This window comes from Saccostrea cucullata, unplaced genomic scaffold (genome assembly GCF_032062105.1).
Source record: "Saccostrea cucullata isolate Sc308-1 unplaced genomic scaffold, CSIRO_AGI_Scuc_v1 ctg1451, whole genome shotgun sequence".
NCBI classification, from domain to species: domain Eukaryota; kingdom Metazoa; phylum Mollusca; class Bivalvia; order Ostreida; family Ostreidae; genus Saccostrea; species Saccostrea cuccullata.
This window is the reverse complement of record NW_026920896.1, coordinates 1-72,089: the sequence shown is the minus strand read 5'-3', so window position 1 is coordinate 72,089 and position 72,089 is coordinate 1. Positions and strand designations below refer to the sequence as shown.

The following is a 72,089-nucleotide window of genomic DNA, read 5'->3' as shown; positions in this document are numbered from 1 at the left end:
GTACATTTATATACCCGGTATTTTAGTACGAGTTTTTGGACAGATTAAATTGTGTATGAATCATAAATCACATCTTCGCGGTTTTACCTCCAATATTCTATTATTCAAATAAATCCTGGAACAGAATTTACTACCGGATATTATTCTATTTATAAGAAATACAAAATTGTTACAAGAATTTTTTATTTTTTTATTTTTTTTTTTTGATTTGTATAATAGTAATCATTTATTCGAATTTTCTGCACTGACACAAATTTTGTTTTTCATTAAAATTGATTCAGTATTTCCCTAGTCTAGTTAAAAAAGGTATTTTTGTCACATTATGATGATAAATTTCATTAAATAGATATTTCTGAACCAGCATTAAAATTTCATTTAACAAAATAGCTCTGAGTGCAACCAGCATAGAAAAATAGTAATTTAAACTCAACATTATTTTAAAAAAATCAAAAGGAAATATTGATCATAATTTTTTACTAAAAGAACACATTCCTCCACAAAATGTAGTTCCTGGCGTAACCCTATCTTTATAGAATTTTTCAACAGTTTTTTCCCACTATATATTAGTTTAATTTGCATTGTAGAATCCAAATTTAATGAAAGTGCCTAAATATGATGCAAAATTTAAAAATGAAGGTCGAGATAAAAATATGTTTCAACAGTCATGATCTGCCTTAAACCAGCTTGCTAAATAAAGATGAATATTTGGTTGCGTCAACCTTAGAGCAGATCTTTATTAGACCTAGTCGCCAATGACTACAAAGTAACTCTAGCATTTTAATATCAATTTCAGATCACCTATGTTTGACTTTATAACAAAGTTATAATTTTCTATTCTTGAAGTAAAAGCAGTCAACTATGATAAAAGATTTGTATTTGAGTGTCGTGAAGAATGGAAGAGTGCTTAAAGGTCATATCTTTTGATGATTTCAAGAACATTTCATAGTAAGGGAGCAAATGCACTGATAGCTAACACGCACAAGCAAGCATTTGGGTCACTAGCGTAGGACTGAAGAAAATCAGCATTAGTTCTGTAACAGGAAATACATGTAGTCCCTGTATCGTACTCTTCCAACAAGTTCTAGACCACACAAACTTAAATTACTGTTGTTGGAGGGGTTCCATGTTTTACAATATGGGTACAGATACCATGCCTGATTTTCAACAGAACAAACAATAAGAAGGAAATCCTGTCGAAAATGATCCAAACTTTAATAAATATCAACCTGTTTTAAAATTATGGACGAGCTGATCTTTTAAAAACAATATATCAAAAAAAATAATTTAAAATCATAATAAAATATGAAGACCTTTAATGTTCTTCAATCACAAACATAATGTAAGGCTAAGAGCCTTTATAATAACTTTGGCTACACACAGTGCATTTTCACGGAACCATTGCTCACTCTGTGTTTGTCCTCAATAATCACGTGTTTCCGGAAGTTGTGACCCCTCAATGTGTGCAGAGATATTTCATCCAATGGATTTGCTCGAACATGGATGTCATCTTTTTCCGTTGCTTTTACCGTTGTTAGTGAATGTGAATAATTTCTTCGAATTCTTTCATGAACTCTCTCATCTTGATGAGTTAAACTTGTAGTCTTCCTCGTAAAACTAAGGGACAGTTTTCTGAAAAGAATTCTGCAGACTTTTCGGCAGTTTCTAGCGAGAATGCAATAAATGATGAAGTTTAAGGCAGACTGAGAGATGAAAAAGAATCGAATAAAAACTGTGGCTTTTATGAACGAATTCACATTTTGAATGATGGTACTTGATTGAATAAAAGCGATGGTTGCTGCCATTACATGAAATGGCAGTTGGAAAAAGATCAGAACAACTATCGCTACAGTAATGTTTATTTCCGTGCGCTCCGCGTTTATCAGATGTTTGCAGTATTTCAACCTCCTGTGAAGAATAACCAACTTAACTAATACTGTAATATTCAAACTGAATGTCGCAATGCAAATTAACAGACTAACCAGGGCATAAAATCTTTCATATTCTTGTCGAATAGGATCAACAAACATTTCACTGTTGTCTCCATTTATTTCAGAGGGGTTCGAGTTTGCTATTGATATTTCCTTGATCATTTGAGGAAGATGTGCACACATGCAACCGATAAGTATTACCACTAAAGAAACTCTGGTCTTTCGGATTGTTAGCCATCTAACAGCCTGGAAAGGAAAGTAAATCGCAATGCATCTCTCTATTGCGAGACTGAAGGTGATCAATAACCCCACATTGACGAGAGAATATCCGATAAATCGCTCCACAGCCTTTTCGATGAAATAGCCAATATCCTTATCCGTGGTGAAATTGTCAGAATTGGAAAAGGAAGAAGATGGAAAATCCACCCGTGGATCATAATTTGATATTGATTTATTTAGCACTTGACCAGAAGATGTTTGAGAGATGCAATTTTCGATAACGCATGTCCGTTGTCTGTTGATAAAGCTCCCATTCCCTAATTGGTCATACATTGGTTTCATTTGGGCCAGGAGTGAGTTAGTAGTATTAACAAAGACATCGATATGCCCCATGTATGGAGGGGACAAGGAAAAATTGCTTCTACATTTGTTTTTCCACAAAGTATTCATTATGTCGTTATCTAAATTTTCTGTTTCTAGGTACATTTTTATTGATGGTATTATATCCAAATAGATAGAATAGCACATATTAATGATGCCATGGATAGTCAAAGCTTTTACAATACTCACAGGTGAACTTTGCAATGTTCGATGCATTAATATAACTAAAGCACAACAATTTCCGGGTATTCCAATGCAGATCACAATCGACAACGCAATCCCATAGGTGTAGTAAAGAAAATTATTATGAGCTATGATTTTCTCTGAAATAATTCTTGTCATATTGAATTCCGACAAAAACTCATCCAAATCCGTACTGCATCCATTCATTGTCTTTAGGTTCTTTCCTTTTTTCCCACAATTTATCTGTCCTCTTTGAAACACACTGGCAGTTTTTGTCAGACAATCCTTCCTATCCTGAGAATTTGACATCCATAATGTAATTCTAGGAAATAGAAAAATATTCCACTCAAGGATACCTGCAAAATGAAAAGACTTCTTATTTGCCATGATCTTGCAATTCATTGTATTAACTTACTCATTAATACACATATAAGTTACATGTAGTTCGTTTTCCAGTAAAATTAATCATGCAAATTTATTGTTTCCTCAGCAAAGATACTTTGATTTAAACCATAAATTAAAACTCTTGAGTATGCGCATTTAATGACGCCTGACACATATTGATAGATGCTTATGCTTCCATAAGTATAAATTTTGTATAATATCCTTATTTGCATCACTACCAAAATAAAGAAGGGATTGTTTAAACTTAAGATATTTCATATTAAAAGATCTTTACAAATAGACATGTATGGAGGTAACTCAAAAAGGTAAGTTTTTTTTTTTTTTAAAAATTCAAAGTCCCAAACATAAAAAAATAAATATGAATAATCAGAATGCATTCTAGATTCTTCACAGCTGAATGTTAGCGCAATCCTTTTTTCGAATTTCTTTTTACTTTTAAAAAATCGTAATTATATTTCGAAAAAACAACTGCGTCAAAAGATGGATTTTCAGTATCATATATACTTACACTTCGAAGACCGTGCACACTCTGTTTCATATCATAGAATAAATTGTAGCTTATACTCTATTACCCACTCCGTAGAATTAATTTCTCTGCATCAATTTGTTATCATTTAATCAACTAAGATTAGGAAGGAATATGATTAACATATAACCTAGTCGGCATTCTGACTACAAAACGCCATGCTTCATTTAAAATAACTGTTTGATGTATAATATATGATTTATCATAGAATTTGTCATTCGTTTATTTGATTTTTGTTCCTGACAGAATATATTTTATAGTAAACCCCATAAAGGAATCCTTGAAATTGTCCGTATCTCAAATCGGGAAAAATCCCTATAATTTTCTTCCTATTAGGGAAAAAATTACTTGATCTCCAATATTTTTTTCCACGATGTCTTTTTCTGAGTGCTCTTGGGGTTTCTCCTTTATCTTCCGAGACTTTATTAAAAACATAATTAATTGAACCAGCTGGAAGATATTTTAAGCAAGAAAAAGTAGAATAGTTGATAGCATGACATTTTGCTTAACCTATACTCCGTGAAACATTGTGTAAACACACCAGCTGATTTTTTTTCTTGATCTTGCGTGTTAACTTTGCCCTACACTTAAAAAGGGACACATTACTTTTATTCATTATCTCCATATCCTTCATTCATTTAATTTTTTTTGTGGTTGTATTTTTGTCGGGCAATACAAAATAATATTCAACAGAAATTTGAGTTTTGAATTTGATTTAATATGTATGTAAGAACGAGGGGTAGAGGAGAAGGGTGTCCCCCAAGAAATAGTTATCCAATTTTTTAAGACAAAAAAGAACAAGAAATCGTAACCAGCTGAAGTTGCTTTGATATACCTTCCTAGGGAAAAGAATTATTATTTCTCAAAATCCGTTCAATGAATAAATTGTTTATCGATAATTCTTCAATGGACAATTTGGTCTTATGGAGCGTGACAAATCTTGATGGTTGCTGTACCCATCAGAAGTTAATTTTTGTTCAATACTTTTTCCTCCTCCGAGGATCCATGACCTTAAGACAAAAGACAAGAAACATTAGCTTCATTATCAGAACCGCCGATGATGAATTTTTTGAATTCTTTTATGGGATTCTTTGTTTTTGACTGCGAAAGGCTTTCTTAATTTTTTAACCATCGGAATATCCAGAAATGTCATGTTGAAATGAAATACAGTTCTCAAGAATATTGTAAACAACAAAGGAAATGATGGATCTGTCAGTTTCAATTCCCATCAGACTGTAACACAAGACTGAAAATTACGACATAATAACAACACACATATTGATCTCTGTACGGAAATTAACAGAACTGTGTCAAAGATGTTGCAGGAAAAGTTTTCACGAGCCAAAGTTGAAAGTGTATCTCTTTAATCAAGCATGCGTAATCATACTATTAGATTTGTGGGTCAATATAACTTCATACTTCATGACGTTAAGTACTGCAAAAAAAGTGTATATGTAGAGCAGACACTATTAATTACTCCAAAAGACTTTATCATGAGAACTCGAATATTGATAGACTGGTGTGGTTTTGCATCCCTGGGACATACCACATACCACATAGTGAGTTTCTTTAGCAGAGTAGAATTTTGCGGTTTGCTTACTCAAAGGTATGCCAGTAATTTTGGCGAAACTTTTTTTGGGGGGGTGGGGGGGATAGAGTTCTGTGACAATGTAAAAGAAAGGAAATTCATTTTTAATGTAAGTTTCAGTACGTTGAATGTGCGTTTGAATACGGATTTACACAGAAGTTTGAGTAAATACAAAACCGAATGAAAGTTATATTACTTATACAACAGACTAACCCAAGTTATTGGAATGATTTTTCTTTTGTATTAAGAAGTGATAACAAAGAGTGCTAATTTGGCGATTATATCCCTTTTAACCTTAACTAAGCATTCAGAACATTGAAAAGTTAGATTTTTATATCATGAAAAAATTTTCCGTGAGGAAAAAGCCTCGATTTGGTTATTTGCAAAATTATATTTTAAAAAAAAACATTCTGATTGTACATACATACGAAAGCCCAGAAGGCTCATTCGAGATTCGAGTTTCAAAATACGAGATTCAAAATTCGAAATTCGAGTTTCGAAATTCAAGATCCAAACTAACCAATCAAAAGTGGATTCAACATTCGAGATTCGAGTTTCGAAATACGAGATTCGAAATTCGAGATTCAAAATTCGAGTTTCGAGATTCAAGATCCAGACTAACCAATCAAAAGCGGGTTCAACATTTGATTACTTCCCTTAATTATGTTTTTTCTATCAAGAAATCGTTTCATATAATTATAAAAAATGGGTCATTTGATTAAATTACAATGCAAGAAAGAGTGTGTTGTATATATTAGAAGTATATTTAAATAAAGATTGGATTTTTTGCTTAGCAAGATATACTTCAATTTATATTATAAGTTCTTAAACATTAAACAGATTATATATATCAGGAGTATATATATATATATTTTTGTATTGTCTACTAAACTTAAATTTTATGTATTACCTCTATTAGGTAAACCATAGGTACTTGTGGACAGGACCCCTCCCCCCGATATTCAACGCCAGGGCTTAAAGGACATTTTTTTCACAAATTATAATTATTACACTAATTCATCATGTGTACAATACGAAAAAATCTCGGGCGAAAAAAACCCCAGAATAATCGCTCAACGAAAAAATACTCCATTATTGCCTGACGTCACGACGTCAGGCTGTATAAGGATTGATATAAATTCCGAGGTGCGAAGAGAAGAGGTCACAGATAGCCAGCAAAATTTTGTGCATGCTGATTATCACTGGAATTTGTTACCACCGTTTCAACAAAACATTTAGCAGAAAAAAATAACCGTCTTATACAATATATTGATGTGTTTATTTCCTTTAGTTTTTTTGCATGCAGCTGTTTATTTCATGCGATTTCATATACGGACATGTCCGTTTGACCTTTTTTCTGCGTTTCTGTACTATTGGATGAGTCCATATGTCTTCTAGGTAAGGGGTGTCACAATCATTTTGCGCCAAATGTCACGTGTATATCATCGCGCCCTTTTCCTGGATGATTCTACTGCACTGAATGGAAATGAAAACTTCAAGTCTGTTCTTTTTATCGGAATTTCGAACTTTGGAAAAAAACATATCGGTGATATTGTGAAAGAAGTTAGAAGTTACATCATTTAAAGTAAATAAAACGAAACGGAAAAAGAGTTCTTAAGAGGAAAACTTGCCAAATATACATAATATTTCTGATCATATTTTGCCCGGACTCGCAGCCCCCCCCCCCCCTCCAGTTTTCAGAGATAAAATTCCTTCTCCTATGAAACACAGAAAATAGACACACACACACCCCCCCCCCCCCCCCCCAGTTTTCAGAGATAAAATTCTTTCTCCTATGAAACACAGAAAATAGACTCAGGAAAAGTGTCCCTCCTATTCCAGGATTGAGGAATATAAGGAATCACCGTCAAGTTTGTTGGGTCATTTATGCATGACGGGCTGTTTCCAACAATCGTTGATGTCTGGCATACCCAACAATCTAGTTCTTAACCATATTCTGCATGTTAATCATAACGATTTATTTATTTGTTGTAGTTATCATAATTTATTCTCAGCCGTCTTCCTGGTAGTCTATGAAGTTGAATCTAGTTCTAAATTTTAATTTTAAAATTAATATATAACCTTTTCATAGGCACGGCTTTCCAGCATACATTAATTCATTAGTTCATTTCCCTTATTTAATTACTACATCTTCTAAAACCATTTATAGAGTTGCGAAATGATTAACTTAGCTTTACGTCGCGTGTTCGAATCCACTGGAGGACGTGGAGATCGGTCCTTAGGATGAGACCGTTTAAAACCAAGTCCCGAGTCGCAGTAGGTGTTAGCACGAAAAGGATTACATGAAACTGCTCATTGGTCCTGAGTTCCAAGTATTTGTAACACTCCACAGGCGTCATTATACAACAAACGAAAAACAGATCAAAACCAATTTTTAACAAAATCTCACTGTTCCTTTTCCATCAGACACGTAGCAACGGGGGGGGGGGGGGTCCCCCCTTTTTTCCCAACCTTACTTTTACTATATATAGGAAAGGTGGGATCCCCCTGTATATAACAGGAAATTTATTAAAGGGAAATGCAGTATTTAATGCTAAAAAAAGAGTACAGAAAGAACTTGACACTGAAAAAAAGTTGTTCACTCCCCCCCCCCCCCCCACCCCCCGAAATAGGATTTTCAACTTTGGGCATATTCCTTATTTTTGCAGATGAACGAAAAAAAATTCTCTAGCTCCCCCCCCCCCCCCACACACACACACTTTCAAAAACGAGGATCTCCATTGCTTTCATAAGTAGCAAGCAACTTAAAATAATTGCATGATGTTTTGTTCGACGTCTTCATAATTTTCTCTAATGAAATAATTACCCCTCACCCCAATGTAACCGTTTATATATATAACTTATCATGATTATAGGTTCTATAGATATTGATTGCATTAGTCAGGTAAGCTTTTTTGAAAAGCTATTACTTGTACATTATAAGAGAGAATGCTGTTTAAGGAGAAAATATGGGATTATACGAGATGCAGAGTCAGTTCAATAGCATGGACTAACATAGAAATATATCTAGAGACAGTGTGAATCGACATTTTAGGTTAAAATAAAATAAATGCATGTTTCTAAACATAGAAATACCAGTGGGGGTACAACGTAAACAAACTGGAGTGGCATACCTTTCTCTCTTACGATGTATGGGGTATTTCTTTGTTGATCGATTATTCTGGGGGTTTTACGATTTTTTTGTATTGTAGTCATGCTGATTAAGTATTATAAATATATTTTGTAAAAAAAAAAAAGCCCAATAATTCCCGGCGTTGAACATCGAGGTGGAGGGGGGGGGGGGGTCCTGTCCATTCCTTAATAGAGGAAATATAGTTAAGTTTAGTAGACAATACAAACATATATATACTCCTGATATATGTAAACTATTTAATGTTTAAGAAGTTATCATACAAATTGAAATATATCTTGCTGATTAAAAATCCAATACCTATTTCAATTTCCTTCTAAAATATATAAAAAAAATTTTTGCATTGTAATTTAATCAAATGACCCATTTGTTATAATTATATTAAACGGTTTCTTGATAGTAAAAACATAATAAAGGGGAGTAATCAAATATTGAACCCGCTTTTGATTGGTTAGTCTGGATCTTGAATCTCGAAACTCGAATTTTGAATCTCGAATTTTGAATCTCGTATTTTGAAACTCGAATCTCGAATGAGCCTTCTGGGCTTTCGTACATACAAGTACTCTAAAGTGACATTAAAAAGATGCTTGACATCTGATTGACAATATCTATGTTGTTTTTGGACACCAGGTCATCCAACAGTCTATTGGAATTCCCATGGGTACCAATTGCACCCCGTTATTAGCAGACCTATTCATATGAAGCAGAATTTGTGCAAAATCTTATGCTTGAAAAGAAGAAAACACTTGCTGTGGCCTTCAACTCAACATTTGGATATATCGACGACGTATTGTCAATTAACAATGGTAATTTCAATTCTTATGTCGATCCGATATATCCTGATGAGCTTGAGATACATGTAAAAGATACCACAGAGTCTGACACATCTGTTTCATACTTAGATATTTTACTTGAGAAAGACGTTAATGGTAATCTAACAAACAAGATCTTTGATAAACGTGATGACTTTAACTTTTCTATCGCCAACTTTCCCTACTTATGCAGCAATATACCTTCATCATCTGCATACGGAGTTCATATATCTCGGTTGATTCGATACGCAAGAGCATGCTCTACGTATGAAGATTTTTTACAATGAATTACATTATTGACGAACACGTTAATGAAACAAAAATATCAGAGTCTCGTTTTAAGTCATCATTTCGAAAGTTCTATGGTAGATACAATGACCTTGACAGCAAATACAATTTATCATTGAGTAATATGCTGACTGACCTTTTCATACTAATTATTGTTAGTCCATTATTTATACACTGAATTGACGACGGGTTTTTCTGTTAATTCCGGATGATGACAAGGGGCACACGGCGGGCGTCACCGGTCGGCAGGGGATGCTCATTCCTCCATGGCACCTGATCTCACCTCTGATGCTTTGGAGGCCCGTGTTTGCTCTGCTCCTATTTTGATTGTTTTATCGATTTTGATATTGAATACTGTTCGTTATCTCTATATCCTTCATCTGCATGTCGAGTTGAAGGTCCCGGCAAGTGTTTTCTTCTTCTCATGTAAAATTTTAAATTGACATAATTACAAAATATCACCAAGATATTACAAAAAAAATATTTTTTTTCTTAGGTGATTGCGACGTCTTACAAAATGCTTCCATCTTTATCTGGCAAACATTATTCAGGTTACCTATTTGAATATCAATATCTTGCTGTTTTTTTTAAAAATGCTTGCGTTCTTTATCCTTAAGTCATTAAAGATACCTACCATATATTCCATCTATGCTTTGATATCTAGATGAATTTTTGATTTTTATTTTTCACACAAATAAACATATTACAAAATTTACGAGATTTTCACTATCAAATTCACACCATATGTATCTATTGTTCACACTTTTCACTCAGTCAAAAAATGAATTATACTGTTTATCACCTATTTCTTTAAACGAAGGAATTGCCTAGATGTAACACTTCATAGACTATAAAAAGTTTCTTGTGTTAAATATTATATTTCAAGTCGAAGACTACGCCCTGCAATTTCTTCTCCAAAATTATTGCTTCTAAACTTTTTAATTACAAACAAGCCTTTCGGTGAGTAGATATTGAACATCTTAAATTCTCTTAACTGTTTCCTTTTCTTCTTATAACTACAGTCCTGCTGGTCACGTCATTACTAGTGATGTTAATCCATTTGAAACGAAGACCTGAAATCAATCATTCCAAAATACAAGAAGTCACGTTCTCTTTCAATTGGCCGCGGCAGAATTTCATATCTATCATGAATTTTGTTGAAGGTTATGTCAAATGTTGGGTTTAATATGAAAAGAAAGGCCTGAACAAATTATTTATCAAAAAGAGTTAAAAGATCTAGAAATATATTAAAGAACAGTTTAAGAAATTAGAAGCGAAATTTGAACCATCTATCTTTCTGTTCTATCGGAGTTACATGTAATAAAGGAGTAAAGAGATACGTAAACAATTCATTGTTTGAGCAGACTAGGTCGGTATCAAACCGTCTTTGTTCAAAAGGCTCAGAATTATAACTTTTTTTAAGAACTTGGTTTTGATTCTAGAAATCCCTTAGATACATGTACTTACAGTTTCATTCTCAAGGACAAGATTTATAAAAATCACATTTACAATGTTTAATACTTTTAACATTCTCCAGTCAGCCAAGGTGAGTTAGATCTACCCTACTTATACTGGATTTACAAACTCCATAAAAATCATCACAAAGACATTGCCGGGTCCAACAAATGCTCTCTCAAAGTCATATCCTTACCCGTTCGTGCAATTTTATTCGATCAAAAGCGACAGACAACTAGTAGCCTCCATTGCCTATGTGTACTTTTTGAGTATTATTATCAGATAATGTATTTCAAAGTGTCTTTTATTTGAAATAAACATGCCTTTACATGTGATATAGTATTTTTATTAAGCACTTAAATTCAAAAAAATTAAATTCTTACTTTTCAGCTCACCTGAGCCAAAGGCTCAAGTGAGCTTTTCTGATCAAAATTTGTCCGTTGTCTGTCGTTGTCGTCGTCGTTGTAAACTTTTCACATTTTCATCTCCTTCTCAAGAACCACTGAGCCAATATTAACCAAACTTGCTACAAAGTATCCTTTGGTAAAGGGGATTCAAGTTTGTTCAAATGAAGGGCCACGCCCTTTTCCAAGGGGAGATAATTATGAATTAGAGAAAAATTAATGGCATTTTTAAAAAATCTTCTTCTCAAGAACCACTGGGACAGGAAAGATGAAACTCATGTGGAATCATCCTCAGGTAGTGTAGATTCAAATTTGTTCAAATCATGACCCCCGGGGGTAGGGTGGGGCCAAAATGGCCAATCAGAGTTTTACATAGGAATATATAGGAAAAATCTTTTAAAATCTTCTTCTCAAGAACCACTGGGCTAGGAAAGATGAAACTCATGTGGAATCATCTTCAGGTAGGGTAGATTCAAGTTTGTTCAAAGCATGACCCCTGGGGGTAGGGTGGGGCCAAAATGACCGATCAAAGTTTTACATAGGAATATATAGGAAAAATCTTTAAAAATCTTCTTCTCAAGAACCACTGGGTCAGAGATGAAACTCATGTGGAATCATCCTCAGGTAGTGTACATTCAAGTTTGTTCAAATCATGACCCCCGGGGGTAGGGTGGGGCCAAATGGCTGATAAAAGTTTTAAATAGGAATATATAGGGAAACCTTTTAAAATCTTCTTTTCAAGTACTACAAAGCCATGCTTAGTGATATTTATAGGGAATCATCCTCAGGTATTGTAGATTCTAGTTTGTTCAAATCATGACCCCCTGGGGGGTTAAAATTCAAGCCCCCCCCCCTCTCCGCCCTCAGTAAACTTTCAGTTCTGATCTGATATGTGCTTTTTCTAGCCAATTGCTCAGGTGAGCGATGTGGCCCCTGGGCCTCTTGTTTATGTTACGATGCCTATGGCCTTCGTGTGATTGGTCCCGAAATTGTTTTGTGAATGATCAGTAAATTGCTCTATGATTGTAAGTAAATTTCTTTATTATAATAATTTATCAGCAATTGGTCAAATATTTCTTCAGTAAATAGACATACATTTCAATGAAATATATGGAAACAACAAAGAGTGTTTACGTCAAAAGTCACTTTTAACAAAATAAATCAGGAACAGAGAAAACACGGACTTCTAAAACAACAAAGGTAATATCCTTGCCATGATCAATTAAAAAGAGGAATTCGAAATCCGTAAATATTTCTTTTATTTTGTTAATAATGGCTAAACGAAGAGTGCGTAAAACTTCAGTCGGCATTTGACTAATGAAAGATTGTATATGCTGAGAAGGTCATTGATCGACCAAAGAACTTACAGAGTGGTAACTTTAAACAAGATTAATGTTATACTTGTTCCACCAACTTGTTTGTCATAATCTGATAATATAGAGCATGTTCTTGCGTATCAAATCAACTGAGAGATACATTTATACATCCTCTATGCAGGAGAAAAGGATAAGTAGCTACATCAGTAAGGGAAGTTTGAGCATCAAATTCAAAGTGATTAGAGATTATTCTGAATTTCATTCTAAATAAAATTAAAAATTACTTGATTCAAGTGTAAAAACGATTGCTTTGTGGCGATACTAGTGTTTAAAGATGATTGAAATTTGATATCACATGTATAATTAACATCAAATCATGGGCTTTTTAAACATCCATATTTTACTGAAGAAAATTCAGCTAAAACAATCCGTTTTTCATTAAACTTCAATATGCCAACAAAGGAATTGCCGCGATAAATATAAGTAATATTCTTAATCACAAAAGGGTCCAGTCTTGTATTCCACCCTATTTCAATTTAAGAAAAGTACACCTTGTATTTCCTACAAATATTCATCGACTTTTGCTTCTAAACTTTTTAATTACAAGAAAACTTTACAGGGCCTGGATATCGAATATCTGAAATATAATCCTCCATCATGTCCATGTTCTTCTTTACCCTTTAACTATGGTTCTGTGAAATAAAGATATTGAGATAACGAACAGTATTCCAGATCAAAATTCCATAAAACATTACAAAATAGGAGCAGAGCAAACACGGACCTCCTAAACATCACAGATGGGGTCAGGTGGATACGTTATTATTGGTGACGTAAATATAGATAATAATGAGGACCTTAGATCACTAATTTTTAAAGATCTTAAATATAAGGAACCCCGATCCTTCAACTGGCGTCGTAATTTCATAAATAATATATGGATCCTGTCGAAGATTACGCCAGGCGATGGGCCAGAAATGGAAAAGAAGAACTTGACACTTGGTTAGGATGAATTAAATGTATCAGATGTTAAAATCGCACATTAAGCGACTGATGGGCAAATTGAAAACCATCTATCCTTCTGTATTCAATAATTCAGAAGTGAAAAAAATAATTAAATAGATTACATGATCAGAACCTATTGTTCCCTTCTGACAAAGCAGATAATAACATTTTCTTTGTTTGTAAAGCTCATTTTATGATATGTATTCTAGAGGAACTATGATTTAATTCTGTAAGTGGCAATCCCACTTAAACTCATAGCTCTTTTCCTAAGGAGGAAATTTTTCAAAATCATATGTTAGTTTTGAATTTTTTAATATTCCAAAGCATCGAAATGAATTTGAATATCCATTACTTTATTGGATACAGATACTTCATAAAATCCTTAAAAACAATATATATAACGGGTTCAAGTTAATGTTCTACAAAGCCTCTTTCTTTACTCCTCACTAAGATATTAACAGAATTGAATGAGAAACTTCAAGAGTATTGTTCAACAATATATTTATGTAATACCTGCTTGTTTACATACTTTCTTCCTCACAACTCCATATCTGTGTGAATTGTCATTTATTGAAAATGACAATGAGTATTAAAGAATACAATAAATGGGGAGATCAAAAAACCTTATACAAATATTCTTTTACATAAACAAGTAAAGTTGTATAATGATCTCCCCTGTTACATGTCAAAATAATGTACGAAATAACAGAAAAAATTGTAAAACATATATACATTACAAGCAAAAAGTTGGCGTTCAAAAATAAAAACAGAAGCCCCCACACAACGCACTGTTGTGTTTTAAGAAAAGAAGATAACATTAAATAATCAAACATGTTTTACCATAAACATAAATGTTTGATATTTGACTGATGGTGAAAGCTGGGGAAGGTGGGTGGGTGATTTCTTAAGTAGAAAAATTTAACGTGTTTTTGTTTTCCCTCTAAATCAGTGAAGTGGCGCTAATCTGAGACACAAGAAAATACACGCTTCTGATTGGTTAATGTACACAGGTTTGGCTAATTCCTCGATAGACGCCAAATACACATACATATGATATGTTTTGATTTTAAGAAAACAAAAACCTGGTACCATAAAACACATGATTACATAAATGCTATTATTTGACAATAATGCTGTATTGTGTAATACCTGCTTGTTTACATATTATTGAGATCTAAATAACCTTCCACTTTCTTCCTGGATAAAAATCACAACTCCATATCTGTGTGAATTGTCATTTATTGAAAATGACAATGAGTATTAAAGAATACAATAAATGGGGAGATCAAAAAACCTTATACAAATATTCTTTTACATAAACAAGTAAAGTTGTATAATGATCTCCCCTGTTACATGTCAAAATAATGTACGAAATAACAGAAAAAATTGTAAAACATATATACATTACAAGCAAAAAGTTGGCGTTCAAAAATAAAAACAGAAGCCCACAAAAGGCAAACCACGTTTTCAACAATATATTCGAGAAGTGGTGAAAATCAGATGCGGATGCTAAGAAATTCCAAGGAACTTTTGGAACATTTGAAATCACACAATTTTACCAAATTCAACAACATTAAAACAAGACATTTTAGCTGTATATACAACTATTCCCAACGATAAAATAAAGTCATTTGTCATCTGCATTAGTAGTGTATACCGCTCAGTTGATTCGATACGGAAGAGCAAGCTCTACGTGTGAACAATTTTTGAAACAATGTACTTTATTGACAAGCAAGTCGCTGAAGCAAGAATATCAGCAGTCGCAATTTAAGTCATCATTTCGTAAGTTCTATGGTCGATATAATGACCATGTCAGCAAATACATTTCATTACTAAGTCAAATGCTGACTGACTTTTTTTCATAGTAATTGTTAGGCCATTATTTACAAACTGGGATGTCCACGGCTGTTTAGGTTATTTCCAGATCATGACAAGGAGCACACGGCGGGTGTGACCGGTGCCAGGGGATGCTTACTCCTCCATGGCACCTTTCCCCACTGATGTTTTGGAGGTCTGTGTTTGCTCCGCTCCTATTTTGTAAATGTTTACTGCATTTTTGAGCTCAAATGCTGTTTGTTATCTCCACATAGTTCATCCTTAATCATTAAAGGCATTTTTAAATTTGTCTTATTTGCGTGTCTTTTTCATTTTTAAGAGATTGATTTATTGATTGTATGTTGTTTTACATCCCATTAGAGTATTTTTAATAGAAAGGGAGGGAATAGTGATGTTTTATGGTAATTGTCTTTCGTTTATTTGTTATTTACGCAAGAAATCAATATAATAATGAACACTATGCATGAACACTATGCATTTTTTAAAGAATCTTCATAACCCGATTAATTCCAAATAGAAACAGATCTCATATCATCTTAATCGTCTTCAGTAATCCAAAATATTAATAAAACAGTCACATATGGAATATATTTTCTTGAAAGCACTTTCTCTACTTGATTTTCTTACTGCCTTTCAATTTAGAAGTATTGTTCCTAATGGAGTAAGAAAATTATATTAATTGGGTTCAGGTCTGGGCTATTTCCTATGGCAAAATTGATATTTTATCGTGTGTTTTTTTTTCTCTAGCTCTCTAAAATTCATCTTTCTAACGAAATCTTCTTGAATAGTAATGTTAAATATTTCTGTGTAATGTCAACTGACATGTCTTTATTATAAAATAAAAACACACACTCTGATAAAAAAGAATCTTTATATATATATATAACCCCTTTCCTTTCAATACAACTTGTATGCTTTTGCATTCCTAAAATGTTTGTTTTTAAAAGAATTATCCAAGCTTGTCAACATAATGGTTTGAGGGATTTTAAGACTTATGATGGTGAATACAATTAATTGAAGCGCTACATTTTGGAGTTAACAAATAATGATAAACAGGTTTAATCACCAATCTTTTCTTTTCCAAAAAATACAAAAGGACATTTATGCATTTGTTTCTATCTTATAATACCTCTATTGAGAAAATGACACTTTCCTGTGTGATATATATGTATTTCTCATTTCAAAAGACGCTCAAAACTGTATAGCTCTTCATTTCATGGTAATGATTTTTTGAAACAATTTTCAGTATACTAATAAAAAAAAAACTATTTCGTGAAAAGGAGTTAAAATCTGACACCAATAATACGTTTCACCAATCCTGTATATAAAGCAATTTTACCTAGAGGAAACAAGAACTGGGGGGAGGGGAAGTCACATGATGTCATGTTTCTATTTAAGGAATTCAACTATAAATATAGCCTTGTTTGTTGTCTATATATTCTAGTAAAATTAAAGAGTAGGTTGCAACCGTGACTTGTCTTTATTTCTTTTGTGTCGTATAAGGTGGCAAAATAATGAAAGGCGGTGCTCGGTCCCAGCGATTCTTGCAGTCTTATCATAGTCTCGCATTATTTTTTATGATTGCCTGATTTTTGAAATGTTTTTTACGTCGACCTCTCTGGTGAGCACCTAGCTCTTCATCTAATTTTAATCATAACTGCATTTTTAGTCCCCTACCAATGAAACCAGATGAGACTGTAGGTTTCCCCTATTCTGTCCATCTGTCCCACTTGGATTTCTGCCCTTTTTCTAAACGCTTGCCGATATCAAAAATATTTTTGGTACATACAGGAGTGTGTCCTGATGAATTACAGATCAAATTGCATTTTGTTCCGCTTCAATATTTTTGGCACGAAATTTCTATTACTAGGTTTTCCTTATTTTTTTTCTTAACGTTTGCAAATACGTATTGAGCGATTTTAATGTGATATACCTTGATGAGTTACAGATAAAGTTTACATTTCGTTTTGCTTCAATAATTTTTTTAAGAATTCTGGTATTTTTAATTTTAATGATAAGCAGATTAAACTTGCCTTTAAGGGACAAGTATTGCTATTGCATGCTCTAAAATGCTTGTTTCACCTTACGTTTATACCCCGGTACCAAAAAATATTTTCTTCTGTAGAAAAATTATTGTTTGCTAGTTTTTATAGATAAAACACATATAATATCTTAATAAATCAATGCTTAATGTAGCATTTCCTCTTTACTTGTATAATTCTATTGATTTCATGAGTAAAGGCCCATTCAATGTTCTTCTGTTGCAATGGATTTTAGACACGGACGTTAATCCAGTCCAGTTATATGCATACTTACAACATATTACAATAAACTGATATTGAAATACTCCGGTCTGTAGCACAGCTTCCAGGTTAATTAACCATATATGTACCTGATAGTTACAGGATATTTGATTTTCGTCGCTCATAGAAATATATTGGCAATGTTGCTTATTGAAAGTCAGTAAAGTTAACACATGCTTTTATTTTTTTTTTTTTTTAAAAAGGCAATAACCAAGAAGCTGAATAGGCTAAATCCGTTATCATCACCCACTGTGTCATGAAATAATATTAACAGATTGATGGAAAAATTCACAGACGCAAAAAAGATAAAATGTTTGTTAATTCTCTGCACTGGGCACGGTATCTGGCAATCACTTAGTTTGATTAAGTTTCCTTAGTTCTGATAGATTTCATTAATACCTTTAGCAGGACGAAGCATCTCAGACAAAGGACGATTGTGGCTTACCGATCCCGATTTTTTTTGTCAAATCTCCTGGCTGGAAAATTACTAATTCTGGTGTAGTGATAAAGAACTTGTATTCATTTATTTTTTTTCTTTTATCTACTAAACTTATTTCCTCATACCAATTATTTTACGCAAAAACAAAGAATGATTTAATTCCTGTTAATTTCTAATCAGAAAAAATGAAAACAAACTAATGACAAAAAATTTATTTCCATGGACTTTTTTTTAAAAAGGCGATTCTGAAACACCACTTATAAATAAATTTTATAAATTCATTTTCGAAAAAAAAGGTAAAAGTTAAAGACCTTTCAAATGTTTTAATATTTATTACGATTATATTTCATTTTTATGATTAGTATGATTTAATGTTTATTTTTTAAATCAATTTTAAATGTTTTTAATCATATATATACCAGTTTTCACCAGTAATGTCCCCTCCCTTGAAAAAAAAAAAATACAAAGAACAAAAAATACCAAAAAACATATATTTATCGCAACTCACGTCCCCCATCCTTCACCCTCGAAAAAGTCACAGTTAGCAATTTTTTTATTTTAATTTTAAATAGATGATTCTGAAAGGTCTTACCTGTGTTGATTCCACATGTAAGATTCCATACTGATATAGACTTTCAGTTCACCTGTAGACGCTGTTAAACACACAGTAAAAATATACCTCCCTCCGTAGACTGATCTGCAATAACAGAAAACCATCACGACTGTCCTGTAAGTCGATCGATCTACAAATAAATGTATCAGTTACGGCACTATAGGAGGTACCGTCAAATCAGTGGTTATCTATAATGCATTGATTCCATGCCGAATTTATATATTGTTCTTCCGAAAGGTAACATATCTCAAATATATTTTCATGCGTTTTTAAAGGTGAATATTAAATTTTACTTTTTCAGACATGTTTTCGTAATTTTACTGATAGCATGGAATCTCTGAAAACAACAAAATTTAATATTTTGCCTCATACCTTGTACAAACAATATAGTTGGAAAATAAATAAGGAATAATGTTTGGGAAGCAAATTTTGAAAATTATCACTTTCAGAATCGCAAAAACCTGATTTTTAAAGATCAAAAATGTAAGTATTTTGGTTTTATTTTTTTTTATTATTATTCATTTATCGAACGTGTGCGTATTTAATTTGTTTGTTTTGATGGGTTATTTTATCTCACTAAATTGTATTTGCTAACAAGGTCATTGTATTGACACAGACCTTACGAAATGATGACGACTTTAAACGAGACTGCTGATATTCTTGCTTCAGTTTGTTTGTCAGTAACTTAGATTGTTTTAGAAATTAATTGTTCATATGTAGAACATGCTCTTGCATGTCGAATCAACTGAGAGATAAAAACCCCGTATGCAGGCGATGAAGGAAGCCTGAAAAGTTTAAGTCATCATGTTTATCATAAAAGTTGGTTGTTAGATTACCATAAACAAAACATCTTTCTCAAGTAGAATATCTAAATATTAAAAAGGTGTGTCGGACTCTGTGGTATCTTTTATTTCAAGCTAACCAGTATACATGTATATCGTATCGACATAAGAAGAGAAATAACCATTGTTAATTGACATATCTAAATGTCGAGTTGAAGGCCACAGCGAGTGTTTTTTTCTTTTCACGTGTAAGGTTTTGGACAAATTCTGCATCATATAAATACAAAAATACGTCTGCTAATAACGTGGTGCAATTGGTACCCATGGGAATTCCAGATTGTTGGAGACTTAGTCTCCAAAAACAACATAGATATTGTCAATTAGAAACTCGAGCATCTTTCTAACATCAACTTTAAAGTACCTGTGTGTATATTCAAAATATTTTTAAACAAAATAATTTTGCAAACGACAAATAGCAAGTAAATTAACGATTTATATTTTTATTGAAAAGACAACTTTCATTGATATAAAAAGGCATGGACTTAAAGTTATCGTGAGGAATAGCTGGATATAAAGTTGAAAAGTCGTAAGTCTTTATGTCGTTGGTTTTGTTAAAATCTTGTGATTTAAAATGTTCCAAAAGTCCCTTGGAATTTTTAAGTATCCACGTCTGATTTACACCACTTCTCGACTACATTGTTGCAGAGTGCTCTTGAAGATTCTCCTTCACTACTGTTAATATCTTAGTGAGAAGTATCATGACGCGTAATACACATCTGTATTCAGAAGATTCACGGTTAATACAGCTTGAAGGTCATCTATATCGACTGATAACGGCTCCTAATTGATCCAATCAAATGCTTATCAAATGTTAACAAGTGTTTCATCCAACCAAACCAGCGTCCGTGATTTATTTCTTTTTAAACTTTGCACAGTTTAAAAAGAAATGAAATTAAAAATGTGTATTTTGGCAAACATTACATTCTTTATTCCTTCCCTTTCAAATTGCTAATGTTTAATTTTAATTGTCTATTTCAAATTGAAAGATATTGCATTGTACATGATTATAAAAGAATAAAAATGAAATATGTGAACAATTTTACCATTAGGTAGGGGACAAACGAGCATTCTGAGAGTATTGTTTAACAATATTAAGCTTTATAAGTAATTGCTGCTCTTAGAAATTAAAAAAAAGTCGTAATTTCATCAAAATCAGATTGAATACAAACTGTAAATCTGATACACTAACACACCAAAAAATCAGCTCAAAATCTACAAAAACTAAGTGTCACAGACTGAAAGACAGATAGAGAAGCAAAAAGACAAACGTGGAGGAAACCTGTAGTCCCCTTTGGTTTTACCGGTAGGACACTAATTAAGAAAAAAATCATTCAAAAGAGCAATGATTTTCCCCAGAAAGACTGAGTATAGGCCTTAAAGCTAAATAAATTTTGAACCCCACCCCCCCCCCCCCCCCCTCAGAAAAAAATGCAAAATCTTCTATGAGCTATTCAACTTTTTAGCTGAGCTAAATAAGGTGATTTCTTTAAAAAAAAAAGTCAGTATACTGCAGCCTTTTCCATGTATATATAAGTAAAAATGGCTCTTTTTTAATCAAGATACCCTAATCCGACAAAGTTTATTATTGAAATCAATTCATATCAGTCTTTCAAATTTAATTGCTCTTTGTTGAAAACTTTATTTTCTAAATGTTGACAAATCGCTGCCTTAGTGTTATCCGACAGGAAAGGTTAAAATCAATTGCTTACTTCGCGGTTTCATCAAGAATTATAAAATTGAGATAGGAAGAGTATCATACTCTGCGGTGTTTAACAATTGTGTGTGAAGACAAATCAATCAGTCACGCACAGGTAGGATAAAACATGTATAAATGAAAGAAGAATTTCGAACAAAATGTTTGTAAGTTTAGATCTCTCGGATAGATCATGTAGATGGAGAAATTAGATTAATTCAAAATGCAAGGTTTCGACCTCAACAGCTTTAGCCTAATACGAAAGCAAAACATGATGAGAAGCAGGTTCATCCATTCGTCGATATTGTGGCACGTGTGTACATTCTTTGAAAATGAATATTCATCAGATTCAGTCGACTACTTACCAATTAGTTAGCCTGTGAATTGATGCTTTTGATGCAAAATAAAGGACCATGTTTCTTTTTTTTAAAACTATTGTATAACCTTAACCATGTTTCTTTTTTAAAAACTATTTTATAACCTAAACTTTTTGCTATAACGTAAAAGGTACAGTGTATAAAAAATTATAAAAAAAATTGATAAAATTACTATTACATGACAATAAAAGATGTAAAGAAAACAAAGAGAAGTGATTTATTCTTAGAACATGAAAATGATATTACCCATTATTCACATAAAAATGTTGTTGCTACAAAACAGTTAAATCCCGCAGTCCATAATTCTACCTTTCGTCCATCTTTTCAGAGATTTTACAAATTATTCAATGTAATTGTATTAAAACACTTATTTACAAAATCAAAAACACGTAGAGCAGATTACAGAAGAATCAATGAATCAATGATCGTGTTTAAAATTTCAGTCTATGTCGGGTGATGACGGGTTTTTCATAGAAATTGTTAAGCCATTATTTTTTTTACACTGAATTATCTTTGGATACTTGTTTATCCGCACATGATAAGTGGGATATTGAAGTTGTGACTGGACGAAAGGGAAAGCTACCTCCTCCATGGTATCTGATCCCATCTCATATGATTTTTTAGGACTAGGTTTTCTCTATTCACATCTTGTAATTGTTTCAATAAACTTTTGAGCTTAGTGACTGTTCATTATATGGATATTTCATATTATCAAACAAGGAAGTTCAACAGAACTACAAATATGTTTTATGAGAAATTACAAACAACCTCTTTAATAAATATAAAATACTTGCACGCACGTTTTACTCTTTTAACTTATATTTAACCAGGGTTAGTGAGCTCACAAAATGATGAACACCCCCTACCGCCTCCCATATGATAATAATGGCAAAATCCATGTTTTGCTTTCGGGGACCCAAAGTAAGTGTAACATCAAAAAGCAAAATAGGAGGTGCATAATGGCACTATATAATACAGAACCTGTAAAGGCATAATTAAATTTCAATCAGTGGTATAAGTAGCTGCAGATGAGATGTCTGAAATATTAGGTTTTCAAGTTCAAAAGTTCTTTAAACAAAACAAATTTGGAGAAGAGCGATCACGGACCTCCAAAACATTAGAGATGGGATCAGGTGCCATGGCAGAGTGAGCATCCCCTGTCGACCGGTCACATCCACCGTGTGATCCTTGTCATGATTGGGAAGTAAGGGAAAATCCGTCGATAATTCAGTGTGTATATAATGGCCTAACAATTAGGATATATTTTAGTCATTATCCCGCTTCAGACAAATTTGTAGATTGCTGATTGGATAAAGGCTGGTCACATGACGCCCTGAGATTTTCCGAATTACGTCGCCGTCAAGGAGTAATATGAAAATCGCGCACGATTACGTTCGAAGCGTTGCTTTTGTAAATAAAAATGGCGTTAAGAAACGTTTACGTAGGTAGTTTAGTTAAACTTCTTGTTACCCTAACGATATTTTATGTTGATTGTTATTGGATTAAAACTTAATATTTTCATAATATGCACAAATATTATTTTTATATTGAAAAAGGTCTTCAGCGGGATAAATTCGTAACAAAATCAGTTAGTGACCTAATACGGATTCATACAGGGTGTGAAATGGAAATCCGTATTGGGTTTCGGCTTCGCCTCGCCCAATACGGATTTCCATTTCACACCCTGTATGACCACAGAAATTCCGAGATGATGACTTTAAACGAGACTGCTGAATTCTTGCCTCACCAACTTGTTTGTCAATAATTTCTTTTAGCAATTGTTCATATGTGCTCTTGTGCATCGAATCAACTGAGAGATATAAAATTGATTGCTGAATTTGGTGATGAAGGTATATTGCTGCCACAGGCATTTGGATCGCTTAAAAAAATTGTGTGTAATTTTTTTTTTTTCAACACCTCAATTCTTTTTCCTAAGCGATCTAAAGGCCTGTGATTGCTGCATAAGAAAGGGAAACTGTTAACTTCATTTTCAAGTAAAATATCTAAATATGAAACAGATGTGTCAGACTCTGTGGTATCTTTGTTTTTCAAGCTCATTGGAATATATAGTATCGACAAAAATGATAAATAAATACGTCTTCGATATATCTAAATGTCCTATTGAATTCCACAGCAAGTGTTTTCTTCTTTTCAGGTATAAGTGTTTGGAAAATTCTGCTTCATATGGATACAAAAATAGGTCTGCTAATAACGGGGCTGTCAATGATATCAAAAGTCTCGACTTTAATTAATCGAATGATTGTACAATGCATACGCTCCTCATTATACCCTCCGCTTGCATATCCCCGGTTGAAATGCAAAGGGATATGCATATAGTGATGGGGATGTCCGTTCTTCCATCCGTTATGTTTTAGGTTTTTGTACAGATCAGCTAGCTCATAAATAGTTAACCATCCAAGTACATGTACAACTGAATGAATTTAATGTGACTCCACAGAATCTTAGTTACACGGTGTCACTGTGAACCATTTCGGGTTTACCAAAGCAAAACATAGACACTGCCATCCCTTCTATATAATATTGAGGGGTACACATCTCTTATCTGCAATTCCTCCAAAAACGCTGAATAAAAAAAATAATGATTATCATACTTTCATATTCTTCATTACATAGTGCCATTGTGTACCTCCTGTTTTACTTTTTTAATCTGACGCTTATTTCGGGTCTACCATAACAAAACGTGGACTTCACCTTGCTGATTACAAAACATACGAGAGGCTGTGGTATATTATTTTGTGATCTCAATGCTCACAGTATACCAAGTGTTCATTATTATATTGTTTGCTTAAGAATCACTTTACAAAATTCTCGATTCAACTTTCCTTGAACTTTAGCAAGAACCGAACACGTCTTTTAATTAGTTTCTTGAAAGTCTGTAAAACATTGATTAATTCTTAACTATCTGTATCGCCCTTTTTGGAGCTGGTAGGCTATGTGGTATTGTCATGTTGGAGACAGAGATGTCTCCAGCAATAGAGTCCTCCGACACCGTCTCCAGGGGCCGGAGCCTCAGTTCCGTCTGTAATTGACAACAGAATTTATATGTTTTGGCGACACTTGTAACCTACAGTATATATTGAGTCGATGCTTTAGCCATTAAGTGAGGAGTTATAAATTCAAGTACAGATCGAACATTCATTGGTATGTAGGCGTACATGGTATCAATCAAGAGGGCAATTATCAACGAGTTACCATCTATACTGCATTCATTTAGACCTGCATTGTATACTATTGTTATATGCATGGGGGTTGGACTTTAGAATATTTTGCATAATACTCAGTTTTTCATCATTATCTACCATATTACGACTGTAATTTACTTACTTATTTCAGCATTATCACATGTGTTGTAAATTGGGCGCTTGCCATCTTTCTTACGAAGGAAGTAGTCATGTGACATAAACATTGTTGTTTTACAATTGATAAGATCGAAATAACACTGTCCGTGTTATCAAATGCTTATAATTGATAGTTAAATGTTATTTTATTGCAGTATTGTCATTTAATTATGTTTTATTTGACGAAATGTTTTGGAACTTGAATGTGTAGCGTAATACTTATGTGTGTGCATTATTGTCCGGTATTACTACGCCGTGGATTGTGTGTGTCCGTTTTATTACAAATTGTTTGTTGAACTTATTTTATTATGTATATCGAATAGAATTTATAGAGCTCTCCTACTTTACATGTAGAAAGGAACATTTTTAGCGATGTTATTTTCTTTGTATATTACACAAAATGTACGTAAAGTAGTTCTGAGAAGCTCCAGAAAGGACAGTTATTCATTGGTTGTTGTGATCACGTGACCATTATAGAAGGTTATATATATGAGCAGCGAACGCCAGTTTCACAACAACGATCACAACGATCAGATCATATTACGTCATCAACATCACTGACTGTAAATTACTAGCGACTTAGGTATGAGAAAATAATGTAAACTTATACAAATTAAGTAGCGTATAATTTCTCCACCGCACGGACACCGCAATCCACTATATTTTATTAGGCCAGAGATGTTAATTCAGCTAGGACTTAGACTCGTATAGAGGTACTGACTGTTTTGTTATATTTCATTGAAGTCTTTATTAAATGAAATATTTGAAACGAGAAATGGAACTTGATTATGATTTACAAGGATGTGAAGTAAATTATCAAGAGTGTTTAAATACATGCGAAGGATGCCCCCCCCCCCCTTTTATATGTACTGGACGGATGCCATGAGTAGTCCTGATAAAATTTAATTGATTGAATTTACACGGGATGGAAACAGTTGATTATGAGGTACATAAACCACAGGCATTTGTTTCGGTAATAATTTTTTCTTCTATTGGACATTTAGATATATCGACGACGTATTGTCAATAAAAATTAGTAATTTCCATTCTTCTGTCGATTCGATATATCCTGGCGAGTTTTAGATAAAAGATACCACAGAGTCTGACACAACTGTTTCATATTTGGATATTTTACTTGAAAAATATGTTGATGGTAATCTAACAACCAAGCTTTATGATAAACATGATGACTTTAACTTTTCTATCCTCAACTTCCCTTATTTATGCAGCAATATACCTTCATCACCTGCATACTGAGTTTATATATCTCAGTTGATTCGATACGCAAGAGCATGCTCTACGCATGAACAATTTCTAAAGCGAGAAAAATTATTGACAAAAAAGTTGATGTAACAAAAATTTCAGCGGTCTCGATTAAAGTTATCATTTCGTAAGTTCTACAGTCGATACAATGACCTTTTCAGCAAATACAATTTATTGAATCAAATGCTGACTGACGTTTTTCAAAAAATTTGTTAGTCCATTATTTATACACTGAATTGACGAGGATTTTTTCCGTTATTTCCCGATCATGACAAAGAGCACACGGCGGGTGTGACTGTCGGCAGGGGATGCTCATTCCTCCATGGCACCTAATCTCTCTTCCGATGAATTGGAGGTCCGTGTTGCTCTGCCCCTATTTAGTATTGTTTTATGGACCTTTGATCTTGAATACCGTTCGTTATCTCCATATGTTTCATTCCATAGTATAAAAAAAACATTATTAATTATTATTATACTAATGACTTAAAAATTTATTATCGAAACAAGTGTCTGTTACACGAGAGTATTTTGAAATAATATAAAAATGCATTGTCTATTTTGTGGAATGGTAGGGCATTTCTCGTCCAAGCCGTTCTGTGATATAAACATTGCTAGATGAGTTTTCCACGCTGTTAAAATCAGTATTATAAATATTGATTTCACAATGTTTCGTCATCGATAAATTCTAACTATACAAAAACGCATATATTCACATGAGTTCAAAATATCTCTTACACATTTCAACCAAAGTCTTCAGAAAATGCGATACGTCGCTTCGAAACATTTTTATACCTCAATAGGTTTTTATGACAAATTTCAATTGCAAAATTTGCTTTGGGACTTCTAAGTCTTGTGTAGATATACATGTATTTTTAATTGACCACAATAAGAGAAAAAAATATTCAGTGATCTTTGTGAATACTCTTGATTGTCAGACATATATAAAACTATCATCAGCATTATATAAAAACAAAGTATCAATCGTATTCTGGATTTCACCGATTTCGCGAACACTCCCTTTCAATATCATTCTGTGAAAGAGATTTTTTTTCATCCTTTATATAAAATGTAAAGAAAAAATAGGTTTAAGTTTATCTTGCCCCACAAAGTTACACAGGTAAAAAATTAAAGTGTTTGATGAATACATACATGTATCTTTTAAAATATTGCCGGTTACAACTGTGCGCATTTTTTTTTAAATTGTAACTCAGATTTCTATCTAATATTATTTATTCACTCATAATTGCATGTTAGATGTCAATTCAATTAATAATGTAGGGCCTACTGTAAATTGGATAATTTTCCATCTACATGTATAATATATGCTCAGTAAGCTTGAACTTAAAATATTAAAGTTGTTCATTTAAAAGAAATGTAAATAATCAAATTAAAATAATTTAAAATAATTTAAAATCACTTATTGATAATTTTCTTATTAACAATATGTGTTATTTTTTATTTATTAATCACTATATTTTGAAATAAAGCACACCTTCTATTATTTTAAAACTTGAAAAACTTTGAAACTTTTTATTTCACTAAAGCCCCTACATGGGGTATGTTAGTACAACAAGAATTTAACAATTGAACAAGTTAACATGATTAGTTGATTCTTTTAATAAAATAAATTTTAGAGTTATTGCCCTTTGAACGGAACTCTCTTTATGTAAGAAATCAAGAAAAGACCAATCAGGAATTTTTACCTGGAGCAGTGAAAAGTCAACTTACCTGTTCCGTCCAATTTTGTCACCTACTGCTTATTAATATCACAAAGAGCGAGAATATGTAAGGAACGAAAAAATATGGATGTTTTTATTTTACGCCTTTCGGTCTTTCTGCTGCTGACTTGGAATGCATGTCTAGGTTTACCAGACAAAGACAATCCAATACCAGGTGAGTCGCATTTATTATGAAGATGTGCTGTTTATTTTTAAAGATGATATAATGGAATGCACATGTGTATAATCATGTTATGTTTTATGTCTTTATTATTTTATTTAACTTTTTAAAAGAAAAGTGAGATAGAAGTTGAGGTTTATTAAAACACTGTCAGCCTCTGGGTCCGTTGTCATAAAAGTTTAAAACATACATAAGTCTGAGAATTTTCTCGAGTCTGAGAATTTTCTCAAATCCAAAATTCTCAGACTCAACGGCCATCATAAAAAGTTGAGAAAAATAAAAATTCCTCAAACTCTGTTTTATTCTCAAATTCTCAGGTGGGTTATTCTCAAGACGAGAGTTGAGAATTTTTTTGAGAATTCTCAAGGTTTAATGACGGCGGACCCTGGTCAGGTGGATCTACTCTAGTTATTTGTGTGTGTACTGAGCAGCTGAGCTATCGATGCTATGTACATGTAATGTACACTTGTTCAATGATGCTTATGTTTCAGCTGTGTAGCATGTATTATATTTAATTTCTGTTAAAATTTTATGTTTTAATGACATATTATTGAATAATTAAGATTTATATCTGTAAATTATAACTACACAAAAATCATTGTATAACTATTTGACATAGAAATATTGGATAATTCATCCAGTGCATGCAAGTTAGTTAGACATATTGCAAATATAGTGTAGAGTTCTAAAAGTATCCAGCAAAAAGCTTAAGGCTAAGACTTTTTCTATTTTATAACTATTTTCATTCATAACATGCATAATTATATACATGGACACTGAACTCTTCATGTAATTTTGACCTTAGGCAATACCATTGACAAATGGCCAAGCTTTTTTTTCTTGTGGGTGCAAAGCACTGTTGTTTAAAGGTGTTTTTAAATTGTAACAGAGCAAATTTTGTTCTTGTGCCATCTTTTTGATTCCCTTTGCTAACACATGGTTCATGTACATGTACAAACTAAAAACTGGATGCAATTTAATTTTGGTATATTTTTATATAGATCTAGGCCAAAACATGCGAAACTAAACAATTTTCATTTATTTTTTTTATAGAAATTATTGATAAACAAGTAGTTAATTTAAAGATAAAACTGTTTGATAAACTTGTTCATTTTAATTGAATGAACATTGGTTTTGCTGAAAATATTATTCATCTTTGTTTTACAGGTTATGTAGTTCTTCATCCTCCAAACAATTTAAGCACTTTTTACATTGGAGATGGGGATGTTTATTTCTATTGGAACCCTCCCCAGAATTATCCCACCCACCAGCCAGAAAACCTTACAAAGAATCAGGTGTACAACATCCGCAACAAAGACAACATTCACTTCTCTGATTCAGGTTCATGGATCGAAAAAGGAAGTGAAACAGAAAGGGAGCAAGATTGGATTTTTAAATTGTTTTCTTTTTCTGGGATTTCTGCTCAAGATCATGAAAGTGAATTAAAAAGCTCACAGAAAGTAGAGAAGACAAATCAATCACTCACTGACCATATTGATCAAGCAAATTTAACTACTGAGCAGGTGGAAAAATACAAGCAATATCTAAAGAGCAAAAATATATCACATATTCCCGACTGGTTCCAGAAAACTACAGTTCCCAAGGAGCATGCTGGGATATTATGGTATACCATTTTTTGGCAAGAAATGGATAATGGAACAGAAATCGGTGAGGAAATTTAAAGCTACCTATTAGAACCATACATGATAAACTTGCATTATTGTTTTACTTTAAACTATATACATATTAACTTAATTGCAAAATTTATATACAGAAAATTTAGTAATATTTTCCAGGTTAAAATGGTAAAATGTTTGAATTATTTCCATTCCAAAATATCAATCACTGACAAATTTTAAAATATTAGCTGTTGACTTGCATGAAAGCTGATAATTGTGAAGATTAGTATTTAAAAAAAACAATAAACAGAAGGTGAAGATAAAAGCCCTATTCTGTTAAAGAAGTGAGCTAAAATGCTAATGCAGTCTGATATTTATTTTTATACCCCCCTTCAAAGAAGGGAGGGCATATTGCTTTGCTGCTGTCTGTTGGTCCATTTAGTTTCCGTTCATTTTCTTCACAACTGTTGCACATACTGAAATGAAATTTGGTATACAGGTATATCAGATGAATATCTAGGTCAAGTTCTGTTTTGGGTATGATAGCACCATTTTTAGCTCACCTGAGCCGAAGGCTCAAGTGAGCTTTTCTGATCACATTTTGTCTGGCCGTCTGTCTGTCTGTAAACTTTTCACATTTTCGACTTCTTCTCAAAAACCGCTGAGCCAATTTCAACCAAACTTGGTACAAAGTATCCTTGGGTGAAGGGGATTCAAGTTTGTTCAAATGAAGGGCCACACCCTCATTCAAGGGGAGATAATTGGGAATTAATGAAAATTTGGTGGTATGTTTTGAAAATCTTCTTCTCAAGAACCACTGTGCCAGGAAAGATGAAACTTATGGGTTAACATCCTCAGGTAGTGTAGATTCAAGTTTGTTCAAATCATGACCCCGGGGGTAGGGCGGGCCACAATGGCCGACCAAAGTTTTACATAGAAATATATAGGAAAATTCATTAAAAATCATCTTCTCAACAACAACAAAGCCATAATTGATCATATTTATATGGAAGCATCCTCAGGTAGTATAGATTCAAGTTTGCTCAAACTTGCCACATATATAGCTTTAAAAATCATTTTCTTGGCCATAATTGATCATATTTATATGGAAGCATCCTCAGGTAGTATAGATTGTTCAATTCTTTTAAAAAGAAATATATAGGAAAATTCTTTAAAAATCATCTTCTCAAGAATAACAAAGCCATAATTGATCATATTTATATGGAAGCATCCTCAGGTAGTATAGATTCAAATTTGTTCAAAACATGACCCCTGGGGGTAGGGCGGGGCCACAATGGCTGACCAAAGTTTTTACATAGAAATATATAGGAAAATTCTTTAAAAATCATTTTCTCAAGAATAGCAAAACCTTAAGTGGTCAAAGGTTTACTTTAGGATTTAAACTTTTCAATAATAAACCAATTTCTAATTTTTTCCTAGCCATAGTGCTCAGGTGAGCAATGTGGCCCATGGGCCTCTTGTTGAAATTTTGACAGAGTTATGCCCCTTGGACTTAGAAAAATTCCAACTATTTGCAGTTTACATTCATTTTTTTTTGGAGAGGTTGCACATATTGAAATGGAATTAAGTATACAGATTAGGCCATTCCAAGTCTTTTCTATGTTTAGCGTCCACCCATCTTTCAAAAACCTACCTACCTATTCGCAAAAAACTAACAGACCAAAAAAGGAAACACAGACTTTATAGTCATAAAAGTAACGTCTTTCAAAGGATTTGATTTCAAAAAAATATTTTTTCTCTTTTCTAGATCTATACTTCAGCAAAATCCATGTACTAAGTGCTCAAAATATACCAAATATGAAAAATTGTAGACAGATTATAACAGGACATGATAGAATTCAAAGATTTCGACCAGAATAATCAATAGGCTATAGGGTCTTGTGATTTTGTTTGTTTTTTCTGATATTGGGCATATCAGAAGTCTTATATGACTTCTATATGTGATAAGGCGCATGCGGACGCTAAACATAGAAAAAACTTGGAATGGCCTTAGTCAGATGAATATTTAGTCAAGTTCTGTTTTGGGTATGATGACGCCATTTTTGACAGAGTTATGCCCTTTTGGACTTAGAAAAATTCCAATTTGTGGGGAAGGGGGGCATAAGTGTTTTACAAACATCTCTTGTTTTTTTTTTAAATTGATGATCTCTCTTTACTACAAGGTGAGGAACAGAATTACACTGTGAAACCAGATAAACTGGCCTACCACATCAAGGGCCTGAGAGCAGAGACAGACTACAGAATCTATGTCCAGGTCCTGTACTACTCCTTCACTGCCCTCAAAAGCGAGGAGCTCTCCATCAAAACCAACAAGAACTACTCCCTGATTCATACAGAGGATATGAAGAATATATATGGTTAGCTGGCAACACATATTACAATCCTTATAGAGAAAAATTAATTCAATTTAAACAATATTTTATAATTTTAAATCAAATTACCTAATTGGATTGGATATCAGGCATGGCCTATATAAGTCCTTTTGAAGAAGGTGTTCAGAATTACCAAAAATGGCATGCAATACTATTAGTTGAAAATAATAAACTAGTTCATAATAAATCCTATTAATTTAGAGAACATTTATGTTTTATTTAGAGAATATTTATAGTATAGAGAAAATAATGTAAAAAAAGTCTTTAACATTCATAAATATCAAGGACATTTTTAATTAAATTTTAATGAAAATTCTTTGCAATAGTGATAAATTCTATTTGAAGTCTAGTTTTTAACGATTTATGTAAAGAAATGTCTTCCTCTCTCTATGTAGAATATTGTCGCTGTGATAAAATGGGAACTAAGTCGGCACTTCTGAGTGTAAGACACACCATTTTCGGAACCCTGACCCTGTCCCTTTGTGATTGTAAGGAGGGCTACTCAGGGATGTACTGTCAGATCTGTAGACCTGGATATTACCGCCTGGCTCCCAACTTGCCCTGCTTCAGGTGCCCATGTGATGCAAAAAGGAGTGACGGAAATTGTCATTTCGGTAAAAAATTATCGTGTTTTGTGACACTGTAAATGATATGTTGAAAAGTCACTCATAACTAAGAAAATATAAAGACAGATGTTCAGATTCTATTGTGAATGTGTCTAATTCTGATTCTATTGTGAATGTGTCTAATTCTGATTCTATTGTGAATGTGTCTAATTCTGATTCTATTGTGAATGTGTCTAATTCTGATTCTATTTTGAATGTGTCTAATTCTGATTCTATTTTGAATGTGTCTAATTTTACACCTGCTGGTGGTACATGTCCTTTAAATGTATTTAAAGGTATTGAAATGTAAATTTTTTATTTACTTGTCCTGGATGCAGTGTTAAAGTTAAATTTCCTTTTTAAAAAAAATAATAATAGTAAGTATTAAAAATAGCTTTAAATGTTGAGGAAAAGTTGAAATGGAACAATATTTATTTAAAAAAAGTTAAACTGAACTCTTTCTGTGTCTCTCAAACAAAAAGTATTAAATTACATGTAACAGGTGTATATTTTTGCTTCAGAGGAGGGGTACCTGTTTTGTGACACTTGTAAGGAGGGATATGGGGGCAATCTGTGTCAGGCCTGTGCTGCAGGTTACTATAGGCCTCATATGAGCACAAGATGTACCCAGTGCAACTGCCACGGAAATGCACAGTTCTGTCAAGATAGCACAGGTAGTGTACAGACTGAGTAGACAGTGTAATGAGAGTGTGTAACTCTATTTTTAGGGTCTTCCGTCTTCAGCGGAAGACCCTTCTATTATTCTTCGGTTTCTTTTTCCCCTTTATTATTTTTCTTCTTTTTTCTTCTTACAAAATTTGTGCAGAGGATTTCTCGGAGATGGCTTGACCGATTTTATCCAAATTTTCATGGTTGATGCATTGACATCTGAAGTTAATTCCGGCAAGTCCTTTTTTGGAAATTCCTTTTCAGTCGAGAGTTATCGCCCTTTGATCGAAATTTAGAGGACCTCCGTGTCTGTCGCGTTACTCAAAAACGGCTCAAGCTAGAAAGCTGAAATTTTCAGGAATGATAGAGGACATGTTGCCATGTTGCACCTGGGTCATGATATTTTCCGGAAGTGCCTAGTATGGAGGCTCGGTAGGGGTCAAAATTTAGGACTCGAATCATGACTGATTTTTTAAGACATTTTGCATCAAATCTTTTAAAGTATAATTATTTTGTAATAACATATTGAACAAAATTTGTGCAGAATGACAAGATCCTTAAAATGATATCTATGAAAAAGTGCTGACTCATCACATTACGGACCAAAAGGGGCTAAAAGTCTTTTTTCAATAACTCTTAAATGATCAATATTTTGTTATACAATATTGAAGCAAAAATATTCATCTTAACAATCTACAACTGTATATTATGATTTTAATTTCATATGTTACATAATTAGGGGCCACAAGGGGCCAGAATGCTAAATCTTTGACACTTTATATCTCAAAAATGGGACATATTTTGATAAGTAATATTGAACAAAAGATGTTCAAAATAATGTTCTAAACAACATGCAACATTTAAATTTTTGCTTAACGTCCCCATTAAGGAGTTGAAGGGCTGACCCCTAAATATTTCCTTTGCTAATAACTCGAACACGAAAAAGAATCTCTGAATAGGTATTGAACAAAAAATGTTCAAAATCCTAAGAGCTTTAAGATGAGATCAAGAAAAAGGGGCTGGGCACTCAAATTAGGGGCCAAGAGGGGCCAAAAGTCTTCAATCGATAACTCTTTTTCAGTTAATATTTTGTAATACATTACTGAAGCAAAGATGTTTATCTCAACCATCTACAACTATATATTATGATTTTCATGTCGCATGGTACATAATTAGGGGTCACAAGGGGCCAGAATGCTAAATCTTTGATGCTTTATATCTCAAAAGGGAGAAATATTTTGATAAGCAATATTGAACAAAAGTTGTTCAAAATAATGTTCTAAACAGTATGCAACTTTTCATTTTTTGCTTAACGTCCCCATTAAGGAGTTGAAGGGTTGGCCCCTAAATATTTCTTTTGCTAATAGCTCAAAAACGAAAAAGAATTTCTGAACAGTTGTTGAACACTATATGTTCAAAATCTTAAGATCTTTAAGATGAGATCCCGAAAAAGGGGCTGGGCACTCAAATTAGGGGCCAAGAGGGGCCAAAAATCTTCAATCGATAACTCTTTATCAGTTAATATTTTGAAATACATTACTGAAGCAAAGATGTTTATCTCAACCATCTACAACTATATATTATGATTTTCATGTCGCATGGTACATAATTAGGGGCCACAAAAAGAATGCAAAATCTTTGATGCTTTATATCCCGAAAGGGAGAAATATTTTGATAAGCAATATTGAACAAAAGATGTTCGAAATAATGTTCTGAACAATATGCAACCTTTTATTTTTTGCTTAACGTCCCCATTAAGGAGTTGAAGGTTTGCCCCCTTAAATATTTCTTTTGCTAATATCTCAAAAACGAAAAAGAATATCTGAATAGTTGTTGAACACAAAATGTACAAAATTTTAAGATCTTTAAGATGATTTGAATAAAAAGGACTGATTCCTAAAATTAGGGGGCGTAAGGGACAAAAGGCCAGTTTTTTAAAGTCTTTAATGTTCAATATCTTTTTACAGATTGTGGTAAATCATTATTTTAAAATAAAAAATCGCAATCAAAATCTTTTCTTATCTCATCAAGAATTGGACGGAAGACCCACTCGTTGCTCGCAACGAGATCGTATCTAGTCTGTTATATGTTTGCTATACCCCAAGGCATATCCTTCAGTAAATTCTAAGCGAACTGCTACCCAGTTAAATCTTTTCTATGTGCAGAGCTGAGTACATTTATATATAATAAAGTATACATTTATATACTATAGTACATGTATAATATATTCAAAGCATTAGCACTGTATTGACATGCAATAAAACCTTATTTACTGCTACCTTAAAATACTTGTTATTTATAATTTGTAATTTATTTGAGAAATTTTCAGCATCGATATCTAAAAGTGAAATACCAGTACATGTAATTGAAATAGTAACATTTATCAGTTCATTTTCGAGACAGATCTAGAACTACCTGACACTGTTGGTGAAGAAATTAATGTCACTCTGATTTAAATGACCTGATATACTTCTGTATGTTTTTTTAGGAGAATGCATTGGCTGTATGAGCCACACAGCAGGGTTCAATTGTAACAGGTGTGCTCATGGGTATGTCGGTAATGCTCAGGGTCATAAACATCCAAAGTGTGTAGATCCATCAAGTAAGTCAGCATCCTTAACCCAGGTTTTAGTGAAATGCTTTCCCTCTCCATATGATGCTGTTAGGTTTTGAAAAAAAAAGGTTTTTTGTTACATATGATAGAAACAGCTATTTTAACAGTTATGTGCCTGATGTTAACTTTTAAGATTGCAAGCATTTTAGAGAGTTCTTGCCCATTGAAGATGTACTTATTTTGTCTAACAACTGGATTCTGCCATTTTAAACAAATATGATATATAAGATGCTTACATTTTCTCAGCCTGAAAGAAACAAAAGATTTTCAGATAAAATGTTTTTTTGTAGAACTTCGAATGCAAGCGGAGAAGAGTTCCCTGAGTTCTGGAGTGATTGCAGGAATATGTGTAGGTGTCATCATCTTCATCGGAATCATCGCTGGAATCATCATCTACAAGCGATGCTGGAACTACCCAGCAGCCCGGCCGTTCTGGACCGTGGAGCTTAAAGATGATCATGAAGGCATCAACTTCAGCAGTATACCTGAAGACGAGCTGGTGGCCATCACAGCTCGAGAGGAGGAGGAGTTTTACCGAGGCCAGAGTGGGAGGACAAGTAAATCACGCTCACAGCCGTACTCACAACTCCGAGAAGACATCTGATTACCTCAGAGGACAAATAGAGGACCTCAAATTATATTACCTTAGAGGATATCACACATTCCAAGAACAACATGCAAGAGAATTCAGTGGTTGTAGACAAGAAAAACTTACTCTTATCTAACTTTCTGATGTAGTTAGTTCAATGAACTTATCAAAGGTGGCTTGCATGTATTTGTTTGGCAGATATTTAAGGACATAGTTTAATGCATTGTCAAGCTGCAAGCTTTTATATATTTTTCACCTGAATATATGACCACTTTATATATACTTTTATGTTAAAAATGTTATAGTTGTAGAGTCAGTAATACCTGATTTTATAAATGTTGTGACTTAGCCTTTTAACGCTTTGCTTTTTAAGAAACATCTGACAATTAGTATAGAAGAAGATATTCTAGCTATCAGTAGTTTATTAGAATTGTTTGCTAATACTACCTTCAGGAGTGTGCCTTTACACTGTTGTGAGTTCAAGTAGATCTGGTTTTTAGTTAAAATCTGATAAAAATAAAAATCATTGGGAGTGTTAGTAACAGATGTAAATTGCATTATATTCATCAGGTACTGAGGTTAAAATTTTAAAAATAACATATAACTTAACTTCCTAGCATTGATTTGAATTTTCTATGAGAAAACATAAATTAATTAATTCTTGTATTCTTTACTGGACAAATGAGATAAAGTATCGTTGATGCATTATAATTTTTTAAAGTTATCTCTCTTAACAAAGGACCCAGTGTTAGAAGTTTTGTTTGAGAGATAAAATCAAACAATGATGAGGTTTAAATGTATTTTTGTATCACTATGGTAACCGCGGTACGAGGGATACTATACCTTTGCATGTCTATAACCCATGGATATATTCATATATTTTAGAAAATTTACAGGGTATCTGTAGCTAAGAACAGAGTACATGAAAGTGCTTGTTTGATGCAATTATTTTTTCATGTTCTTGAAATTGTTTGGATTTTTTTTTAATTTTCCAGTTATATACATGTACATGTATAAGTGGTCACATGCAGTTTCAGATTGTACAGTCTAGTCAGTTGTCCTTTTGTCTCATGTCGGTGCAAATTTTTTAAAGCTCACTAAGTTATGACACAGATTTCTATAGAAAAATATTAGGACAATGTTTTTTAAAAATATTTTTAAAAATGACACAAACTTCTGACAAGTGAATAAAATGTACAGTTAAATTATGTCAGGCTTCCTGAGTTCTTCCAATCATAAGATGGCATTTAAGATGGAAAGGGTGGGTGTTAGTCTGTGATAGTATATAATTCTGGATGGTTGCTCTCTTCATATAAATCAAAAGATGTTTAGTAGAATTATTGACGTCTGTTCTGATTTTTTTTTTTAATGTAAATGGGGACCAATATATGATAGGGCAATTTTATTGATTTATTTATGATTATTTTTCCAAGTTTACTTATAATTGTTGTACTTTTTACATGAAAATTTGTATTCTTTTTAATTCGTCTTTTTTAATATGCATATTTTTTTCATATAGAAAAGTATCACAGGCACAGGCATATGGACCTTATAACATACATGTGGGTTTTTTTATCTTGAAAAAAAAAAATCATCATTAACTTTTTTAAGTAGAACCTTTAAAATAATGTTCTTGAATATTACAACAACAAATAAATCACATGAAAACTCAGATATCTTTCAAATTATACCCCAGATCGCTTTTCTCTTGCCATACACACATGACATTTACTAAATAGGGGGGGGGGGTAATTTTGATATATATTTTTTGGTAATAATATTTAATCGCTGTAAATATTATATTTGTAGTTGCTACATGTTTAGAAATATTGCCACAGATGGGGAATGATATTAATTCTTTTTAGATTTTATGTATTGTGAAAATATCTATATTTAAGACCTTACTTGCATATCATATCATGTTTCACTTATTATGATAAGGAAACTATAGCTAGAGGCATTGTTAATATTAGGTTTTGTATCACATGTAATACTGCTTAATATATAATTTGTTCTCAATTCGAAATACATGTAAATGGAATATTTAAAGATAAATGATGGATAGTTAAGCAAACTTCTTTTTAAGAGCTCGTGTTTCACATTCATAAACTCAGGTAGAGACATAAACTTGATCCTTTTTGAACTAATTCTGATTTTGGAAGTTTTTTATTGTTCACGGGGTAAATATCACTGAAATCCACCTTTAAAAATCATTTTTGTAAATACATGTTTCATTTGTGATTTGAAGTATATTTGCATTTTTGCTCTCAATGTAAAAATCTAAAATTGTTAATTACAGTTCTGCTACAATAGTGTTCAAACTTTGCAAGGAATAAAATATGACTTGTGTTAAATAAAACAAATAGTTCAATATACATGTGCATTTTTGCTCTCAATTTGAAATCTAAATGTGAAAACTAAAATTGTTCATTTTAGTTCTACTACAATAGAGTTCAGATTTTGCAAGGAATAAACATAACTTGTGTAAAATAAAACAAATGTAGTTCATTTGATTATTTTTTTAATTCATTTTTTGGATCAGCATATTTGTGTCCATACAAACTGCAAATTGCAAACTAGAAAGTACTTTTATAGAATACATATTGGAGAAATATTTAGGATAAAGTAACATTGAAAGAGTTTGAATGTTGTCCATAAGCTCAAAACTTCCATGTTTGAAGGTTAGGGACAAGTTACAAGAAAATGAAGCAAAAGACAGAGAGGAGTAAAATGCAGGAGTCGTTTCTTATCGACTAAGGTTTCTTGGACTTTGCTTATAAATATGAGTTAGTGTTCTTAAAGCTGCAGAAATGTAGCCCCCCCATCCCCCGAAAAAATGACAGACAAGAGAAATAAGTAGAGAAATAGTCAATTAATTTTCAATGGGTGGCTTTGTAGCTCTCTGTCCTTTATTATACCCCCCGCTTGAAAAGTGGGGATATATAGTAATCGGGATTTCCGTCCGTCCGTCCGTCCGTCCGTCCGTCTGTTACGCTTTATCTCTTATCCGCAACTCCTCTTATACTAGGCCATCCTTAAAAAATTGTTTTTTTGCGGTAACGCGACCGACTCATTAAAATCCACCCTACTGGATTTTTTTTATGGGTTAAAAAAAAAATTTTTTTTTTTTTTTTTTTTTTACATATCCATTTTCTAATTTTATCCTATTGACATTTTTTTACGTCCCCATTGCACCTGTAGACACCGTTTTTAAAAAAGAACTGATGTGTTCTGATATTTGAACAATAAAAGATTGGATTCATTAAGAATGCCTTAATTTTCTTGTTTGATTAGTAACTTAAAGTGAAGTCTAAGACATAGTTAATACCTCTATATAATCGAAATTTAATTCTGACTTTTTGTCTCCAAAAAAAAAAAAAAATAAGCCTACCTACCTACCCACACCTAAAATGATGAGGCGCGTTACCGCAAAAAAAAAAATTTTTTAAGGATGGCCCTACTGAGTGAAATTTAATGAAACTTTCACAGAATCTTTATTATATATTGACATTGTGCATCTCCTATTTTACTTTTTTATTCCACACGTATTTTAGGTCTCCCATAGCAAAAACATGGACATTGCCATTATATCTTTACCTATGACGTCATATGTATAGAAGCTTCTGGATAACATTATATCTTTACCTACGACGTCATATGTATAGAAGCTTCTGGATAACATTTGATAGGACGAGTTACCCCCCACCTCCCATAATGTCGATGTATTGTTTTACGGTAATGTGTAAAGAGGAATAACTCGTCCTATCAAATGTTATCCAGAAGCTTCTATTATGTGATGTCATAGGTAAACAAAAAATGGCAATGTCCATGTTTTGCTCTGGGAAACCTTAAAATACGTGTCGAATAAAAAAGTAAAATTGGAGGTGCACGATGGCAATATGTAATAAAGATTCTGTGAAAGTTTCATTAAATTTCACTCAGTAGTATATGAGGAGTTGCGGATAAGAGAAAAAGCGTAACAGACGGACGGACGTACAGACGGACGGACGGACGGAAATCCCGATCACTATATACTGTAAACCAAGTATTATACGCGTGCGATAAATATCCGCTCCGCCCCAACCATTTTTAATAATTGCCCTTTGGCTATGTAGATCTTGTAAAGAGTCAATTACCCAATTAGCATGAGGTACTTTTACACCTGAGAGTTTGAAATCAACTTTAATCTCGATTTTTTTCCCCGATTTTCATTTGAGTGTCGTGATTAATGCGTAAGAAGTATACTCATGGTAACATTTTACCTAATTTAGGTGCGGATATAAGATTTTAAATGGACGCAATGCACAGAATTTCTTGAATGATAATGCGTAAGCAGTACTCACGGTAGCATTTTACGTATAGTTTATGGGCGGATATAAAATTTTAATTAGATACAAAAAATACTTGTGGAAATAAAAAAAAAATATGACCACTTGTTCGCGGAAATAAATCGTCGCGGATTAGTTCTCTAGCGGTCATTCGCGAATAAAAAATGACGCGTATAATAATTGGTTTACAGTACCCTCCCGCTTTTCAAGCGGGGGGTATAATAACAGAACAATATTTTAAATAACTTCAATATGCGTATGGTTAATGAGTTTTTGTAGTAAAAGGTGAAGATCTAAGGAATACTTTTTTTTATATTATATACATTGAGCATTAATGTCAGGAGTATTACGAACTTATTGTATATTACTTATGAAAACACCTGTTTCGTTAATTAATGTATATAATCAATAAAATACATATTACCTACGAGTATTGCCAGTGAAATCGAAATTTTAAACACCAGTATTGCCAGCGAAAGTTAGGATTAAAACACCACGACTTCGTGGCGCAACGGTAGCGCGTCTGACTCCAGATCAGAAGGTTGCGCGTTCGAATCACGTCGGGGTCAGGAGGTATTTTTTTCAAGATTGTTACTTTTTTGGCTCATATTGAGACGCCACCGATGAAAGACTGTAAACTTGGACCTGTACCCTGTACTTATGGTCTTTCAACAGTAAAGGATATATTACATGTATGCCAAGACCTACTGTGATGACACGAAACCTCGGTTTATACGGTCTCATCCAAAGGACCGGTATCTACCTCCCATAGTGGAATTCGAACCCGTGATTTAAAGATCAATTCTAGAGCAATCTTTTCATTATTAAACATATCGATATATTTCTTTGAACTAAGTTGGTCAATGAGTTTAATAATTCTGAAATTATCGTGTTTGCTTTTGGTGATACCATTACATCAATTGTAAATTATAACAAGATGTGTTTGTGAAACACTGATGCCCCGTATGGCAACATGAAGGTTAAGCTTTCTCAAATGCAGATCAAATATGTTGGTACCAAAGTAAGGCCTTTTCACAAGAAATGCGAAATATAAAACGCTAGCTACACCTGTTCCAGGGTTATGGCTAAGGTTAACATTTTATAATATAGGACAAACTCCGGGTCAATGTCAAAGGGTCAAGGTTGTTGGGTTCTAAAGAAAGGCCTTGTCTCAAAGATAACGTATGGGGAGTATAAAAGCGCTGGCCCTTACCGTTCAAAAGCTATGGCCAAAGTTAAAGTTTGTAAAGAGTAGTTAAAAAAGTAGGTCAAAGTTTGTAAAAAGTGGTCAAAACCTAAGGTCAAGGTCAAAGGGTCAAGATTCTTGATATCCAAAGAAAGGTCTTAATTGTCACAAGGATTACACATGTGAAATATTAAAGCTCTAGCCCCTACTGTTCAAAAGTTATGGTCAAGGTTAAAATTTGTAAAAAGTAAGTCAAACTCCAAGGTTAAGGTCAAAGGGTCAAGGTTCTTGATATCAAATGAAAGGTCTTGTCACAAGGATTAAATTTGTGAAGTATGAATGCCCTAGTCCGAACTCTTCAAAAATTTTGGTCAATGTTGTATTTTTAAAGTAGATCAAACTCCAAGGTCAAGGTCAAAGGGTCAAGTTTCTTGGTATCTAATAGAAGGTCTTTTCATCAGAATTATATATGTGAAGGATGAAAGCCTTAACACTTATTGTTCAAAAGTTATAGCCATTGTTAAAGTTTTTTTATAGGTACGGAAATCTCCAAGGTCAAGGTCAAAAGGTTAAGGTTGTTGGTATCCAATGAAAGGACTTTCCACAAAAAATACATCTGTCAAATATAAATGTCCTGGTATCTATTGTTCAAAAGTTGTGGCCAAAGTAAAAGTTCAAAATTTTTGTGTTACAAAGGGTCAAACTCCAAGGTCAAAAGGTCAAATTTGGTGGTACCCAAAGAAAGGTCTTGTCACAAGGAATACACATGTGAAATAGGAATGTCATAGCTCCACTAAATCAAAAGTTATAGGCAAGGTTAAAGTTCTTGCGGACAAACAGAAAACAGACAGACAGACAGAAAGACAGCTAGACAGACAGACAGAGAGACAGACAGACAGACGGACGGACACGACAAAAACTATATACCCCCGAAACTTCGTTTACGGAGGCATAATAAATATTGGGAAAATCTTGAAAATAATTTCTTTTTCAGAATTTGATTGATTTTGATTGATTCTTTTATTGGTTTCATTTTTTCAAAGATTAAGCAGGTAAATAAATATATTTCTGTTGATATGTAAATGTGAACATTAAAAGTAATCATGTACTACCACCAATATGATTATTTTATTGATTATCAGTGTACACTTATTTCATTTTATGATTTGATGACCGGTATTCATACTGATACACTAGCTACCGACACTCTTGCTTAATTATTCTAGCTACCGACACTCTTGCTTAATTATTTAGGGAAAAAAAAGTATCCGCGTTTATTTTGTGTTTTCCAAATTGTGCACATTGAAAAAATCTATAGTAATAATTCATGTCAGATGTTTGAAAAACTCCACTTGTTAAGTGATGAATCATCACCTTTCACACACTGTAGAGTCGTGTGTTTCTGTTCATATGCCTGCATTATCTTAAATGTGATAAATGAATACAGGCACCAAAGAATTTTTAAATAAATATAATACCACAAACCAATGCAGATACCAAAATATTTATATTATACTGATTTGATTACTCTGTAAAAAAAAATTCATATGTACTTTAATCTCAGAACTGTTGGTATTTAAAAAATTAATGTAAATAACATTTATCAGATAATTTGTAACTCTGTTCCTGTGAGTTAACACTGTAATTGGATATCTAATGACAAAAAATTCTGCAGCATGGTTCTTGACAGGGAGTTAAGGTTGATGTTAATAAGTAACTAGAGGTACTGTGAGCGATGAGCTCACTAAATGATACCCCCCGCCTCCCATATGGTTTTAACTGGTGAAAAAGTCCATGTTTTCCTGTGGCCGGGAAACCCAAAATATGTGTCGGATCAAAAAGTAAAATAGGAGGTGCACAATGGCAATATGTAATAAAGATTCTGTGAAAGTTTCATCAAATTTCATTCAGTGGTATGAGAGGAGTTGCGGATAAGAGATGGGTACCCCAAAGCGTAACAGACGGACGGACAGACGGACGGACGTACAGACGGACGGACGGACGGACGGACAGACGGAAATACTGATTACTATATACCCTCCCGCTTTTCAAGCGGGGGGTATAATGAAATGTACATGTGCATAGACTGTTAAGCCACCATTGATTTGTAAAGAATTTCCAGCTACAACTTTCACTACCTACAATTATCAAAACAAAAGTTGAGTTTGATGATAGTTTATTAACATTTGTGCTGTAAAACAATTGAATCCTATCAACCAGACCATTAGAACCCTATCATATAAAATGTGGCCAATTACTTGCATATCATACTATTGACACTTTTTCTATCAGTTTGTAAAAGTAATCCACGTCATCAAAAAGATTTTTTTTTATTCTGAATAAAGACAGTTAAAAAAACTTGTAACAAGTAATACTTAAAATAGCAAATTTTAAATTCTATTTAGTTAATAGGTAATTACTACCCATCTGCATTTCTTTGTTGTCTTGATAATTAAAATTGATGTTTCTAAATGTTTTACTCTGTAAAAATCACCAATCCTACCATGGAAAAAAATTAAAGGCACATTTACTAAATCATTAATTGAGATAATATCTTATTGAAAGTAAAACTTATAGGCTCTGTGTTATAGTCTTCAGAATTACAACTGATCAATAGAAAATCAATAAATATAAATCAGATTGGAAGTAGTGTATTATTATTTTAAATTGTTCACATTTACATATCAATAGAAATATATTATTTACCTGCTTAATCTTTGAAAAAAATGAAACCAATTAAAAAAATCAATCAAATCAATCAAATTCTGAAAAAGAAATTATTTTTGAGTGAGGCCAAAATTGAGGCCAAACATTTTTGCAGAGGCCAAATTTGAGGCCAGGCCAAAATTTGGTTTGAAGCTTAGAGGCCAAAATTGAGGCCAGGCCAACTTAGAGGCCAGGCCAGGCCAAAGGGGCCAGGCCAGGTTTTAGAGTATGCCTATATCTTCCATCTTATTTTGTCGAACTCTTTCCTATTTTGTTATATAGAAATTATGTACCTCTGATCAGTTTTGATATATAATGTATATATGTTATTTGAACCCCATGTACCAATCTTGTTTTGGGTGAATAAAATGAACTTGAACTTAAAAAAGTTAAGTTTAATAATTCTTGCATTAGGATGTTTGTTCTAGGTGGCATTTTATGTAAATATATGCATTCTTTAATACTAATGACTTTATCTAATTAAAGTTCTGCTTTTAATATATTTTTCCCAATTTTAGTTTTTATCTACTTGCACTTTGCGGAATGAGACGAGCCATGCAGTCCTAATCAATTGCAAAGATTTTTTTTCTTTAAAAAAGGTATTAAAAAGCGATCCTCGTTTATTAAAAAGAAAAGGTGTGATTTGTTTGAAGCTGGTGTCTCCTTCATGTATATTATATTCATCATATTTGATTCATTATTTTCTTTTAAGCAATTTTTATTATATATTTAACATTTTTACACAATATTTACTGCAAAATAATTCCAAAGACTGACTCAAATGAACCTTTGCCCTTTTTCATATAATAGCAAAGCAAATTTTTAGTCAATGAGAGGATGACCTTTTCTCTAATGTTAACGTCACTAATCCTTTAATTCACAGGTTTTCTCTTTTTATCAATTCTTCCCGTCCCTTTTTCTGCATGGAATTATTCCCATTATACAATCCTTCAATCAGTCCTATTTTCTCCTCATTCATTTTATTTATAGGTAGCAATGAGGACCCAATCTTATTTGCAGGGAATTCAAAGTATTAGATAACTTTTATTTGATTTATGAACCTGTGCAGTATATAACGTAAAGATAACGAGAAATAATTGTATTTTAGTGTCAGAAGTCTCCAAGTTTTCGAATCTGAGCAATATAATGGGGCAAGCACATGTTATAAGATTCATAAGGTTAAGAATAAACTTGTTCCACCTATGTTGTAAATCAATAAAGTACAATGTCTTACCTGATGCCAGTGGTATTCAGAAAGAATATTATAAAACGATTTAATGTCACGACTTCGGATATGAAGGTTGCGTGTTCGAATCAAGTCGAAGTCAGTTGATATCTTTATTATTTCAAAAGTTATTTTTTAAATGTTTTGGAAAGATTAAAACGACTAGATAATTATCTTGAGTTGTCATAATATTTCAAACCTGTTGCAAGTGATTAAAAAACATGAAAGAAAAATTGAAGAAATATAGAATGTTTCCTTCACTGGTATTTGTAAATTTATCAGTTTATTTTGGTTTAAAATGATGCATTTATCAAATCTCTAAAATATTAGGAAAGTGTAACTAGACTCTCGAGATGTTTTCATCTCTTTGTTTTAACCACTGAGCTTATAAATCTATAAAATTTATTTTATTACTTAAGAAGAGAAACTTCAATGAATTTCCGGCTAACTTTGTCATTCTTTCTAAATAAACATCAACTTTGAATCAAAAGGTACCGTGATCTTATCACATCCTGGTCATCATTTAACAAACGCCCTTGTCTTTACCCACAATCTTTTTTTTTTTCAGAAAAGAAAATATGACAAATAAAATTGTATGTAAACGAAAAAAAAATTGGGTTTGAATAGTTTAGATTTATAAACTATAAAAATTTACATATCTATGCATTCTTTTGACTTTACGTACATGTATCGTTGAGTTTACAGTTCTTCGATTAACACGGTTGGATTTAATGTCATCTTTATATATGAAGGTATTTTTTAGACTTCATATATAATAGAAATTCTGCTTTGATTATAGTATATTTTTCATTTCAGCTGTGTTAACTTGCACCTTCTCGATTAAGACGAATTATCCAGTTCTTAAGCTTATTAAGTGCAAATTTCAATTTCAACTTCATTTTGTATATCGTTATTGGGTATCTCTCTAAGTGCCTATATTTCATTTTATGATATTTTTTTTATCTTAAGCTTTTTACAAGCTGTTTAATGCAGAGAATCGATTCTTAAACTTTGACTTAGTTAAACCTAACCTTCACTTTATGTTTTTTAGCTCACCTGAGCCGAAGGCTCAAGTGAGCTTTTCTGATCACATTTTGTCCGGCGTCCGTCTGTCTGTCTGTAAACTTTTCACATTTTCGACTTCTCAAGAACCGCTGGGCCAATTTCAACCAAACTTGCCACAAAGCATCCTTAGGTGAAGGGGATTCAAGTTTGTTCAAATGAAGAGCCATGCCCTCATTCAAGGGGGGATAATTGGGAATTAATGAAAATTTGGTGGTATGTTTTAAAAATCTTCTTCTCAAGAACCACTGTGCCAGGAAAGAATGAAACTTATGGGGAAACATCCTCAGGTAGTGTAGATTCAAATTTGTTCAAATCATGACCCCCGAGGATAGGGCGGGGCCACAATGGTTGACCAAAGTTTTACATAGAAATATAAAGGAAAATTCTTTAAAAATCTTCTTCTCAAGAATAACAAACCCATGATTGATCATATTTATATGGAAGCATCCTCAGGTAGTGTAGATTCAAATTTGTTCAAATCATGACCCCCGGGGGTAGGGCGGGGCCACAATGGCCGACCAAAAGTTTTACATAGAAATATATAGGAAAATTCTAAAAAATCTTCTTCTGAAGAATAACAAAGCCATAATTGATCATATTTATATGGAAGCATCTTCAGGTAGTGTCGATTCAAGTTTGTTCAAATCATGACCCCTGGGGGCAGGGTGGGGTCACAATAGCCGACCAAAGTTTTACATAGAAATATATAGGAAAATTCTTTAAAAATCATCTTCTCAAGAATAGCAAAACCATAACAGTTCAAAGGTTTACTTTTGGATTTCAACTTTTCAATAATAAACCAATTTCTACTTTTCCTAGCCACAGTGCTCAGGTGAGCGATGTGGCCCATGGGCCTCTTGTTTAATAATCATGCAGTAGCATACGAAACTTTATAATACACGTTATTTAATGTTGTATAATATAGAGTGTTGTATATATCTCATTTAAAAAAAATTGCAAATCTACCATGTATAACTAAATTCTAATACTTAAGGTAGGATTCTTGTCACATTTCTTGTATTAAAAAAAATTAACGAAATTTTCACAGAATCAAGAGGACAATATCACTAAGTACGGAAGCCCATTTAGGACCTATCAAAAATATTTTTGAATTCGTTATAACGATTTTTAGAATTCGTTATAACGAATTTAATTTGTTATAACAGATTCATTGAATTCGTTATAACGAATTTAATTTGTTATAACAGATTTATTGAATTCGTTATAACGAATTTAATCTGTTATTACAGATTTGTTGAATTCGTTATAACCAATTCAAGAATTTGGTTATAAGCTGAGAGAAATAAATAAGATTTTGATTGATTGATTGTATATTGTTTAACGTTCCTCTCGAGAATTTTTCACTCATATGGAGACGTCACCGTATGCTGGTGAAAGGCTTCAAATTTAGACCTATACTCGGCACTCAGGGCCTTTGAGCAATGAGGGTTCTTTATCGTGCCAACGCCTACCATGACACGGGCCCTACGTTTTTAAGGTCATATCCGAAAGACCCGTGGCTCTCACTTCTAGTGCCGAGCGCTTGGCGAAGGAGCAGAGCAACAAGATGACATGTTGCATTATTTATTGAACGACCCTCGTAAAGTTGTCACATAAAGATACAAAATGATACAAAAGCAAAAAGTTTTAACCGTTTACTACGAGAGAAATAACACTTTTTACTTTTTGCTCAAATCTGTACTTAGATTTGAAGCATTTAAAAGCCAAAATAGTTCTAGTTTGTTTGAAAAATCTTATTTTATATATATATATATATATATATATATATATATATATATATATATATATATATATATATATGTAAAAGAAACTTTGGTCCCTTATTATTAATTTAACTTGCATTTGAAAATTTCTTTGAATGTGCAAAAATTATAACTAAATTCATTGTTCCATAACAATTTTGATACGTCACCATTCCGCAAAAAAAGTCCCTGCTAGTTTTCAAACGCAGTTTACCATTTCTATTTAAAGTTGTACAATTGTGACGAGGAAAGAAAAATATGGTCTTTTAAATCTCCTACACCTAAAAATATAAGACATATAAGCAAATATAATTTGAATAACTCATGTAGTCAGAAACCAGATAAGAATCCTACCTTAATAATTTCATTTATACGACGATTGCATTCCTGTTGGAATTGAATCAAGATTTTTCTCTAAGCAGAAAAAGAACGCAATAAGGTGAAAGAAGCTACATTGTATATATAGGAAATCGACCACAAATGCTTATTTTGCAGTTGTGAAAATTTGTGTGCATAATTAACAGCTTTACCTGGAGCAGTGAAAAAATCGACTTAACTCTTCCGTCAATTTTGTCACATACTGCTTGTTAATCAGGTTAATATCATAGAGAGCGAGCATAATGTAAGGAACGAGAAAGTATGGATGTTTTTATTTTACGCCTTTCGATCTTTTTGCTGCTGACTTGGAATGCTTGTCTAGGTTAACCAGACAAAGACAGTCCAATACCAGGTGAGTCGCATTTATTATGAAGATGTGCTGTTTATTTTTAAAGATGATATAATGGAATGCACACAGTGTATCATTATGTTTTTATGTATTCTTTATTTTTCAACATTTCAAAAGAAAAGTGAAGTAGATGTTTTTAAACAGATAGAATGCGAACCTGTCTGTGTAGTGAACACCTGAGTGTTACTGACATCGTGTACATTTGTTTAATTGCGCTGTAATGAACTTTAATATAATAATATATGAAAATGCGACATAATGACTATTCATCTCTTTTAAAATTTTTGAGTTAATTTCTATGTTAAAAACAATAATATTTAACATCTTTAATACAAATATAACATTGTTTAATTATCTGACATAGTAACGTAGTACATGCAAGTCAGTTAGACATACTGGATATAATATTCTACTGCAGAGTTCTAAGAGCAGTGAGCAGAGAGCTTAAGGCTAAGACTTATGCCATTTAATTTTCATGTCATTTTTGTAACTTTATGATTCATGACAGATACTTTATGATTCATGACAGATACACAGGAACTCTTCGTGTAATTTTCACTTTAGGCAATACAAATGGCTGAGCTTTTTTTCTCGTGGGTGCAAGGCACCGTTGTTTGCAGATGTTACAGACAAATCACTGTTCAAAATGTTCACTCTTTTTTTTTAATTCCCTCTCCAAACACATATGGTATACATATAAAATTTCAAAAATTGAATGCAATTTGAATTGTTGTAATGTTAAATTTTTAGGCTTATTTTGGTCATAAACATTGCGGTCAATACGATGATTTAGACATTTGAGGAATACAATATTCTACGAGCCCGAAAGGGGGGTGAATGTTGCATGTACTTCGAAGGTGGCTAAATCATTATATTGACCGAAAGAACAGCAATAATTTTTTTCATTATATGATTCCATTTTTAAATGATACAAATTCATTAAAGGGGCTTGGACACAGGTTCAGCTAAAATTTCAAAATTTATTTTTCCATTTTTACAAATGTTTAACTAGGGTCTTTGTAATGATCATCAAAAATTTGAACATCAGTTGTCGAGATACAAGATAGATTTAGAGCTCCAAACCTTTGTTATGTAAACAAGGTCCGTGTCATGTCTTTGTTTTCATAGGTTAATATACTACTATATGTTCATTCAAAGTGAATAATTTCAATAAAGAGGTTAAATGTAAATACGATTCGACAGTTTCTATTGATTTGCTAAATTTCATTTTGTTATAAATATATTTTCTATATGTAAACAAAAGCAAGAAACGTTTACATTTTGGAGAACCTTAAGTTCTGCATCTCGTTTGTTAATCAACAAAAGATGTTCAAATTTTTGTTATTCATTAGATGAGGACTTAGGTAGGAATTGTAAACATTAAAATTGGTTTAAAAAATTCAGTTGAAACTGTGTCCATGCCCCTTTAAAGAGACACCGTGACGCACAAAGGGGAAAATTGACAAATGTAGAATTTTAGCATGACCCGAAATTTTGTTCAATTCCTAAAAGTTTTCGGTTTCAGGAAATTACATGATTCAGAACCTAAAAAAATCTATTTCTATTTAGAAAAATAATTTCAGTATGCCCCATGACGAAAATATTTTTTTACTTTTTCCTCCCTATTGAACGCATGCGCAGAAAAGTTGAATAAGTTTCCATAGTCACCATGGTCTCAAGTACCCAAGAGTGAACGTAAGTAGACCAAATATTTTGATGCAATCATTTCAAAAAGTTGTTAGAACATATTTCTTACATTTGCATGCTCCAGTTGAATGTTGTTTACAATTCCAAGTTTGAGCTAAAAATAAAAGTGGCATGACCTTAACACAAACGAAAACAACGAAACGGCAGATACAACTTTGTGCAGTCTTCTCTTTCTTTACAGTGCAGTTTAATTGTCATATCTTTGCTACATACTCATAATTTTCATCAGTCTTTTCTCTGTTTGCTAGAGAAACACCAATTTTGGCTCATCTTGTACCTTTAAACAATTAAATTGATGAAAATTAGCTTGTTTACACATTACATTAACCTGGAAGGTGATGTGTAAGTGAATTTATTAAAAATACATGTTTATATAGAATTATATTTTCCTCTAAGGTGTAGGTTATTGTCGCTGTGATGCAGTGGGGACTGAGAATGGAACTTCCAAGTGTAAGATGCACCAGTACGGAACCCTGACTCTCTCCCTGTGTGATTGTAAGGAGGGCTACTCAGGGATGTACTGTCAGATCTGTAGACCGGGCTTTTACCGCCTGACTCCCGACAAGCCCTGCTTCAGGTGTCCCTGTGAACCAGAAAAGAGTGATGGAAATTGTCATTTCGGTAAGCAACAAACTTTTGTGAAAGTAATATAATTTTTTTTTATTCTTGCTTGGCAGTACATTAATGTATTTTCAAAGATATTAAATGTTATTACTTTTATTTAGCTGTCCTGGAGGCAGTGTCAAAGTTAAATTTGCTTTTTTTTTAAAAAAAAAAAAAGAGTTGAATAGCTTTTAATGTACAGGAAAAAAGTTAAAGTGAAACCGTATTCATTTAAAAAAAAATTAAACTGAACTTTTTCTGTGTCTCTTAAACAAAAATTATTGAATTGCATGTGACAGGTGTATAATTTTGCTTCAGAGGAGGGGTACCTGTTTTGTAACACCTGTAAGGAGGGATACGGAGGCAATTTGTGTCAGGCCTGTGCTGTGGGTTACTATATGCCTAAAATGAGCAGAAGATGTACCCAGTGCAACTGCCATGGAAACGCAAAGTTCTGTCAAGAGAGCACAGGTAGTGTACAGAATAGAGAGTTTAACGAGAGTATATAACTGTGTTTTCTGTTACGTGTTTGCTATACCCCGACACATATCCTTCTATAAATTCTAAGTCAACTGCTACCCAGAGTTAAATCTTCTCTATGTGCAGAGCTGAATATATATATATATATATATATATATATATATATATATATATATATATATATATATATATATATATATATATATATATATATATATATATATATATATATATATATATATATATATATATATATATATATATATATAAGCATACATTTATACACTATAGTACATGTATAATATATTCAAAGCTTCAGCACTGTATTGACATGCAATAAAACCGTATTTACTGCTACCTTAACTTACTTGTTTTTATTTGATAAATTTTCAACATCAATACATGTATCTGATAGTGAAGTACCAGTACATGTAATTGAATTAGTAACATTTATCAGTTCTTTTCCGAGACAGAACTAGCTGACACAGTTGGTGAAGAAATTATAATGTTACTCTGATTAAAATGACTTAATATACTTGACCTGATACATGTATACTTCCGTATGTTTTTTAGGAGAATGCATTGGCTGTATGAACCACACAGCAGGGTTCAATTGTAAAAGGTGTGCTCATGGGTATGTCGGTAATGCTCAGGGTCATAAACATCCAAAGTGTGTAGATCCATCAGGTAAGTCAGCATCCTTAACCCAGGTTTTAGTGAAATGCTTTCTCTATGATGCTCTTAAGTTTTGAGAAAAAAGTTTTGTGTTAAGTATGATAGAAACAGCTATTAAAAATAACATTTATGTTTGATATTATTTTATAAGAATGCAAGCATTTTTACATAGTTCTTGTCCATTAAAGATGTACTTTTTTTCTCTAACAACTGCATTCTGCCATTTCAAATAAAAAGTTTATATAAGATACTTACATTTTCTCTTCCTGATGGAAACAAAGGATTTTCAGATAAAATATTTTTTGTAGAACTTCGAATGCAGGAGGAGAAAGGTTCCCTGAGTTCTGGAGTGATGGCAGGAATCTGTGTGTGCGTCATCAGTTTCATCGGAATCATCGCCGGAATCATTATCTACAAGCGATGCTGGATCTACCCAGCAGCCCGGCCGTTCTGGACTGTGGAGCTTAAAGATGATCACGAAGGCATCGACTTCAGCAGCGTGCCTGAAGACGAGATGGTGGCCATCACAGCCCGAGAGGAGGAGGAGTTTTACAGAGACCAGAGTGGGAGGACAAGTAAATCACGCTCACAGCCGTACTCACAACTTAGAGAGGACATCTGATTACCTCAGAGGACAAAGTAGAGGACCTCAGATTCTATTACATTAGAGGACATCACACATTCTAAGAACAAAAGGCAAGAGAATTCAGTGGTTGTAGACAAGAAAAGCTTACTCTTATCTAACTTTCTGATGTAGCTAGTTCAATGAATATATGAAAGGTAGCTTGCATTTATTTGTCAGGCAGATATATAAAGGCATAGTTTAATGCATTATCAAGCTGCAAGCTTTTTTTTTTCACCCAAATATATTGCCACTTTATATATACATTTGTGCTAAAAATATTATCGTTGAAGAGTCAGTAATACCTGATTTTATAAATATTGTGACTTTGCCTGTTAGGGCTTTGCTTTTTAAGAAAATCTGACAATTAGTATATAAGAAGTTATTCTAGCTATCAGTAGTTATTAGAATTGCTTGCTGTTACTGCCTTAATGAGTGTGCCTTTACACTGTTGTGAGTTCAAGTCCCGCACCTCAGATCTCCAGATTTCCGCATTATTCCGCATTTTTTCCTCATTTTAATATGGAAAAAATGTGGAAAAAAATACGGAGAAAATTAACAATATGGAAAAGCAGAAAATATACGGAAATAATACGGAAAATAAACGGAAATAATACGGAGAATTGGACTTAGTCTATTTTTCATCTGGAAAAATATTGAACTCTTAACTTAGAATATTTTTCATCCGGAAAAAATACGGAGCTCTGGACTTAGAATTTTTTCATCAAGAACAAGATGTGTTTGTGAGACACAGTAGCACCTGGCAGCAACATTAAGTTCTAAAAAGCAATTTTTAGCAAATGGGTCTCAGTCAAGGTCACACAATCATTGTTCTTGGTGTCATATGAAAGCACTTTATTAGTGTAGTATGCATACCAAATATTAAGTCTCTATCATCTATGGTTCAAAAGTTATGGCGAAAATTTGAAAAAGCTATATTTAGCACATAGGTCACAGTCAAGGTCACAAGGTCATTGATCTTGGTGTCAGTTGAAGGTGCCTAATTAGTGGAGTATGCATACCAAATATGAAGTCTCTATCTCTCACGGTTTTAAAGTTATGGCGATAGTTCGAAAAAGCTATTTTTAGCATATAGGTCACAGTCAAGGTCACTGACCTTGGTGTCAGTTGAAAGTGCCTAATTAGTGGAGTATGCATACCAAATTTAATATGAAGTCTCTATCTCTCACCGTTCAGAATTTATGGCGAAAGTTCCAAAAAGCTATTTTTAGCATAAAGGTCACAGTCATGGCCACAAGGTCATTGACCTTGGTGTCAGTTGAAAGTGCCTAATTAGTGGAGTATGCATACCAAATATGAAGTCTCTATCTCTCACGGTTCAGAAGTTATGGCGAAAGTTCGAAAAAGCTATTTTTAGCATAAAGGGCACAATCAAGGTCATAAGGTCATTGACCTTGGTGTCAGTTGAAAGTGTTTTTGAAGTGAAGTATCCATACCAAATATGAAGTCTCTAAGTCTCACGGTTCAAAAGTTATGGCGAAGGTTAAAGTTGACAACAGACAAACAAACAGACAGACATACAGCTAAACAGACAGACAGGACAAAAACAATATGCGCCCCAAAAAAATTTGGGTGCATAAAAACTGTCTTGGAGTTAACAGCAGTTCTCTGTTTCTCCTGAATGTTATGAACAATTTGATCGGGATCGGAAGAATGTTTCAAAAAGTCGGGCTCAGTGATCAATTAATTTAAACAACAGACCGCCAAAATTTAACCTTGGCCTCCATGTTGCAACGTCTGCTCTGTCTAAAGGAGGAAGTTTGTTGACCAGACAGCCTGAGATCGTATTGCTGTATCAACCAAAAGATGCAGATACACGTATTTCATATGCGGTAGGTCAGTCATATTTTTTTTAACATGTGTGTCACTGTGATGATGAAAATAAATACTCTAGGCGGCTAGGGCCTAGGACTGAGCTACCAGGTGACGTACGTTTCAGCCAATATGCCCATGATTCAAATCTTTCAATCAGCTCATAGAATTTTATTATGGTTAACCACAATTAAAGGTGTTAATTTTGGGGAGCCATGGGCTGTAATCTCTAGCAATGATTTACCATACATTTTTTTTTTTGGTAGCGTCTGTGCATGAGGAGATTTCTGAAAAAGAATAAGTGCTTGTTCAACTTACTGCGATTTTAACGGGCTTAAAGCTTGGTCCATGGATGGTTATGTTTGAGGTATATATATTCTTTTTTTTTCTTTTTTTATTGCTTGTTTAATAATTAAAAACAGTCAACTATGATTGTCATTATTATAAATAATATTTTAAACAAATTGATATTAAATTGAAGAACCCAAACTTGTGTTTATAAAAAGATTTTAAAAGGAATAAAAGCAATGAATTTAAATTTTATTAATATTGCACCATTATAATTTAAGTACTTTTTTTTTAATTGATAGGATTTGCCAATTCGACCGCAAGTGCTGCTGCAAGAAATTATTAAAACATGCAGAGACCTTACAAATTACAAAGAAGTCTGAAGAAAATTTTTATTGGACAGATGGGTGTAAAGCACAGACCTGAGATATAAATTGAATTGTGAGAAATATGAATCAGGGATGCAGGTAGAAAATGGCAAATGTGATCCAGATTGATAAAAAATGTCTAAAAATTTTTCTTGTTTTGTAAATATTCAATGCTATGTCAATTGTTATTTTTTCCCAAATATCTAATAGTGTTGAACATTTCACTCCCACTTTTGCTTAAATAGAATGAATAAATTTCCATTTATTTAATATGAATATTAAAAAATGCCACATTTTTTCCATGATGAACTTGTGGCTTAAATAAGAGTTCCAGTTTTTTTTCCATACATGCTCCTATTTGTTTGTCAAAGATATAAGATCCAATACATTGCTCATGAACATAATGTGTAATTTTGTTCATTCATTTATATCTTTTTTTCTCATAATGATATAATAAATTGTATATAATTTTGCACATTGTTGATGGTTTTGTAAATATTTATGTATGTATGCATCATGTAGCGGTTTTACTAGCCATTTTATAACCATGTGATTAACTCCGTATTTTCTCCAGATTTCCGTATTTCCGCATTTTATCAACCAAGTAAATACCTCCATATTTTGTATAAATGGAAATGCGGAAATCTGGAGAGAATACGGAAAAAGAGTCCAAATACTCCCATCCACATTTTCTCCAAATTTTGAATACGGAGAAAATCTGGAAATTTGAATCTACGAAAATCTGGAATGAATGCGGAAAATTAGTCCAAATACTCCCGTCCGCATTTTTTCCTTATTTTGAATAAGGAAAAAATGTGGAGATCTGAGGTGCGGGGTAGATCTGGTTTTAAGTTAAAATCTGATATAAAAAATATATTGAGAATGTTAGTGACAGATATAAATTGCATTGCATCATCGGGTATTGTGGTTAAAACATAATAACACAGAGTTTAAATTCCTATCATAGCTTTTTCTGTAGAAAAACAATTTTCTATGGGAAAAAAGAAATTAAAGTAATTTTTATATACCTTAATAGAAGGCAAATAAGATAGAGTATCGTTGATACGTTATAAATTTTAAGAGTTATCTCTCTTACCAGAGAAACCAGTGTAGTGGCAGTGCAGATTAAAGATGTTATGTTTACGAGACATAATCAAACAATGATATTTTTTTGTTTTACTATGTTAATCAAGGTATGAGGGATACTATATATACTATAACTTTGTAGGTCTATAACCCATGGATATAGTCATATATTTTAGCGAATTTATAGGGTATCTGTGTAGCTAAGAACAGAGTACATGTAAGTGCTTGTTTGATGCAATTATTTATTCATATTCTTGAAATTGTTGGGATTTTTCCTTCCGTTTTCCAGTGATATACATGTACAAGGATAAATCAACAAGGCTACATGTACATATTTTTTCTGTTGTTATTTACATTTAAAAATTTATAATAGGAATACCTATTGATTTGCATATCATGATTTATTTTTATTTTTAGTGTAAACATATCAGTTCTAATTAATAATTCACTACATTGTTTTATGTAGCATATTGAAGAATATACATGAATTGTTGACTTTCCTGTATGTTGCAAATCATGCATTTGTAAATGTTTTACACAAATCAGTACGGTAGAATATAGATTTGACAGTAAATATTGGTCTCAGTTTCAGATTGTACAATCTAGTCAGTTGTCCTTTTGCCTCATGTCCTTGCAATTTTTTCAAGCTCAATTAGTTATGACACAGATTTTTATAGAAAAATATTAGGACAATGTTTTTAAAAATATTCTTAAAAATGACACAAACTTCTGACATGTGAATAAATTGTACAGTTAAATTATGTCATACTTCCTGAGTACTTTCAATCATAAGATGGCATTTAAGATGGAAAGGATGGGTGTTAGTCTATGTTTGTATATAATTGTGGATGGTTGCTTGCTGCGTATAAATCAAAAGATGTTTCAGTAGAATTATTAACGTCTGTTCTGATTTTTTTAATACGTAAATGGGGACCAATATATGATGGGACAATTTTAACGATTTATTTATGATTGTTTTTCAAAGTTTACTTATAATTGTTGTACTTTTTACATGAAAATGTGTTTTCTTTTGAATTGGTCTTTTTAAATGTTAAGTAAAGGTGTATATTTTTTTCATTTTCATATAAAAAAGTTATCACTTTTTACATGAAAATGTATATTCTTTTTAATTGATCTTTTTAAATGTTAAGTAATGGGGTGCATATTTTTTTCATATAAAAAAATATCACTGGCACAGGCATATGGACCTGAGCACATACATGTGGGTTTTTTTCTGAAAAAAAAATCATCATTAATCTTTTTTCAGTAGATACTTTAAAATAATGTTCTTGAATATTACAACAACAAATAAATTACATGAAAACTCAGATATCTTTCAAATTATACCCCAGAATGATTTTCTCTTGTCATCCACACATGACATTTACTAAAGAGGGGAGGTAATTTTGATATAAATTATTTTATTTTTTTTGGTAATAATTAATCGCTGCTGTTATAATTGTAGTTGCTACTTGCTACATATTTAGGAATATTGCCACAGATGAAGAATGATACTAATTCTTGTAAGATTTAATGTGCTGTGAAAATATCTATACTAAAGACCTTCCCGCACCTCAGATCTCCACATTTTTTCCTTATTCAAAATAAGGAAAAAATGCGGACGGGAGTATTTGGACTAATTTTCCGCATTCATTCCAGATTTTCGTAGATTCAAATTTCCAGATTTTCTCCGTATTCAAAATATGGAGAAAATGTGGATGGGAGTATTTGGACTCTTTTTCCGTATTCTCTCCAGATTTCCGCATTTCCATATATACAAAATATGGAGGTATTTACTTGGTTGATAAAATGCGGAAATACGGAAATCTGGAGAAAATACGGAGTTAATCACATGGTTATAAAATGGCTAATAAAACCGCTACATGATGCATACATACATAGATTTTTTACAAAACCATCAACAATGTGCAAAATTATATACAATTTATTATATCATTATGAGAAAAAAACATATAAATGAATGAACAAAATTACACATTATGTTCATGAGCAATGTATTGGATCTTATATCTTTGACAAACAAATAGGAGCATGTATGGAAAAAAACTGGAACTCTTATTTAAGCCACAAGTTCATCATGGAAAAAATGTGGCATTTTTTAATATTCATATTAAATAAATGGAAATCTATTCATTCTATTTAAGCAAAAGTGGGAGTGAAATGTTCAACACTATTAGGTATTGGGGAAAAAATAACAATTGACATACATTTGTAGCATTGAATATTTACAAAACAAGAAAAATTTTTAGACATTTTTTATCAATCTGGATCACATTTGCCATTTTCTACCTGCATCCCTGATTCATATTTCTCACAATTCAATTTATATCTTAGGTCTGTGCTTTACACCCATCTGTCCAATAAAAATTTTCTTCAGACTTCTTTGTAATTTGTAAGGTCTCTGCATGTTTAATTTCTTGCAGCAGCACTTGCGGTCGAATTGGCAAATCCTATCAATTAAAAAAAAAGTACTTAAATTATAATGGTGCAATATTAATAAAATTTAAATTCATTGCTTTTATTCCTTTTAAAATCTTTTTATAAACACAAGTTTGGGTTCTTCAATTTAATATCAATTTGTTTAAAATATTATTTATAATAATGACAATCATAGCTAGTTGACTGTTTTTAATTAAACAAGCAATAAAAAAAAGAAAAAAAAAGAATATATATACCTCAAACTTAACCATCCATGGACCAAGCTTTAAGCCCGTTAAAATCGCAGTAAGTTGAATAAGCACTTATTCTTTTTCAGAAATCTCCTCCTCATGCACAGACGCTACCAAAAAAAAAAAGTATGGTAAATCATTGCTAGAGATTACACCCCATGGCTCCCCAAAATTAACACCTTTAATTGTGGTTAACCATAATAAAATTCTATGAGCTGATTGAAAGATTTGAATCATGGGCATATTGGCTGAAACGTACGTCACCTGGTAGCTCAGCCCTAGGCCTAGAGTATTTATTTTCATCATCACAGTGACACACATGTTAAAAAAAATATGACTGACCTACCGCATATGAAATACGTGTATCTGCATCTTTTGGTTGATACAGCAATACGATCTCAGGCTGTCTGGTCAACAAACTTCTTCCTTTAGACAGAGCAGACGTTGCAACATGGAGGCCAAGGTTAAATTTTGGCGGTCTGTTGTTTAAATTAATTGATCACTGAGCCCGACTTTTTGAAACATTCTTCCGATCCCGATCAAATTGTACATAACATTCAGGAGAAACAGAGAACTGCTGTTAACTCCAAGACAGTTTTTATGCACCCAAATTTTTTCGGGGCGCATATTGTTTTTGTCCTGTCTGTCTGTTTAGCTGTATGTCTGTCTGTTTGTTTGTCTGTTGTCAACTTTAACCTTCGCCATAACTTTTGAACTGTGAGACTTAGAGACTTCATATTTGGTATGGATACTCCACTACAAAAACACTTTCAACTGACACCAAGGTCAATGACCTTATGACCTTGATTGTGACCTTTATGCTAAAATTAGCTTTTTCGAACTTTTGCCATAACTTCTGAACCGTGAGAGATAGAGACTTCATATTTGGTATGCATACTCCACTAATTAGGCACTTTCAACTGACACCAAGGTCAATGACCTTGTGACCATGACTGTGACCTTTATGCTAAAAATAGCTTTTTGGAACTTTCGCCATAACTTCTGAACGGTGAGAGATAGAGACTTCATATTTGGTATGCATACTCCACTAATTAGGCACTTTCAACCGACACCAAGGTCAGTGACCTTGACTGTGACCTATATGCTAAAAATAGCTTTTTCGAACTATCGCCATAACTTTAAAACCGTGAGAGATAGAGACTTCATATTTGGTATGCATACTCCACTAATTAGGCACCTTCAACTGACACCAAGATCAATGACCTCGTGACCTTGATTGTGACCTATGTGCTAAATATAGCTTTTTTCGAATTTTCGCCATAACTTTTGAACCATAGATGATAGAGACTTACTATTTGGTATGCATACTACACTAATAAAGTGCTTTCAAATGACACCAAGAACAATGATTGTGTGACCTTGACTGAGACCCATTTGCTAAAAATTGCTTTTTAGAACTTAATGTTGCCGCCAGGTGCTACTGTGTCTCACAAACACATCTTGTTCTTGATGAAAAAATTCTAAGTCCAGAGCTCCGTATTTTTTCCGGATGAAAAATATTCTAAGTTAAGAGTTCAATATTTTTCCAGATGAAAAATAGACTAAGTCCAATTCTCCATATTATTTCCGTTTATTTTCCGGATTATTTCCGTATATTTTCTGCTTTTCCGTATTGTTAATTTTCTCCGTATTTTTTTCCACATTTTTTCCATATTAAAATGAGGAAAAAATGCGGAATAATGCGGAAATCTGGAGATCTGAGGTGCGGGTTACTTGCATATCATATCATGTTTCACTTGTTGTATTAAGGAAAATATAGCTAGAGGTATTGTTAATATAAGGTTTTGTATCGCATGTAATACTGCTTAATATGTCATTTGTTCTCAAGTCAAAATACATGTAAATGGAATATTTCAAGATAAATGATTGATAGTTAAGCAAACTTCCTTTTTAAGGATTCGTGTTTCACATTCATAGACTCAGGTAAAGACATAAACTTTTTTCAACTAATTCTGATTTTGGAAAGTTTTTATTGTTCACTGGGTAAATGTCACTGAAATCCACCTTTAAAAAATCAGTTTTGTAAATACGTGTACTATTTGTGATTTGAAGTATATGTGCAATTCTGCTCTCAATGTGAAATCTTAAATTGTTAATAGTCCAATCCACAGTTTGCAATAGTTATGTCCCATTGCAGGGTCAACCAAAAGGTCAAAAGGGAAAGAAATGATATTTCTCCTTTTTATGCTACTAAACATTTGGGCATGCTCTGATAAATCCACTGTGTTTAATTTTTTCTTTCGATATATGGGTTGCACTTGAGCAATCATTTTACAAGATGCACATATTTTTTTCTAATCAGATGACAAAGTTATAAACCAGAAAAATATGAAGGCTTCTGTGAGGATTCTATGGGTTTTTCCCCTAAGATGGCGGCCAAGGGACTTAACTTTTGAAAAGTGTGGATTCAACTATTATGGAGCTGCTACAATAGTGTTCAAATTTTGCAAGGAATAAAATATGACTTGTGTAAAATAAAACAAATGGTTCATCATACATGTATTATATTTGCATATTTGCTCCCAGTGTGAAATCTAATTGTGAAATCTAAAATTGTTAATTTTAGTTCTTCTACAATAGTGTTCAGATTTTGCAAGGAATAAAAATGACTTGTCTAAAATAAAAAAAAATGTAGTTCATTTGTTTATTTTTTTTTTTATTTTTTGGATCAGCATATTTGTGCCCATACAAACTGCAAATTGCAAACTAGAAATCAGTTTTATAGAATATATATTGGGGAAATTTCTAGGATAGAGTAACATTGAAAGAGTTTCTATGTTGTCCATAAACTCAAAACTTGCATGTTTGAAGGTTGTGGACAAGTTGCAAGAAAATGAAGCAAAAGACGGAGAGGAGTAAAATGCTGGAGTCATTTCTCATTAACTAAGGTTTCTTGGACCTAGATGAGTTAATGTTCTTAAAGCTGCGGAAATGTAGCCCCCCCCCCCAAAAAAAAAAAAATGACAGACAAGAGAAATAAGTAGAGAAATAGTCAATTAAAACAACACTTTTTTTAAATGGGTGGCTTTGTAGCTCTCTGTCCTTAATTCAATTATAGTTTAAAAGTCAACTTTTATAGGCTTCAGCGCAATGTAACAGTATTGTGCAAAAGTTAGTCAGATAAGAAGATAATTTTTGCTAATGTTCAGCTTCTATTTTTGTTGTGACCAATCGGAACATCACTCGCATTTTCTGTTACGTCGAGAGAAAAAAAGGCCGAGGGTATTGAAATTGTTGTTGTGACGTCTCCAAAGAGGAAAAACATCCTGCTAACTTACTCTGTCTTTATCCGATTACCAGGTTTGTTCATTCTTACGGAAAAGTCTTACGCTTCCATATCCCTTTTAGATCATAGGTCAATGCATTATTTCTTAAGTACATTTAGGATATTTTGTCTAATTGCTTCATAACCATAATTGTCATAGATATAAACATGATGGGGGAGTAAATAACTTTCGAAAGAAAATACTAATTTTAACGAATTTTCAGATTGTTGCTTTTATAAAGCTTGTTGTCCCCCGCTTTCGCGAAAGCGAGGGGACATTAAATCTCATTCGTCTGTCTGTCTGTCCGTCAGTCTGTCAGTCTGTCCGTAACAAAAACTTTAACCTTGCCCATAACTTTTGATTTAGTGGAGCTATGACTTTCATATTTCACAAGTGTATTCCTTGTGACAAGTCCTTTCTTTGGGTACCACCAAATTTGACCTTTTGACCTTGACCTTGGAGTTTGACCCACTTTTACACAAAAATTCCAAACTTTTACTTTGGCCATAACTTTTGAATAGTAGGTACTAGGACTTTCATATTTCACATATGTATTGTTTGTGGCAAAACCTTTTCATTGGATAACAACAACCTTGACCTTTTGAGCTTGATTTTGGAGATTTACGTACTTATGAAAAAACTTTAACCTTGACCATAACTTTTGAACGGTGAGGACGAAGGCTTTCGTACTTCACATATATAATCCTTGTGAGAAGACCTTTCATTGGATACCAATAACTTTTGCCCTTTGACCTTGACCTTGGAGTTTTAATTACATTTTTAAAACTTTAACCTTGGTTACAACTTTTAAACAGTAGATACTAGGACTTTTATATTTCACATATGTATTCCTTGTGGCAAGACATTTCATTGGATACCAACAACCTTAACATTTTGACCTTGACCTTGGAGATTTATGTACTTATGAAAAAACTTTAACCTTGACCATAACTTTTGAACGGTGAGGACTACGGCTTTTGTACTTCACATATTTGATCCTTTTGAGAAGACCTTTCATTGGATACCAATAACTTTTACCCTTTGACCTTGACCTTGGAGTTTTAACTACTTTTTAAAAATACTTAAACTTTGGTCACAACTTTTGAACGGTAGATACTAGGACTTTTATATTTTACATATGTATTCTTTGTGGCAAGTCCTTTCATTGGATATTAACAACTTTGACCTTTTGACCTTGATCTTAAAGATTTATGTACTTATGAAAAAACTTTAACCTTGACCATAAATTTTAAACAGTAAGGGCTAGGGCTTTCATACTTCACATATGTAATCCTTGTGAGAAAACTTTTCATTGGATATCAACAACTTTGACCCTTTGATCTTGACCTTGGAGTTGACCTACTTTTAAAAAACTTTTTACTTTGGCCATAACTTTTTAACGGTCAGGATTAGGGTTTTCATCCTTCAAAAAAATCAACTTCAGAGTTACTTTCTAAATAAATGACATATGAAAGGATGTTCATATTACACACAATATGTCATAAAAATAACATCTCACCCACAAAGACACCGAAAGCGGGGGACCACAATTCTTTGAATTTGCTTGTTGGATAACGATTTTTATTTAAAATCTTATTCACATTTTGGTCATCATATCCTTGTCGCCATCTTGGTCGCAAATTGTTTGTCTCCATCTAAAGTTAGATCCTATACGATGTTTCCAACTCTGTCTTGAGTTTCTTTAACTTTGTTTCTGTTACCAAAACCTACTGGTATGGCTAAAATGAAAAAAAGAATGCAAAACACCGTGTCTGATTTTACATGAAGGATATTTTTATGCCCTCGGCCCGTTATCGTCTTTCTGTCTCTCCGCAAAACTTTTAACCTCGCCCATAACTTTTGACTGTGAGTGTGACCAACTTCGTGAAAGCCATAACTTTTAAACAGCTATTACAAGGGCTTTCATATTTCACAAGTGTATTCCTTGTGAAATTATCTTCCCTTTGATACTAACAATTCTGTCCTTTTATTTGTATTTGAGAAACTTCACCATAAGCTGCCATTCGGGTTCATCATTGTTTCACAAACATCTTGTTTATTTCCCTCTTTCTCTCAATGACAGATTTGAAACTACAAAGAGAGAAACCATAAATGAAGATTTTCATTGATTATTTAAATCTACTTTAATCCGTGCCGCAGAAATAAGTAATATAGTGCTACACCCAACTTATCCTAATAGCTGTTGGCACAGATTCTAGTGCATTAATCCGAGAGCATTACTGAATATGGCTGATAATTTTACTTTTTCTTTCAGAATCATTCATCAAAAAAGTGATAGTACGTAATAATACGATTAATGATATGACGTCTGTTGTATCTCTATGAAATAATTTAACATTAATAAAATCTTTAATGTACGGCATACCTGTAGACCAAAACTTGTATTGATAAACCAGCTTTAATGGATAATTAAATTGTAAAACTTTAACGTAACATATGCTGGTCAACATCCATCAACTAAACCGATGCTATGTTCTATAATTCACCGTTCTTGAGAATCTTGAAATTGTAATGAGGCTAATACTAATTAAGTATACTAGTATGCCACATTGAAACAGAAATATTTTCCAATTAGTCCACTAATTTGTCATCTACTTTGGATTAAAAGATCCAACTGTAACTGGAACGAAGTGACAGAAAATCTTTTAAATAACTTCAATACGGTTAATGTGTTTGTGCAGTGTGAAAGGTGAAGATAAGGAAAAAACTATTTTTTCATATTTTATACACTAAACATTACATGTCAGGAGTATTTCCAACTATTTTATATTAATATATTACATACATACATTATATAAAAAGGGGGGTGCATGGTTCACTGTATATTTGTAAAGATATTTGGTTGTAAAGGATGCGTATGTACACTGTACCTGTGTCAACTTTCTGAAATATTAAGAAATTGTAGACTTTCCAGACGTTTAAATCTCTTCATTTTTACTATAACTCATGATAATCTTTACAATTCTTTATCACTTCTTGAGAAATAATTGAAACACATTTAATAAAAATGTCTTTTATTCATTATATATATAATAATTAAATCATCATCTACTCCGGACGAGAAGGTTTTGTGTTCAAATCACGTCCAGCTCATTATTCACCCAATTCCTTCTGATTAACCTACTAAACACATGCATGTTTAATCAGCAAAGAATAAATAACCAATAAAAATGTAAGTAAATATAAAATTAATTCTTTCATAATAATTTTAAATCCTCTGCATTAGATCACTTTTTTGTTTAGACTACACATATCGATAAATCCTTTAATTTGAATCATCAGTGAGTTCAATAATTCTGGAATTAACATGTTGACGACATCATTAAAACATTGTAAATTGTAAATATTACGCCGTCGCAAACCACGGCCAAAATGTACTATGCCCTTGCGTAGGAGAGGGTTATAAGCGGACTCCGGACCATGGCTTAAGAAGATGTAAATATTGGGGAAATCCTCACACTTCAATGCGACCAATACATATACTGCATGCCACATTGGGCTATATCCTTCAATTAGACCAGTTGTTTGTACAATAATTTTATGCAATATACATTGTAAAAAGTAGTTTATTGTTAAAAGATCCAATTAACTTTAACTGGCAGGGAAATACTAAAAATCTTGTTTTCAAATTTTAAACACTGAGCATAAGCGTTGGGAGAATTTCGAACAATATTTTTAATTATATATTTTGAATGTTATTTATTACCACACAAGTTTTTGTTGTGTTCTTTTTTTTTTTTTTTTTTTTGTTGTTGTTGTTGTTGTTTGTAATCAATAAAATACAACGTCTTACCTTTTATTAGCTGATGTGAAAGTTAAAAATGCAGAGACTTCGTGGCGCAACGGTAGCGCGTCTGACTTCAGTTCAGAAGGTTGCGTGTTCGAATCACGTCAAGGTCAAATTTTATTTATTTTTTTCTTTACTGTTTGCTCATATTGAGACGCCACCGGTGGAGGGTTGTAAACTTGAACCCTAAACTTATATAGCCTTTGAACAGTGAAGGGTAATATTTTTCATGCCAGCACCTTCTGTGACACGAGACCTGGGTTTATTATGTCTCTTTCGAAGGACCGGTCTCTATCTCCCACAGTTGGATTCGAATCCATGATGCAAGGTTCAACTCCTCTCTTCTTAACTCTAGAGTAAAAGAATATCAGGTCATCGACTTCAAATAAATCACGGTGGTCAGCAGCTTTTATACAAACATTTTAATTTACCGGATCATTCTATTTTGTCCATGAAAGTTAGAATTCTCGAAAAGATTTATCACCACAAAAATAGTCCGTCGCTGAGTACACCTTTCCGTAGACAGGAGATTGATTGATTGATTGTATATTGTTTAACGTCCCTCTCGACAATTTTTCACTCATATGGAGACGCCCACTTTTGCCAGTGAAGAGCTGCAAATTTTGGCCTTTACTCGGCACTTAGGGCCATTGAGCAGTGAGGGATCTTTATCGTGCCAACGCCTGCCCCTGACACGGGGCCTCGGTTTTTAAGGTCTCATCCGTAGACACGAGAAGAATTTTGGATTAGAAAACTAGGGACAGCCTTTCCCTTTGGATGTAATGACAATGTCAATAGTGTTGGAAATCTTTCCAGTCCACAGTGTAATAATGTAAATGTGATGGGACTTTTTAACCAAGCGAAGTCATGGGCATCGGTCGTACAATAAACCCGGCCTGGATACCGAGTATCTGAAACATAATCCTCCATCGTGTTCATGTTCTTCTTCGCCCTATAACTATAGTCCTGCTGGACACGTCATCACAGGTGACGTAAATATAGTTAATAATGATGACCTTAGATCACTTATTTTAAAAGGTCCTAAATATAGGGAACCCCGGTCCTTCAACTGGCATCGGAATTTCATAAATATTATGGATTCTGTTGAAAATTACGCCAGACGATGGGCCAGATATGAACAAGAAGACGTTGACACCTTGTCAGAATGGATTAAATGTTTCAGATCCATGTTAAAGTCGCGTATTAAAAGATTGAGGGGCAATATGAAAACCATCTATCCTTCTGTATTCAATAATTCAGAAGTGAAAAAAGAATTAGATAGAGCGCAATTGGTACCCATGGGAATTTCAATATATATTATAGGGTAGTTCAAATTCATTTTGGCTCTGTGGAATATTAAAAATATTTAAAACTGACATCTGATTTTGAAGAATTTCTTCCTTAGAAAGGGAAGTATGTCATAGTATAAGTAGGATTACCACTTGTAGAATTAAATCCAAGTCCTTCTAAAATACAATTTATATAATGAGCCTTACAAACGAAGACAATGTTGTTACCTGCTTTGTCGGCAGGGACCAATACTTACTGATCATGTAATCTATCTAATCGCAACGGAAGTGCCTAGAGGATGTATTGCCTATTACGATAACACCCGAGAGAGTTTTGGACGTAATAATCTCTCAGATTGGACGTAATAATCTCTCTCAGGTGTTATCCTAATAGGCAATAGGCACTTCCGTTGAGATCACTTAAGGAAATTTCAACGTTCTGACTGGAATGCTGTTTAAGGAGATATTGCAGTGACGGATCCAGAGGGGGGGTTACGGGGGTTGCACCCCCCCCCCCTTTGGATTTGCAAAAAAGAAAGAGAAATTAGAAAATTCCAGTTTTTTTGTTGTGTTTTTACTATAGAAAATGTAAGGCGAAAGGCTATTGGTGTAATATTAAAAGAAATTCGGTTGTAAAAACAAAATAAAACCCCCTCCTTTTACAAAATAAGATTTTCAGGTTCGGAGATTTATTTTCCTTTCTTTTCAAAAACTTTCTGGTAATGTATACAAGTACTTTTTCCCAGATTGATCAACGTCCCACTTTCAAAAACCATACTCCACCCTGTATCGATATTCTATTGAGTTGAATTTAACTATATAATTATGTGTACAACGTACGTTTTAACTGTTTTCGCCTTCAACCCCCCTTTTGAAAAATACTTCAACCCCCCCCCTTTGAAAAATTTCTGGATCCGCGCCTGTATTGTGGGCTTTTTACGTGATGCAGAGTCAATCCGATAGCATGGACTAAGACAGAAATATATGTAGAGACAGTGTGAATTGATATTTTAGGTTGAAATAAAATAAATACATTTTTTTAAACCCAGAAAGACCGGTGGGGGTACAACGTAAACAAACTGGAGTGGCATACCTTTCTCTCTTATAATGTATAGTGGGGTATTTTTTTTTTTTTTTTTTTTTGTGGAGCGGTTATTTTGGGGTTTTGACGATTTTTTCCTATTGTACACATGATGAATAATTGTAATAAATATAATTTGTGAAAAAAATGTCCATTAAGCCCCGGGGTTGAATATAGGGGGGGGGGGTCGGTCCTGTCCACAAGTACCTGTGATAAAAACTTCTTTAAAATAACGATTTAATCATGATGTATAAACACATGCGGTCATGAAGGATATGGAGATAACGAACAGTATTCAATATCAAAGTCCATAGAACAATACAAAATAGGAGCAGAGCAAACACGGACCTCCAAAACATTTGTAGTGGGATCAGGTGCCATGGAGGGGTAAACATCCCCTGCTGATCGGTCACACCCGCCGTGTGCTCCTTGTCATAATCCGGAAATAACGGAAAAATCCGTCGTCAATTCAGTGTTTAAATAATGGACTAACAATTAGTATGAAAAACGTCAGTCAGCATTTGACTCAATGATATATTGTATTTGCTGACAAGGTCATTGTATCACCATAGAACTTACGAAATGACTTTAAACGAGACTGCTGATATTCCTGTTTCATCAACTTCTTTGTCAATAATTTGCCTCGTTTTAGAAATTGTTCATATGTAGAGAATGCTCTTGCGTATCGCATCAACTGGGATATATAATAGCCGTATGCAGGTGATGAAGGTATATTGCTGCACAAGTCATCACGTTTATCAAAGAGCTTGGTTGTTAGATTACCATTAACGGCTTTTTTCAAGTAAAATATTCAAGTATGAAACAGATGTGTCAGACTCTATGGTATCTTTTATCTCAAGCTCACCAGGATATGAGAATGAGGGTGCAACGGTAGCGCGTCTGACTCCAGATCAGAAGGTTGCGTGTTCAAATAACGTCGTGGTCAGATTTTTATACACCCCGCTTGAAAAGCGGGAGGGTATATAGTAATCGGAATATCCTTCCGTCCGTCTGTTACGCTTTGGGGTACCCATCTCTTATCTACAACTTTCCTCACAACTGAATGATATTTGATGAGACTTTCAAAGAATCTTTATTACATATTGCCATTATGCACCTCCTTTTTTACTTTTTGATCTGATACATATTTTGGGGTTTCCATAGCAAAACACGGACACTGCCATAATATTCATATATCATTTAGTGAGCTCATTGCTCACAATTCCTCTAGTTTAAAAAAGTTTTTTTTTTAATATTTTTTGATCATATTGAGACGCCACGGATGGAAGGTTGTAAACTTGAGCCCTGAACTTATAGCATTTGAACCATGAAGGTTATATTTATCTTGCCAGCACCTACTATGACTCGAGACATCGGTGTATATGGTCTCATCAGAGAACCGGTCTCTACCTCCCACAGTGGGATTCGAACCCGTGTTTAAAGGATCAACTCCTTACTTTTCAACTCTAGAGCAATTACTGACCCCTCAGCTACATGGAATACAAAAAAACGGAATGATTCCAAATGTGACAATGAGTAATTATCGTAAGTCATCACTATACGTGTATTTGAATCTGTAAACAATATTTTTTTTTATACAGGTGACAAATAAAAAAATGAATCGCTGTACATTTGTAAATTTATGAGCTTATTTTGGTTGTAAAAATGATGCCTATATAAACTTTCTAAAATATCCAGAATTTGTAGACTCTACAAAATGTTCAAATTCATCGTTTTTAACATAACTCTCATAAATCGATAGAATTTTTTATTTCTTTATGACATAATTGAGAGACCTTGAATGAAAATGTGTTGTTAGTTTTTAACCTATCTTTTATTTTTAATTCATTGTTCAAACCACGCGTAGGCCTTCTTTTTCCTTTTGCTTAACCTATAATGTGCATATTTACTTTTTTACCAAAAGAAGAAATGACTAATAAAAATGTTAGTAAATGTACATGTCAATATTTTTTATTTAACTTTGAGTAATGATATCATTTAATTTTTATTGATTAGACTGAATATATCGATGGATTCTTACGAATTAATGTATCGGTTATGTTTAATAATTCTTGCACTAGGATGTTTGTTCTTGAGGGCATTTTATGTAAATATATGCATTCTTTAATACTAATAACGTTGTCTAATTAAAGATCTGCTTTTAATATATTTTTCCCAATTTTAGTTTGTATCTACTTGCACTTTGCGGAATGAGACGAGCCATGCAGTCCTGATCAACTACAAAGGTAATTTTTTTTTAAAGTATTAAAAAGCGATCTTCGTTTATTAAAAAGAAAAGGTGAGAATTGTTTGAAGCTGGTGTCTCCTTCATGTATACTATTTTCATCATATTTGATTCATTATTTCCTTTTAAGCATTTTTTCTTATATATTTAATATTTTTAAATAATATTTAATGCAAAATAATCCCAAAAACTGACTTCGATGAACCTTTGCCCTTTTTCATATAATTAATAGCAAAGCAAACTTTTAGTCAATGAG

At 32.9% G+C, this 72,089-nt stretch overlaps 2 protein-coding genes, 2 long non-coding RNA genes and 1 other non-coding gene across 6 annotated transcripts; 3 read left to right on the top strand and 2 right to left on the bottom strand.

Moving 5' to 3' along the window:
* Window positions 1-1,322: 1,322 nt before the first annotated feature.
* LOC134258603 (uncharacterized) lies at window positions 1,323-3,069 on the bottom strand. The gene has a single exon (XM_062741156.1). It carries the CDS (start codon window positions 3,018-3,020, stop codon window positions 1,371-1,373), a length of 1,650 nt encoding a protein of 549 aa, XP_062597140.1. The 5' UTR covers window positions 3,021-3,069; the 3' UTR covers window positions 1,323-1,370.
* A 24,997-nt stretch (window positions 3,070-28,066) lies between these two features.
* LOC134258607 (uncharacterized) lies at window positions 28,067-54,317 on the top strand. 2 transcript variants are annotated; one of them, XM_062741160.1, is made up of 7 exons: window positions 28,067-28,276; window positions 29,450-29,950; window positions 32,085-32,279; window positions 51,881-52,099; window positions 52,400-52,552; window positions 53,135-53,248; window positions 53,545-54,317. In XM_062741160.1, the coding sequence occupies exons 1-7, from the start codon at window positions 28,186-28,188 to the stop codon at window positions 53,856-53,858; spliced, it is 1,587 nt and encodes a 528-aa protein (XP_062597144.1). In that variant the 5' UTR covers window positions 28,067-28,185; the 3' UTR covers window positions 53,859-54,317. The 2 variants fall into 2 exon arrangements, with proteins under 2 accessions (XP_062597144.1, XP_062597143.1); XM_062741159.1 differs by lacking the exons at window positions 51,881-52,099; window positions 52,400-52,552; window positions 53,135-53,248; window positions 53,545-54,317 and adding exons at window positions 32,690-32,908; window positions 33,421-33,573; window positions 36,057-36,170; window positions 36,473-38,510.
* On the top strand, window positions 41,597-41,668 carry Trnaw-cca (transfer RNA tryptophan (anticodon CCA)). Its single transcript has one exon. It is a non-coding gene; the product is annotated as a tRNA-Trp (tRNA).
* A 1,211-nt stretch (window positions 54,318-55,528) lies between the features above and the next one.
* LOC134258602 (uncharacterized) lies at window positions 55,529-56,819 on the top strand. The gene is made up of 3 exons (XR_009990183.1): window positions 55,529-55,711; window positions 55,958-56,058; window positions 56,282-56,819. It is a non-coding gene; the product is annotated as an uncharacterized LOC134258602 (long non-coding RNA).
* A 2,544-nt stretch (window positions 56,820-59,363) lies between these two features.
* On the bottom strand, window positions 59,364-60,928 carry LOC134258606 (uncharacterized). Its single transcript, XR_009990184.1, has 3 exons — window positions 60,470-60,928; window positions 60,130-60,233; window positions 59,364-59,904 (listed from the first exon to the last, which is right to left on the bottom strand). It is a non-coding gene; the product is annotated as an uncharacterized LOC134258606 (long non-coding RNA).
* Window positions 60,929-72,089: the final 11,161 nt, after the last annotated feature.

Coding starts and splice junctions, on each gene's coding strand:
- LOC134258607 (XM_062741160.1), top strand. CDS start 28,186: ATGGATGTTTTTATTTTACGCCTTTCGGTCTTTCTGCTGCTGACTTGG. Junction 28,277..29,449: donor CAAAGACAATCCAATACCAG/GTGAGTCGCATT, acceptor TTTGTTTTACAG/GTTATGTAGTTCTTCATCCT. Junction 52,553..53,134: donor GTTCTGTCAAGAGAGCACAG/GTAGTGTACAGA, acceptor TATGTTTTTTAG/GAGAATGCATTGGCTGTATG.
- LOC134258603 (XM_062741156.1), bottom strand. CDS start 3,020: ATGTCAAATTCTCAGGATAGGAAGGATTGTCTGACAAAAACTGCCAGT.